General features: G+C 44.9%; 1 protein-coding gene across 1 annotated transcript; it reads right to left on the bottom strand.

Moving 5' to 3' along the window:
• Positions 1-43,612: 43,612 nt before the first annotated feature.
• On the bottom strand, positions 43,613-47,203 carry LOC138965017 (uncharacterized). The gene is made up of 2 exons (XM_070337142.1): positions 45,923-47,203; positions 43,613-45,596 (listed from the first exon to the last, which is right to left on the bottom strand). Exons 1-2 carry the CDS (start codon positions 46,100-46,102, stop codon positions 45,135-45,137), a joined length of 642 nt encoding a protein of 213 aa, XP_070193243.1. The 5' UTR covers positions 46,103-47,203; the 3' UTR covers positions 43,613-45,134.
• Positions 47,204-72,089: the final 24,886 nt, after the last annotated feature.

The raw sequence follows: 72,089 nt of genomic DNA, 5'->3' as shown, positions 1-72,089 counted from the left end.
ATTACGGTGACTATTGGTAGACCAAACACGGGCTGCTTGTCTCGCTTCGAATGGCATCCAGTCCTCGTCCGGCCGCGGAGAACGCGACAAACAGAGATGTAGAAGGGGGAGAAAGCTAGAGAGAAACTGGACCAACAAAAGATGTGTGTGTCTGTGTGTTTTCGCGCTCTGTCTCTGCGTTCCTCCGACCTTCCGTTGGATCTGATCGTCGTAAAATGAGTGAAAGAGAGAGAGATAGAGAGAGAGAGAGAGAGAGAGAGAGAGAGAGAGAGAGAGAGAGAGAGAGAGAGAGAGAGAGAGAGAGAGAAATAGAGAGAGACAAAGAGAGAGAGATAAAGAGAGAGAGATAAAGAGAGAGAGATAAAAAGAGAGAGAGAGAGAGAGAGAAGGGGAGAGAGAACTAAGAGGAAGGAAGGTAAAATAATAAAGAGAGAGAGAGAGAGAGAGAGAGAGAGAGAGAGAGAGAGAGGGGGGAGAGAGAGACGGTGGGTGGGTGGGGGGGGGACTGGACCAAAAAGACGTGTGTGTCTGTGCCTTGTGTCTGTGCTCTCTCTCTCTCTCTCTCTCTCTCTCTCTCTCTCTCTCTCTCTCTCTCTCTCTCTCCCTCTATCTCTCGCTCTCTCTCTGTGTCTCGCTCTCCCTCATTCTCTCTCTCTGCGTTCCTCTATTCCCCTCGGATCTGTTGGCCGCGCCTGGACCTCCTGCTGAAGGTGTGTTTGGACATTGCTCCTGCATCGACTGCCCTGTTGACCGCGTGCACACCTCCACAAGGATGGGTTTTAAATCGTCCTGTTGCATTGTGATGTCCGCTTTGTGTGATTGTTTGTGCGTTAATTTTTAGCGTGAGTCACATACTTCATCTCGATGTATGTTGATGTTTTTTTGAGCGCGATTTTGGCGTTGAGGTTAGATTCTAGGCCATCCACATGTTGAAAACGTACACATTCCAAAACGTATCATTACCAACACTCTAACCGTTCGCAGCGGGCGCAGTGGCCTGGCGGATAAGACACGGGCCTCACAAGCGGAAGTTCGTGGGTTCGAATCCCGGCTGCGCCAGGTGGATTAAGGGTGGAGGGTATCTTACAACGCATGAGGAGATGTCAATTTTGTTGACGTTTCTATGCCTTCTCACTCACTTTCTTTTAAACACTGCAGTTACCACTGCCATTCCTTAAGAGTTCGTTTCATACGCTTTTTTTTTCTCCATACGAAGTATTGTACAGGTAGTAAAAAATCAATCTTGAAATGTCCACACAAAAAAACAAAGAGGCTAAGAAGTACGTCAATCTTCATACACTTTCATCTAACCATTGAGGAGAACTTCAAGGGTTCCACGAGGCCATTGCACGATTTGGCAGCCATCGTACGTACGTGCCCTATTTTATGAGCACCAATCAGCTTGCCGCATTGAAAGTGACAGGCCCGCATTTCTCTACACGACAGGGTGAAAAGAACAGGACGTAGATTTGTCATTCTGCATCCCGTCCTTCAGCGTACGCTTGAGCACTCTCTTCTGTCACCTTCACCTAAAAGACCTTCTGGCTTTTAGCCCTTTCATCCTCGCAGGCCATACTGTTTTTGTCCATCCCCTCATATTTTCTAAGGCAAGGGGCTTTTCATATTTGGAGTCGTAAGCCGATTACGGAAAGAACATTAGCTTTATGAAGCATTGTTTCTGCTCTGAGCGGTCATGGTTTTCATGCTAATGAAGCTTTGTTCGTTCGTAACCTCTCTCTCTCTGTCTCTATCTCTGTCTCTCTGTCTCTGTCTCTCTCTCTCTCTCTCTCTCTCTCTCTGTCTCTGTCTCTCTCCGCCTATCTCCCTCTCTCTCTCTCCGCCTATCTCCCTCTCTCTCTCTCTCTCGAGTCTCCCTCTCGCTCTCTCTCTCTCTCTCTCTCTCTGTCTCTGTCTCTGTCTCTGTCTCTCCCTCTCTCTCTCCCTCCGCCTATCTCCCTCTCTCTCTCTCTCCCTCTCTCTCTCTCTTTCACTGATTATTGCCCAGCATCCTCGAGCTCCCCTCCTTTCCTTGCGTGTCACCAGGCATTATGCTTTGGTCCTGGGGTGAAATCCCATAATAGAGACAAGGACATATTGAGTGAGAGGCTTACAGTCATAAAAGCAGCCCACTTTCCAAACAGGAAAACAAAAATGCAACAGATTTCCGCTTCAATGATGCTAAGAGTCCGTTTTTTGCCCGTGTTGGAACGAATAGGTCTTGGACGTTGATGTCATTAGCAGTGAAGCTGAAAAGCATTACCTGTCAAAAAAGTTTTGTCAGAAATTCAACGCAGAGGAAAACTCTTAGTTCAGTGAAAAACATCCGATCGGTTTTAGCTTTTTGTTTAGGACTTCTGAGCTGTGACGTGTGATGCAAATTGCGTGACGGGAGTTCATGCGTGATTGGCATGCTCGGGCCAAATAACTGTGCATGCCCGGCATGGGAAAATATACAGCCATCACTGTTGCACTAAAAAATATGTTTCTGTCAAAAACGTCTGGAAATAAGGCGATCCTGTTGCTGTTGCAGGCATAGTTACTGACGTCAACCTGGTGACATTTCTGCACAGAGTCAGCAAACCTGTGGAATAAGTTCGTGCTATCAGCTGGCGGCTCCGTGGTGGCATGGACAACTCTTCCAGTAGAGAAAATAAAAGTTATGCAAAATAATTTAGTATTTTAGAAAGACAGAAGCTCGGGTACTTAACATTCTTGTACCCAAATGCATCGTCTTGCCTTGCCTGTTATCACTTTTTTTAGAAGTTTGTGTAGCCTATATTTCAATCATAATAACAACATAGCATTCCAGAATGTCAAAGCACTGTATGAGTGCCCAGTTATATTAGTATGCGATTGTTTTTGCTTTTCTGTTTTTGTTGGTTTTGGACATTATTCCAGCAATGACTGCACAGGAGATGAGGCACGCAAAAGAGACAATTGGAAGCTGGTTTCTACCCGTGTATCAGATCCAGCTTTTAGCTTTTGAAACCTTTCTAATGACAGATCGCTCAGTTGCAAATGAGGAACAAACACAAATGTCTACGTGAAAATAAACTGGACTAGTTAGGGGCGCAGAAGCACTATACCTCTTCGAAGGAAATGTAATCCCAAACACAAACTCTATCCAAAATACAAATCGAGCGCTTTTATTTCCATACAAACAATGCATTGAATTGCAGCAACCGAGTGTATCAGTCATATCAACGCCCGTTTTCAAGCCACACCAAAATCAAACAGCACCGCCTTTCTGCCTGGTGGACACAGGTCCTAACCATGGTCAGGAAGAGTAAAGGACTCTCCAGTGCACTTACAACTTGCATGGAGTGACCATGATTAGGCGGGGGGAGGGGAGGGGATAATTGACCACTGGTGTTCTGAGTGACCACTCTACGTGTTTCATTGTTGGACCAACTGACCCTGAGATTCACAAGTCTGACAGCCACGAACCGAAATCTGTCGACGGGCGGCTTTGCTTTTATTTTTACCTTTGCCATCCGAACGTCATCAACGATGGTAACTATGGCAAAAACATGAACACAATCAGAATCTGGTAGTTGTAGATAAAAACAATTAAAAAAATTAAAAGTACGAAAGCAATTACAACAGTCCTCTAAACATACTGAGTTGTTCGAAAACCTTCTTTGGGTAAACTTGTTCTTTGTTGTACAACTTGGACTAAAGTCTAAGACTTAAGTGAAACGAGTAACAGACTTTACTGCGAGATAGAATGGAAAAAAAAAGCTTAGAAGTAAAGAAGAAGAAATAAAAGAAACAGAGAAAGAAAATAAACAGTAAATGCCACGGATACAGCTGCTTCCACTGAAACACGACACAAAACAATACAATGCAGAACGCATTCCACAAGGTCAAGGGAAATGGTATCGACAAACCGTCGAAAACAAATAATGCAAGCAAGATATAACTTAGTATAGTGCGGAAAGTTTTCATCTTGAAGAAACGCAAATGATCGATTCGCTTGCACAAAAACGTTCCTAAACTATTATTCCAAGAGAAAAATGTACCACCGCCAGTAAGTGACCGTTCCCTATCAAGAGTACAACACACAGCCATTCCTGCAGACTCTTCATCGAACCGGTTCCGGAAATCTATAAACAGGAATCGCTGTCTATTTACAGCAATTCTCTCCAAAACCACTTTTACCGATTGCCTGGGCGGCGGACAGGGGTCGGGACAATGAGTGCATGGATTTGTGTTAGGGACAGAGACTGAGTGACCAGCAGCTGACCAGACGGACTTGAAAGGTCCGGTAGAGGACTGTCCAGCCAGCCGTCCGCCATCGACTGGACTGACCAGATTGAGTTGAAAAGGCCGCGAAGGCTGATCGACCTATCATCATTGATCAGCGAGGAGACAGGGGGAGGGGAGAGAGTGAGAGAGAGAGAGAAAGAGAGGAGGAAGGAGGGAGGGAGGGCAAAAAGAGATAGAGAGAAAGGGAGAGAGACAGCGAGAGAGAGAGAGAGAGGAGTCTGTGTGTGTGTGTGTGTGTGTGTGTGTGTGTGTGTGTGTGTGTGTGTGTGTGTGTGTGTGTGTGTGTGTGTGTGTGTGTGTGTGTCTGTGTATGTGAGTGTGTGTGTGTGTGTGTGTTTGTGTGTGGGTATGTGTTTGTGTGTGTGTGTGTGTGTGAGAGAGAGAGAGAGAGAGAGAGAGAGAGAGAGCGAGAGCGGACACGCAAACAGTGTACACAGTATTTAGGTAGACTACACATAAAGCAAACCAAAACAACACACACACACACACACACACACACACACACACACACACACACATAATCTGAACACAACCAAACAATGTAAAAACTAAGAGATGAAGTGAAGAAAATGTCATCAACGATTGAGTCAACGGAAGACAGAAGGTCAGAAAAACGCCGCCGAGTTAAAGGCGATAGCAGAAAAAGCGAACAATCATTGAACAGACAAATGAACAGCGGACACCGGTCACTGTTTAACGGTGACCAGGACAGGCGGGGTGAAAATGGGGCCAGGCGGCGAAGGGCCGATGTCTGATTTGTGTGTCGCTGTTGACCGAGAAAACAGTAATATCTCCGCACAGGCTGCAAGACTCTGTTGACTCGGATACCAGCTTTTTAGAGGACGGTGTTTGATGTGATGAGAGCACTGCCTTGGACCGCGGGTCTTCGTGTGTATGGGAAGAAGAATCGAAATATTGCTGAGAGTGATCGAGAAGATGCAGGACAGCCAAGGGTGTTGATGTGAAGCGGGCGGCCTTAGACCTGGGCTGGAGTCTACACGGGTATAAAAAGAGTGCTCCACATTTTGATCCAGCTGGATCTCAATACTAACTCCATGACTCTCCTTGAAACCACCTCCGGCTCGGGTGCCTTGTTGACCGGGAGCTAGAGCGCGACAACCATCCCTCCCTTGCGGTGGCTCCTTTTTTTTCTTTTTCTTTTTTTCCCCCCGTCAAAAGTCGGGGTCCAACCCGGGAACATGCTCCTTCTGGTTTTACCGTGAGGGCGTTAAACATTACTTATCATCATGGGACACAAGTGTAAACATATGCCTGGGAAACTTGAGTATGGGGAATACTGATTTTTGATCTTTTGATCTTGCTTAGAGTTAACAGGCAAAAAAGATCTCCTAAGTGGATGGTTAAAAAGAGGTTTGAGATTTGGATCATGCTTGGCGAATATGAAGCAGCAAGAAGGGCGCTCTTTACACGAAGACAGGGACCTGCTATTTCATTATAGCTACGGTATGATCGCACAACTTGAACTCGACAGTGCCTTGGAGGTTAGGATACGAGAAGCGCCTTAGAAAACCAAAACAAACTGCGAGTGTGATCTTTTTAATGGAGAGGCAGACACAAGCAAATAGACACGTCCGTTCAGCATCAGAATCAAAGACATGACGATTCGATCCTGTTTAGCTTATGGAGCAAAACACAAAAATCAAAACTCAGCGTTCGTGGTAACACAACACAAAAACAAATACAGTGTCCCCAATAAAAAAAAAACACAAACAAACACAAGTTCTCATATTGTCCAGTACAGAAAAGAAGCAAAAACCATGCAGGAGAGCCCTCAGTTCGATCTGTGATGCCGTTGAGACTTAATCGGCTTTCTCTGTGATCGATGAGGGGGTTGGGAGATGTGAAGGAGGGCATTGGGAGATCGATGGGGAACGGTTCTCTCCCCCTGATCGCTGGCGACTGCAGGCAATTGTCCACATCACGAGTCAAACGGAGTGGACTCAACTGAGAGACCGAGAAGAATGGGAAGACAGATTTTTGGCAAGAGACTCGACGACGGTTGTAAAGTGGACGGATGTGTCGACTTTCGAGAGAAAACTAAAGATGATAAAAGAGAACAAGAAGAAAAAGAACACACACACAAAAATGCAGATGACACACACACACACACACACCACACACACACACACACACACACGCCCCCCCCCCCCCTCACACACACACATACACAAACATTCACACATACGCTCGCACCATTCAAAATAAATCGTTCACATTCCGAAAGTCAACGAAGTGCCTTTGTGCTTGTGTCTGAGAATATCAGACGAACAAAGATATTCATACACTGAGATCCTGCATTATTAAACCCACGGACCCCATACTGTTGACACAATATGCAGTAGCTTCGTGGTTGACGATCATCTCAAAGCGGCATGTGATGTCCAAATCTAATTACACACTATATCGGCTGTTTCTTTGACTTACAAGAACTAGAACTCACCCTGAATGTTGGTTTAGGGTAACATGACCAAACAAAATAGGGTCGGTAGGTCGGCCTTTTTTTCTTTTTCTTTTTTTAAAGTTTTAGTCTCGGTATGGTTTGCAAAATATGCCAAAGGTGGGTTTTTTTCGTTTTTTTCTTTGAGAAATGAAAAAAACCGTTTTAGGGTCGGCGGGAAAAACTAGGGTCGGTCGGGTTACCCTACACCTACATATATTTTAGTTTGGCGTACCAATCGATTAACCGGCACGGTTGGCCTAGTGGTAAGGCGTCCGCCCCGTGATCGGGAGGTCGTGGGTTCGAACCCCGGCCGGGTCATACCTAAGACTTTAAAATTGGCAATCTAGTGGCTGCTCCGCCTGGCGTCTGGCATTATGGGGTTAGTGCTAGGACTGGTTGGTCCGGTGTCAGAATAATGTGACTGGGTGAGACATGAAGCCTGTGCTGCGACTTCTGTCTTGTGTGTGGCGCACGTTATATAATTATGTCAAAGCAGCGCCGCCCTGATATAGCCCTTCGTGGTCGGCTGGGCGTTAAGCAAACAAACAAACAAACAAAGCAATCGATTCACAAAGTTCTCTTCATTATCATTCCTCTATCAGCAGTGTTTTACAAGCTGGGCTATCACTACTGTGGACAACTACTTATATACTAAAACGCTAGGAATAGTTTTGCTTTTGTACACATGCAGATAGATATTTGCACATATTTTCGTGCATTGAAAGATCAAATTTAAGTGTGCTTTAAACTGATAGCTTTGATGTACAAATTAAGGCATCAGATGAGTGATATCTATCTCACTCACTGCACATATTCTTTTAGCTTCAACCATATCTTTTTGTCCTCTGAAGAATGTTGGTCCCTCCTGTCTGAACCTGATTTTGATCGCATCAAATGTGTGCATAGCGATTGCCCCCGCTTTTGCAACGAGAGCAAGATCTCTAATTCCACAAAGGCCTCTGGATCAAAACTAGGGAAGCACATGCACACAACATAACCGAAAAGGCGAGAGTCCCCTTTTCAACAAATATGAAGGATCAACATTATGGGCATAACAGAGAAAGTGCGATTCCCCGTTTTAACAAATGCCTCGGAATCAAAACTAGGGAAGCATACACAACATTACAGAAGGGGTGAGAGTCAACTTTTCCACAAATATGAAGGATCAAATTTATGGACATAACAGAGAAGGTGATATTCTGCTTTTGGTCAAATATGAATGATCAAAACTATGGACATAACACGTATGAAGGATCAAAACTATAAACATAACAAGCACGAAGGATAAAAACTATGGACATATCAATTATATGAAGGTTAAAAACAATAAACATAACAAATATGAAGGATCAAAATGATGGGCATTACAGACAAAAGGTGAGACTCCTCTTTTTGTTAAATATGAATGATCAAAACTATGGACATAACAAATATGAATGATCAAAACTATGGACATAACAAATATGAAGGATCAAAACTATGGACATAACAAATATGAATGATCAAAACTATGGACATAACAAATATGAAGGATCAAAACTATGGACATAACAAATATGAATGATCAAAACTATGGACATAACAAATATGAAGGATCAAAACTATGGACATAACAAATATGAAGGATCAAAACTATGGACATAACAAATATGAAGGATCAAAACTATGGACATAACAAATATGAAGGATCAAAACTATGGACATAACAAATATGAAGGATCAAAACTATGGACATAACAAATATGAAGGATCAAAACTATGGACATAACAAATATGAAGGATCAAAACTATGGACATAACAAATATGAATGATCAAACTATGGACATAACAAATATGAAGGATCAAAACTATGGACATAACAAATATGAATGATCAAAACTATGGACATAACAAATATGAAGGATCAAAACTATGGACATAACAAATATGAAGGATCAAAACTATGGACATAACAAATATGAAGGATCAAAACTATGGACATAACAAATATGAAGGATCAAAACTATGGACATAACAAATATGAAGGATCAAAACTATGGACATAACAAATATGAAGGATCAAAACTATGGACATAACAAATATGAAGGATCAAAACTGAAGGACATTACAGACAAAAGGTGAGACTCCTCTTTTTGTCAAATATGAAGGATCAAAACTATGGACATAACAAACACCAAGGCGGAGAACGTGTCTTTGCCAGCAGGCGACAGAGGGTCAACGGTGTTCATATTGCGGCGGTGTATGAATGTGTTTGCTTGGTCAACACTCTCGCCTGCCTCGTTGCCGTGCGCCGAGACTCTCGCCTTATTATGTGGACACGAGACCAGCATCTCGTGATGTCTCCAATACACGAGACCGAGATCTTGTGTGGTGTCTCACACACTGGAGGTCATAATCGTGTGGTATCTGTGGTAATGGAGAATATGATCTTTATTGTGTTGTCAGCTTGCGTGATTATTGTGAAACTCTCTCTCTCTCTCTCTCTCTCTCTCTCTCTCTCTCTCTCTCTCTCTCTCTCTCTCTCTCTCTCTCTCTTTCTCTCTCTCTCTCTCTCTCTCTCTCAGACGGTCAAGTCCACTTTGTTCACATGTTAACTATTTCTCCCCCTTGTACATACACATTGTGTTTGATGCAATACAAATTCGCCGTCGCCTTCGCCTACTCTCTCTCTCTCTCTCTCTCTCTCTCTCTCTCTCTCTCTCTCTCTCTTTCTCTCTCTCTCTCTCTCTCTCTCTCTCTCTCTCTCTCCAGGTTATGTACTACCGCCAATTAAGAAGAGGGAATGCTGTGTCTGCACTTAAATAAACTTTCTTGCGTTTCTGTTGTATAATGACACTCATTCAGCCAGTAAATGCGTCATGGCAATTATTTGAGAATGACATAGCAGCAGACAAATGCAATGAATCACTAACCACAGCTGGGGGAAAGCGTGAAACAGACATTTCTTCTTCTTCTTCTTCTTCTTCTGCGTTCATGGGCTGAAACTCCCACGTACACTCGTGTTTTTAGCACGAGTGGAATTTTACGTGTATGACCGTTTTCTACCCCGCCATTTAGGCAGCCATACGCCGTTTTCGGAGGAAGCATGCTGGGTATTTTCGTGTTTCTATAACCCACCGAACTCTGACATGGATTACAGGATCTTTTTCGTGCGCACTTGGTCTTGTGCTTGCGTGTACACACGGGGGTGTTCGCGGACACCGAGGAGAGTCTGCACACAAAGTTGACTCTGAGAAATAAATCTCTCGCCGAACGTGGGGACGAACTCACGCTGACAGCGGCCAACTGGATACAAATCCAGCGCGCTACCGACTGAGCTACATCCCCGCCCGTGACATTTCTTCAGACTGTTTAATATTTTCAACACATTCCACACATGCACCTTCAAACAAAACCAGATTAGAATCGGCTAGCACAAGAAACAAAGCCAATCAGTCTATGGCTTACTGCATGAATTATTGTTGAATGACCAAAACCTCACTTACACAACAGCAAACTGATGTAATAAACTTCAGAAAGGATCAGAATTAACATTTCTAATTGCTTCTCCTTTACATTGTTTTGAGTACTGTGAATAATAATGTTGCCACTTCAAAATGCTGTCCATGGGACCACATGATTGTATATGTATACAATTATAACTGGCTGTTTTCTTCTAAACGTTTTCATGGCGATGGAAATACTGAACGGTGGCATGTTAAACCAGTGTTTTAAACCAGCAGACACACACAAGGAAACAAAGCCGCAGACGATGCATGGCAGACACAGTATCCACAGCCAAACAGACCAGGGCAGGTCAGACCCAACATGTTGAACATCGCAGGGGTCTGTCCACCCCACCCGCCTTGACAGGCATGAGACCAAGGGTAGGGCGGATGGTGGCGAATGGTGAAGGGACGGGGAATGTTTACAGTGCTGTGTGCCGGGTTGTGAGCAGTGCCCGCCAATGTTTAGCTCGGGCACCGTCGCGGCAGACGCGAATTAATTCTATGCAGGAAAATGCAGCGCGCTATTCTGGCCATCTGGCCAACTGTCGTCCTCATCTCTAAGGCAGACTGATACCAAGAGGTGTAAGTTACACGCGCCTTCAGGCTCAGGCATTTTAAAACGCTCGACTCAAGACTATTGACGAAGACGTGAGAACCAACAGGGGTGACTGGCTGAATGGAATCCACACATCCCTCGCCCCTCCTCTCTGTTCTGCGACGGAGGTGACTGTTGGTCTAGAATGGAATCCGCAAACATTGCATTGTCCTTCTTCAACAGTCTTAACAACATCCCCCCCCCCTCCTCCTCCTTCTCGAACTTCTCTTCGTTTGTCGAGTAAACCCCATTTCTCTCTCCCCCCACCCCCTCCCCCTTCTCTGTCTGTCTCTCTGTCTCTGTATGTGTCTGTCTGTCTCTGTCTGTCAGTCTCTACCTCTGTCTGTCTGTCTGTCGATCTGTCTGTCTGTCTGTATCTCTATCTCTTTCTTTCTCTCTGTCTCTCTCTCTGTCTCTCTCTTTCTCTCTCTCTCGCTCTGTCTCTCTCTCTCTCTCTCTCTCTCTCTCTCTCTCTCTCTCTCTCTCTCTCTCTCTTCCATCCTTGATCAGCGAGGAGACAGGAGGACGGGCGGGGAGACGGGGTGAGGGGGGTATACTCACTGATTCATTTTCTCTCATAACTGAAAAACAGAGCTCAGTGTTTTTTCATTGTTTTAACGTGTGTATATATAGTTATCAATCTGCCCCCTGCCTCATTACGCATGTTTTTACACCCCCGGTATAGGGGTGTGTATAGGATTCGGTCGATGTGTTTGTTTGTTTGTGTGTTTGTGTTCGCATATAGATCTCAAGAATGAACGGACCGATCGTCACCAAACTTGGTGAACAGGTTCTATACATTCCTGAGACGGTCCTTACAAAAATTGGGACCAGTCAAACACACGGTTAGGGAGTTATTGGTGGATTAAGATTCTACAAGGACTGATAGAGGGACATATTGATGGTCAAAGGGAAATAACCTTCTCAGTTGGTGGCAGTGAGAATGGTAAGGACGGGGGTGTTTTTCCTACCTCGGAGGAATTTCTTGTTCTTTTTGTTTTGCAGAAACGTTATTGAAAAGACGCACAGTTCATTCTCTCTCGCTCTCCCTCCCCCCCCCCCCTCTGTCTCTCTCTTTCTCTCTCTTTATCTTTCTCTGTCTCTCTCTCTCTCTCTCTGTCTCTCTCTTCTCTCTGTCTGTCTCTCTTCTCTCTGTCTGTCTCTCTCTCTCTGTCTGTCTGTCTGTCTCTCTCTCTCTCTCTCTCTCTCTCTCTCTCTCTCTCTCTCTCTCTCTCTCTCTCTCTCTCTCGAGCATGATGTTGAGAAAGTGCAAGATGCACTATACCACCTAATTCACATCAATTAACTCGCAATTTACCTCAATGCAATGCATTTTGTGTACATATGTATAATGTGTTTTCACTTTAGTTTTCTGTTAAAATGTAGAATTTTAGTTTTTCTATTGTCTATTTTTTATCTTGTATTTTTATTTCATTTTTGTAGTTAGTCCCTCTTTAGGGCGAGGGCTGGATGTAAAAAAGCAGACCACTGCTTAATCTACTACCCTCGTTAAATAAAGAATTGTCATTGTCATTGTCATTGTCTCTCTCTCCCTCCCCCAATCTCCTCCCCGTACTCTCAGAAACCACCCTCCCTCCCCTTGTACCTAAAGCCTCTAAAGGGTCGACAGTGAACAAACAATGTGCAGGTCTTCAGTTTGCACCGTGTCCACAGCGGACCAAAGTGCGTCTCTTTTTGTCAGACCTGCGACCCAGAGAGCAGAACTGCAAGTGTCTTTGTGTCATGGGGCTTGCATTGCTGCTGAGCAAGCTAACTGCGTGAGTTCCTGACGGTCGTTGTGAGGTTTGTGGACTCGCGTTTCCTGTGACTAATCTACACCACAAACAACACAACACTGCTAGGTAAACTGGAGACGAACACTGCAGTGTTTGCCAGTGCGTCAAATCTCCCCCCCCCTCTCCACTCACTCCGGCATAATATTGACGCATCGTTTAGTTGTCCAAACTCTCCCAGGCTTTGGTCGCCTGTAAAACATACAGGTGGACTCTTTTCATGACCTGTACATTGATTTACCTGCGATATCTGATGGATAGAAAGTCGATTTTTAACTGAAGTTGGCTGAAGATTTGTTCTTACTTATACGGTGCCGAATTCGTTAAACACCTTGGAAATATAACTTTGCTGTTTCGTTATCATTTCCATTATTTCAAACTATAACACACACACAAACACACACACACACACACAACGTGTCGATAATACAGCAGTGGGTACCGCCAAACTTCTTCATACCACACAGGCTACGCCCTGAGTCTGCCCCTCCTCCCCCACTCACCTCCCACCCCCACCCAACACCACTCCCTTTTAATCTCATCCCACATCGTGAATCCTATCATACAAATATAAACAAATTGTTAGCACATATTTTAGTGTACAGTAATAATGATTATTATGCGTGAAATCCATAGACTTATACGCTGAAAATGTTTAATCTGAACTTGCATACAGTGTTCATTGCACTGCGGGGGTTCTCGACATCCTCTGCGGTACCCCTGAGCGTGCGGGGATCCCTAAGGTGCGAACAGTGAAGGACTGGGCTGGTAGCGAGACAGTTGGTCATGTTGACTGTGTGACTGTCGTTCCTGCGAAGTCAATCACTTGTCCTGGTGAAATGTATGTGTTGGACTCACACACACACACACACACACACACACACACTCTCTCTCTCTCTCACTCTCTCTTTCTCCTCCTCTCTCTCTCTCTCTCTCTCTCTCTCTCTCTCTCTCTCTCTCTCTCTCTCTCTCTCTCTCTCTCTCTCTCTCTCACACACACACTCACACACAATTACACACAGCACTCACGCGTACACTAACGATATTCCATTACACTCAGACAAACACCCAAATTGAAATTCAAATAATGGTATAATCAATATATCCACAATTATACGTATATATGAACGTCGAATCGTCAACGAGTTTAACAGCTGCACACCAATTTAATCACATATACATTTCACAGAATAATTATTTTGCCACAAAAAGAAAGTTTGACTCCCTAGTCACTAGACATGAAGAATTTTCTTGTCCATACAATATAAACAGTGCTAACAAAAATCTTACTGACTACACCAATTACAAAGTATGGGAGTTTGAATTCGGCATAGTCCGCGGACAGTATTCCTCTGAAGTTGATAGCAAAAATACCTAAACAAATCTACCGATAATTGTACTAAAGATATATAGTCTACGCATGTGTAGCACTACAATATCTGTGTCGCTTTCAACACACAACAGACCGGGCGTTGTCACTTTAAGCCAATTATAATGTACACAGAACAGACACGGGCGTTGTCACTTTAAGCCAATTATAATGTACACAGAACAGACCGGGCGTTGTCACTTTAAGCCAATTATAATGTACACAGAACAGACCGGGCGTTGTCACTTTAAGCCAATTATAATGTACACACAACAGACCGGGCGTTGTCACTTTAAGCCAATTATAATGTACACAGAACAGACACGGGCAGGTATAAGTCGCACGCAACAGATGTGATGCGGAAATTCCAAAATCTATCTGGATGACCCGGTGAACAAGCCAGCACACATCGTGTACACACGCCTCGACCATGGGCCTATCGAATTCCCAGTTATGAATCAACAAGAGAAACCTACTCCCTTATTTTTGCATCCCTTAAACCAAAGGGTGCGTGCAGAGTAGGCGATAAAAATTGAAATCTGATCCATGATTTCACACAATATATGTTTGCTTTTTAAAGAAAGAGAGAGAGAGAGAAAAAAAGTGTAAATCTTGTTGAGAGATTGCTATGTCGGCGAAAACTAATTTCGAGATGTAACATTATGATGACTGACTGCCAGCAGCTGTCCATTTTTCTGTTTCATTTTTATCAAGTCAAAATATCCGTTTACGTTGATAAAATGTCATCATGCTCTTACTTTCCCCATGAGAAATATGTTTGTTATGAAAATGATTCATGCAAAATATTTGCAAGGATGGAGGGATGAAAGCACAGCTGCTGGCGATATAAAACGACATATTTTCATTTCATATTAATTTTAGACATTTTGTGAAACACAAATTTGAAATCAATATTATTCAATGTGAAGCAAGCGACGCTGCAGATGTAATCTTCACGTCACGTTTTAGGATCGGACTTGTTGCAAGAAAGAGAGAATGCTTACTGTCCCACAGGCTAAATATTTCGCCTCCTATAAGGACTCGATATGGGAACGTCCCACTAGTCCGAGGGTTCACTAGTCCGAGAGTTCACTACTCCGAGGGTTCACTATAGACGCTTGATTTTCCAGGTTTCACTGTGATCCTCTCCATAATTCAGGTCGGTGGGATAATTAAACTAATTGACCCTCACGGGCAAAAGGAAACCCGAGGTGCTATATAATATGACTAAAAACTGCAGGGAGTTCGATCACGTAATTGTCCAGTCGGGGCGGTATCCTGATAAATTTAATATCCTTTCTTCAGTCAAAATATAAATAACTAAGTTTCTTGGGGGAAATAGTCTGAGATTTCTTCAGTCAAAATATAAAACACCACATTATCTTTTTGAATGAAAACAACTCAGTGTTTTTATGAGAATATTCTTCGATTTGGTTCCCACAGCAGTGAAAAACACACGCACGCACACGCACATCCACGCACACATACACACACAAAATAAAAACAAATCAAATTGAATATCCTTTGTTCAAGCGTCTATAGTGAACCCTCGGACTAGTGAACCCTCGGACTAGTGAACCCTCGGACTAGTGGACCCTCGGACTAGTGAACCCTCGGACTAGTGAACCCTTGGACTAGTGAACCCCTCAAGATATGGGTTATATGATGGAGTTTTACGCCCTCGCGGTTTTTGCTGAAATTAATACACAAGTGTATGCGTGTTTACGGTGGTATCAGCCATCAGCCATCAGCCATCTGCACCTATGGCAGAATGACCGAGGTCTTTTACGTGCCATTGTGGTGATACGGGGGTGGGACATGGCTTCCGTCTCTGGGTCTGCACATAAAGTTGACCCGTGTCCGTCCCCGCCCGAATTCGAACCTCCGACCTTTCCAGTGCCCTACCAACTGGGCTACCGGGCCCCCATGTTGCTTGTTACTTTTTGCTTTATGCTTGACAATTGAAGTTAAGGAGGCGGAGGGCATGGGGTGGGGATAGGGAGGGGGGTGGGGGAGAGATGGGTGGAGGGCACATAGACATAGACTATGGTTCTATATCTCTGTGGTGGAGGCGGGAGGGGTTGTAGGTATGTGTCTGCAATCGCGGCTGGATTTTATATTCAACTATTGTTTGTCAAAATGCCTAATTATCAATAAGAAAGAACATTCAGAAGTGAAAATCAGGCACTAAAAACAAAAGGCTTTCCAATTTATGCTTTCTCATTATCGCAACTATCGGCAAAAACGTTCTTTTCCCGACTCTCTCGATCTCGACCTTTTTTTTAAAGACAAAAATACTCAGCACCCGAGGAGTATCAGATAGGAGAAACCAAAACAGCCATTAGGAGTAATAATTCCTTTTTAGAGCCTTGGCCATACCTATACCACCCACAGACCCACGATAACCTTTTGAAAGGGTCTCACATAGGGAACGCCTTCCTGCCATTTATCTACAACGATACGCATCTTCCCAGTTCAGAGACATCCTGCTTGCTGCCGCGCGAGCAGAGACATTTTTTTCCCTCTAAGTTATCTTCACTGCGCTGGCTGCAAACTCCCTCACGCGGAGGTGTTTTCAGACAGGCCCGAAACAGGTTGTCCCGGAGAAAAGCACCCAGCATGCAGGTACCCAAAACGATGAGTGGATTCTGTTAGCCAAACAAACCGACTGTCACGATCGGGTGACAGAGACCAGGAAAGCGTCACTCAGTGGAGTGCCTGTTCTTGGTCGGTTATGATAGAAAGCGCCTGTGCGTGATATTGGACACAGCAGAGTTTGCTGACAGCGCTTAATGAACACGGATGTTTTGAAACGCACGAGTTTTACAGTGGAGGTTTCTGCTGTCATAGAGCTGACGGTTTTTCGCTGACAGCGCGCACGGGATTTTCAGGGATTGAGTTTCTCGTGTCTTTTTTCTGCTTGGGGAGGCAGAATTGTGTATAGCTGGACTGGTTTTGTGACAAGGTCAGTCACGTGTATTTGGCTAGGTTGTCTGTCTGAGACACATATACGGGACACTTGACACCCAGCGGCAGAAGGGGAAGGAGCTAACACACAGTTTCTAGAGTATGATGGTTTTTCACCGAATATTGTATTCGGCACTCTAGGGGAACTTCCACTGCCACGTATTTTGCTGAGGACAAGTCGTCAACTTTCCTTCGTCGGCGATGGCTTTCGCATAAGGATTCGACAAGGGGTTCTGGACGTTTTTGGTCACTGTTGACGAACAGAGACTGTTCCAGGGAGGAAGCGGACTTTGCTTCCATTGAGAGTTACAATCATAGGCTTTTGAGGTAATAAATCATTATTTAACGCTGTTGATGAGTCTGTGTTGTGGAATGAAATACTCTCTGTTGTTCTTTCCAGGTTAGCGCATAATTAACTCTCTGTGACGCTAAAATACTAATCTGTATATGGTTTTTGCAGATAGGGAGAGAAGGACGGAAAATGGCTGTTTTGTTGTTGTAAAAAGTCAGTTTTGTGCAGGCCCACGTGCTCGATGAGATATTTAAAGATGACATGTTTTAAGGTGGTGGGTGAGGGGTAGCTGACATGTTTAGTGCACCGATGCTTTCTGTTTGCAGCCTTCGTTTCGTGTTCCTGTAACATCTGCACGGCTGACTCTGGCGGGAACTGTTGAGGCTACGCTAACCAGGAGACCGGCTAACCAGCGGACCGGCTAACCAGCGAACCGGCTAACCAGCGGACCGGCTAACCAGCGAACCGACTAACCAGCATACCGGCTAAGCAGCAGCAGCAGAGATAAAGCTAAGTGCACCATGTCGTACGCACCCCGTTGACCACCGTTGTCTTTCGTATCTATGATTTCATTGGAGTAGTGACAACGTGGGGTGTGGACACCTGCACGAACTAGAGCTTTTCGAACAGAACATTCTCATTTAACTATATCTACACGGGTTCAGCGTGTTCCTATAATTTTCTACATACTACTGGCATTTTGTCAGTGAACACTGGTTTTTACGTGTTGAGAACGTAAAAGGAACATATTTTGAGTGAAGGCTCGAGGGAGGTGGAGAGTTTATACATAAACAGGCGTCTGAAACTTATACTTTTGTTGACTCTATTTAATTGTATGACTGCGAGAGTGGATCGTGGTGTGGTTAGTTAATTAGTAGTAATTAACCGGTTCATAATCACCTTAAGTGATATATTGAAACGTGACACATGGGGGCCAAGCCGGGATTTACTCAGTTAATTTCCAACTGATAAAGACCCACCAATTAAGGATAACTAAGAGCAGATAATCTCGTCAGTGCTCGACTTATTTTCTGCTTGGTGCTACCCTTTTTTGTATAGTTTTGATCATATACCACACCTTAAGCGATTCACATCTTGCAGGAAATGTAAATTGTAATTTGTGAGTTATTGTATGCGCTAACTGTGATTACCTCCCTTTCCTTTGTTTGTGAATCTTTGTTGTACGTTCAGAGTTTACCGTTGCAGAGAGCTGAGCGGGGTTAGCGGATTTGTTATTCGTTTTACTCAGTTTTCTCTACATTGTTGTTTCGCATTCTGTAACAGGTTACATTTCTACCGTCTTGTTTTACTTGGATTTTTCTCCATATTTTGACTTTGTTGGAATTTTGGGGGGGAAGGGTCCGAGGACTTCTGTCCTAACCAAGGCTGTGGGAGACACTCTGTTTCACCGCAAAAAGCAGCCGATAAAGTAGGCCACGGCTGTGGGAAACACTTTGTTTCACCGCAAAAAGCAGCCATAAAGTAGGCTACGCGTTTTGTTCTACACCGTTTGGATTTTTCTTCTGCATTTTCCGGTTGCTGGATTTTTGTATCCACCGCTTTCATCACCGCGTGTTCTAGCTATAGCTGCGTTAGACTTACTTTGGTAATAAAGCTTTGCTAAAACTAACCATGGCTACAGGGGGATCTCCTACGAAGAGATTAACTTTTGAGACTCCTGGTAGCGAGGAACAGACAGAGCGAGACGCACGCGTTAGAGCGCGTAGTTTGCTTAAGCGCAAGGAGTTAGAACGTAAGGAAGACATAGAGCGACAGACGAGAAAAGAAGAGCTTGACAGACAAGAACGACAGGCCGAACGTGACAGACAGGACAAGAAGGACGAACGTGACAGACAAGACAAGAAAGACGAGCTTGACAGACAAGAACGACAGGCCGAACGGGACAGACAAGAAAAGAAAGAGAAAGACGAGCTTGACAGACAAGAAAGAGAACGACAGGCCGAACGACAGGCCGAACGTGACAGACAGGATAAGAAAGACGAGCTTGAGAGACAAGAACGACAGGCCGAACGTGACAGGCAGGACAAACAGGCGGATCGCGAACACCAGCTAGAACTAGCTAGGCTACAGGCAGAGAAGGGTACGCTTACTCAGGCTAGCGCGCCGACGTTTGTCGCCGACCGTACGAGACTGCCGACGTTCGACGATGACAAGGACGAGCTCGACGACTTTTTACGCCGGTTTGAGCGCATTGCATCTGACCAGAAGTGGGAAGAGGCCACGTGGGCTAGCCGCCTTAGCACCTGCTTGAAAGGACGCGCATTGCAGCTCTACAACGCTTTGGATGACGACGAGGCGAGAGACTATCAGGCACTAAAGAAGGCGTTACTCCAGCGCTTCAACCTGACTGCGGAAGCCTACAGACGACGTCTGCGTAACAGCAAGAGACTGAGCGGCGAGCTGAGCCATCAGTTTGTGGCACGCCTTAATCTCTACTTGCGGCGCTGGGTGGAGATGGCCGAAAAGGACTGGACCGTCAACGACCTTGCCGACCTCATTGTCATGGAGCAACTGATGTCCAGCCTGCGACCTGAGGTGGTGACCTTCGTGCAGGAGCACCAGCCAAAGACTACTCAGGAGGCAGCCGACTGGATCAGAGTACACGAGGACGCCCAGGCGATCTCCGGCAAATCTTCAGGCTCACGGCCGGGAAAATCGGGAAATCCAGGTTCTTCAGGACCCAAGGACGGGAAGGACGATCAGGGACACAAAGGATCAAGTTCCAGAACTGACATCCAGTGTTACTACTGCAACAAGCGGGGCCACGTGAAGAAGGACTGCCACAAGAGACAGGCTGACCAGAAGGGCGTTCACTTCGTTGGCAGTGAGGAGTTCAGGGACGTCACGAGCTCATGCACCATTCCACAACTCTGCGTTCCGTGCTCCAGGAAACATTTCCAGCCCCACTGTAACGTCTACGTTAACGGAGTGAAGGGCGAAGGTCTGCGGGACACAGGAGCAGACATGATAGTGGTTCGGGCGAGTCTAGTTCCAGCTATGGCCTACACAGGAGACAGCATCAGGGTGAGAATGGCCGAGGCATCTCACGCTTACGATTTGAACACGGCAGTGATCAAGGTCGTAACCCCGTTGTTCACGGGGACCATTGTGGCCGTCGTCATGGACGATCCTCCATGCGACCTGCTCATTGGAAACCGGGTTCAGTTTGTGGACGGCGTCACCAGGGAGGTTCCCGTTTATCGGTCTCCCGACGTCATTTCAGTGCTCACGCGGGCACAGGCGGAGCGAGAGGACAAACCTCTCAAACCCCTACCTGCTGCACGAGCTGCCCTGGGGAACGTGACCCCCGCGCTTCTCGCGAAGGCTCAGGATTCTGACCCGACCTTAGCTACTCCTCGGGAGCACGCGAAGTCGGGGAAGGTGAAGCTGAGCGGGAAGCATGGGAGGTCAAGGTTCCTCAGGGACAAGAAGTTGCTCTACCGTGAGTTCAGCAACAAGGAAGGTGCATTCAAACAGGTTGTCGTGCCTCGCGAGTTTCGCGAGGGTGTCATGGCAACGGCACATGACTCGATTCTGGGAGGTCATCTTGGCACCAAGAAGACCACGGATCGTGTCTGGCGCCACTTTTACTGGCCAGGCATCTGCACGGATGTCCGACGTTTCTGTGCGTCCTGCGATAAGTGCCAGAAGGTGGTTGCCAAAGGAAGGGTGAGGAAGGTCCCCTTAGAGAAGATGCCGCTCATCGACGAACCCTTTCGTCGGGTGGCAGTGGACATCATCGGGCCCATCTTGCCTGCGTCTGAGGACGGAAACAGATACATTTTGACCATGGTGGACTACGCTACTCGATACCCAGAGGCGATCCCTCTGAAATCGATTGAAGCCACGCGAGTAGCTGAGGCTCTGGTTACCATGTGGTCCCGGCTGGGAATTCCATCAGAGGTACTCACCGACAGAGGCACGCAGTTCACGGGAGGAGTGATGGCGGAGGCAGCACGACTGCTATCACTGGAGCAGCACTTCACCACTCCTTACCATGCTCAGTGCAACGGACTGGTGGAAAGGTTCAATGGCACCTTGAAGACCATGCTGAGGAAACTAGCTCAGGAGAAACCACGCACGTGGGACAGGTACATCCCAGCATTGCTTTTTGCATACCGCGAGGTTCCTCAGGAGAGCTTGGGCTTTTCCCCATTTGAGTTGTTGTACGGCAGACAGGTACGCGGTCCCATGGCTATCCTGCGTCAGGCTTGGACAGATGAAGAAGCTGACGAGGAGGTGCAGACGACAGCGACCTACATCGTAGAACTCAGGAACAGGATTGAAGAGACCTGCAAACTGGCTCAAGAGAACCTGGGGAGAGCAGCACAGCGTTATGCGCGAGGATTCGACCGCAAGGCACGGCCGCGCAGCTTCAAGATTGGAGAACGGGTGTTGCTACTTCTACCTGTCAAACACAACAAGCTACAACTGCAGTGGCAAGGACCTTTTGAGGTGACAGCGAAAGTGGGCCAGAACGACTACAGGATCGTCATGAACGGGAAAGCACGCCTGTACCACGCCAACCTGCTGCGCGCCTACATAGAGAGGACTGCCTACGGGGAAAAGGACAAAGTGACAGAAGCAGTTGCTGTCGTGATGGACGAGACAACGGAAGAACAGGGAGGAGGACGTGTACCAGTTTGTCCGCTGGAGGCTAGTGAGGATCACACGGACGTGCACATCTCACCTGATCTTGGGGACGACCAGCAGGCGGACCTGCAAGAGATCCTGAAGGATGCAGCACGGGTCCTTACAGACATACCACTTCAGACGCATCTAGAGGAGTTTACCTTCGACTTGCTGGAAAAACAGCCAGTGAGGACGAAGCAGTATCCCATGCCTCATGCCCAGAAGGAGGTGGTCAGGAAAGAAATCGCCGACATGACGAAGTTGGGCGTCATCGAGCCAGCGAACTCTCCCTACAGTTCACCAATTGTGCTTGTGAAGAAGAAGGATGGACGCGTCAGGTTCTGTGTCGACTACCGGAAGCTGAACAAGATTACGGCGTTTGACGCGGAACCCATGCCTGATGTGGACTACCTCTTCAGTCACTTGGCCAAGGCCAAGTACTTTTCCAAACTGGACCTCACCAAGGGGTACTGGCAAATCCCAGTTGCCGAGGAAGATCGCCCAAAGACTGCATTTACCACTCCATTCGGCCAGTTCCAGTGGACAGTCATGCCTTTTGGTCTACAGAATGCAGGTGCCGTCTTCACTCGCATGATGAGGAAACTTTTGGAACCTTTGAAGCGCGAGGACATCAGCAGTTTCATCGACGATGTGCTGATCGCGACAGAGACATGGACTGAACATCTCGACGCCCTGCGCGACGTGTTCGGAAGGTTGAAGGACGGAAATCTGGGAGCTAAACCGTCCAAGTGCTACTTGGGATTTCGGGAATTGTCTTTCCTGGGTCATGTTGTCGGCGAGGGATTGCTTGTTCCAGAGGACGACAAGATCCAGAAGATTCGGGAGGCGGAGCCACCGCGCACGAAGAAAGAAGTCAGGTCTTTCCTGGGCCTAGCCAGCTTCTACAGACGCTTCATCCCGCACTTTGCCGAAATCGCACTACCACTGACCAACCTTACCAAGAAACTACAACCGACCGTTGTAGTGTGGACTGAGGAATGCAGCTCCGCATTCAACACCCTGAAGAGGCGACTCACCAGTCAGCCTATCCTCCGACTACCAGACCTGAACAAGGACTTCGTGCTGAGGACAGACGCTTCAGGGAAGGGACTTGGGGCAGTGTTGCTTCAGGAGACAGAGGGGTTTTTGCACCCTGTTTGCTTCGCCAGCCGTAAGCTGACCTCGGCCGAGGCAGCGTATGCAACGGTTGAACGCGAGTGTCTCGCCATTGTCTGGGGCATCCAGAAGTTCGAAGCGTACCTGTACTATGGACTGGGTGGCCGAGTGGTAACGCACTTGCGCTCGGAAGCGAGAGGTTGCGTGTTCAGGCCTGGGTCAGGCCGCAATTTTCTCCCCCCTTTCCTAACCTAGGTGGTGGGTTCAAGTGCTAGTCTTTCGGATGAGACGAAAAACCGAGGTCCCTTCGTGTACACTACATTGGGGTGTGCACGTTAAAGATCCCACGATTGACAAAAGGGTCTTTCCTGGCAAAATTGTACAGGCATAGATAAAAATGTCCACCAAATACCCGTGTGACTTGGAATAAAGTGTAAAAAAATTCCATCTCACACGGCATTAAGTCTCAGGGCTTGGAAACATGAATACACGCATGCAGGAAAAAAAATGGGTAGCGCCGTATACTGTATGGCAGCTCGCTTTCCCCAGGGAGAAAGCAGCCCGAATTTCTGTGAGGTTACCCTCATGGACTATATAAAATCTTTACGGACGACCTTTCTGTCTGGAGACGGACCATCAACCTCTGCAATATCTTCAGGTTGCAAGGTTGGCAAACGCCAGACTTATGCGCTGGGCGTTGATTCTCCAACCGTACCAATTCACGGTACGCGTCATTCCGGGCGCCAACAATGTTGGAGCTGACTTTCTCTCTCGGGCAGTAGAGGAGAACATGACTGTGAGCGAAACCGAGGTTTCGTCTTGAAGAGGGGAGGGGTGTCACGATCGGGTGACAGAGACCAGGAAAGCGTCACTCAGTGGAGTGCCTGTTCTTGGTCGGTTATGATAGAAAGCGCCTGTGCGTGATATTGGACACAGCAGAGTTTGCTGACAGCGCTTAATGAACACGGATGTTTTGAAACGCACGAGTTTTACAGTGGAGGTTTCTGCTGTCATAGAGCTGACGGTTTTTCGCTGACAGCGCGCACGGGATTTTCAGGGATTGAGTTTCTCGTGTCTTTTTTCTGCTTGGGGAGGCAGAATTGTGTATAGCTGGACTGGTTTTGTGACAAGGTCAGTCACGTGTATTTGGCTAGGTTGTCTGTCTGAGACACATATACGGGACACTTGACACCCAGCGGCAGAAGGGGAAGGAGCTAACACACAGTTTCTAGAGTATGATGGTTTTTCACCGAATATTGTATTCGGCACTCTAGGGGAACTTCCACTGCCACGTATTTTGCTGAGGACAAGTCGTCAACTTTCCTTCGTCGGCGATGGCTTTCGCATAAGGATTCGACAAGGGGTTCTGGACGTTTTTGGTCACTGTTGACGAACAGAGACTGTTCCAGGGAGGAAGCGGACTTTGCTTCCATTGAGAGTTACAATCATAGGCTTTTGAGGTAATAAATCATTATTTAACGCTGTTGATGAGTCTGTGTTGTGGAATGAAATACTCTCTGTTGTTCTTTCCAGGTTAGCGCATAATTAACTCTCTGTGACGCTAAAATACTAATCTGTATATGGTTTTTGCAGATAGGGAGAGAAGGACGGAAAATGGCTGTTTTGTTGTTGTAAAAAGTCAGTTTTGTGCAGGCCCACGTGCTCGATGAGATATTTAAAGATGACATGTTTTAAGGTGGTGGGTGAGGGGTAGCTGACATGTTTAGTGCACCGATGCTTTCTGTTTGCAGCCTTCGTTTCGTGTTCCTGTAACATCTGCACGGCTGACTCTGGCGGGAACTGTTGAGGCTACGCTAACCAGGAGACCGGCTAACCAGCGGACCGGCTAACCAGCGAACCGGCTAACCAGCGGACCGGCTAACCAGCGAACCGACTAACCAGCATACCGGCTAAGCAGCAGCAGCAGAGATAAAGCTAAGTGCACCATGTCGTACGCACCCCGTTGACCACCGTTGTCTTTCGTATCTATGATTTCATTGGAGTAGTGACAACGTGGGGTGTGGACACCTGCACGAACTAGAGCTTTTCGAACAGAACATTCTCATTTAACTATATCTACACGGGTTCAGCGTGTTCCTATAATTTTCTACATACTACTGGCATTTTGTCAGTGAACACTGGTTTTTACGTGTTGAGAACGTAAAAGGAACATATTTTGAGTGAAGGCTCGAGGGAGGTGGAGAGTTTATACATAAACAGGCGTCTGAAACTTATACTTTTGTTGACTCTATTTAATTGTATGACTGCGAGAGTGGATCGTGGTGTGGTTAGTTAATTAGTAGTAATTAACCGGTTCATAATCACCTTAAGTGATATATTGAAACGTGACACCGACAGAAACGCGATACTGAGGCGAAACGAATAAGATGTAACAAGCCTACCTTCCATTTCTGACTTCAAGCAAAGATAATGTTTCGCCACTGCTATCTTCGCTTCAAGTCCGAGTTATTGTTAACTTTGCCTTGGGTGATATTGATGACTATCATGCATGTTGGTGTTTGTACAGACGCCGGGATGATGATCTTGACGATGTCTTTGATGGGGGATGTGTGGGTAAAGGTAAACCGGGAGCCTTGATGCATGGTCATTTTCCTTTTGGACCCGGGTCTACCTACGTACGTCCAACTGTGGCAGATGGTATAGAGCATCTCTCAAATGACAGCAACGTGTCACGGATCGAATCCTCATGTCAGCGCGCGCGTACACACACACACACATACACACACACACACACACACACACACACACACACACACACACACACACACACACACGTTAACTAACTAACTCACTAACTCACTACCTAACTAACTCTCTCTCTCGCGCACACACACACACACACACACACACACACACACACACACACACACACACACACACACACGTTAACTAACTAACTCACTACCTAACTAACTCTCTCTCTCCCGCGCGCACACACACACACACACACACACACACACTCTCTCTCTCTCTCTCTCTCTCTCTCTCTCTCTCTCTCTCTCTCGCCTACTCTCCCCAACCCCAACAACCCATCTTTGGGTAAAGTACCTTGCACAGGTGCATAAACAGCAATCGAAACAACTCATCAAAACCAAACGAACCTTGCACCCAAAACAACACACACCACACACACTCAAGCTCTTCTCAAAACGACCCTCTGGGCTGGTGCTCCGAGTTCCAACTTCAAAGGGAAGTGAAAACCCAAGATAGATGGAACCATCAGTCAGAAATCATCAGTTATCGAGGGGCAGCTGGCCGAAGTATCCGCTGGCCAGCTGGTCAGTGTTTGGGAATGCCCGGCTTGTTTAGGGACTGACCGCACCTAGCAGGCACGTGCGGTACTACTGACAGCGGATGAAAGAAGTGGAACACAGAACGTGCAGAACTGTATCACATCGTTGACGTTTCAACCTAGGAAGAAAGCTGAATGTTGAAAACTGAAGGGAACTCTGTCCGTGGTTGTCTCCTTTTTCTGCTTCTACTACTTCGTTTTCTTCTTCTTCTCCTTTTTTTTTTTTTTGGGGGGGGGGGGTATTTCTATTTCTTTTTATTTTCCTAAGGACTTCAGGCAATGTCCATCAACACATTTGCTAGAGAAAACGTCAGTATCTGTGCAAAAAGTAGACAACATCCAACAGTGCTCCATCAGTGCAACCATTAGAGTTGTCCTTACATTATTGCATCAAGTGACGACACTACAAAGTTGTGTGATTACCGCTGCGCTTTTTTTCTGCTTTTTTTCTCTCTTTTTTTTTTTTTTTTTTTTTTTTTTTGGGGGGGGGGCTAATGCACCTGAATGGTACAAGTATGCCTGTGCAAATTAAGGCTTCACCGTCATAATCAACCGCACTTGATAATTGCAAACTGGAACACCTGGTCTTCTCGACTACAGGCGGTTTTAGACAAGTCGCCGATTCATCTGACAAATTCTGCACTAATCGAGGCTTTTCTTATCTCTGATTACAGATGACCGTGCCCGAGTTAGTTCCGCAACCCACAGACCATAACAAGATTTGAAATCTTTGCCTGGTCAGTGACGAACATCTGAGGCCCAAGAAGAAAGCACGAGCAACACGGAGCAATTTGTAGGCCCCGGTGTTGTGAGGTGTTTATCAAACCGCCCTGGTGTAATCTCCGGCCTCAGACAGCGGTGTATACTCTGCAGTCCTTCCGCGTAGACTGTGAAACATCCAAAGTTTGGGTCTCTTTCGTCAGCTCGAGGTGTCGGCTGGCGAGATAAAGGCAATTTCTCATAACGGAAGACTGGCGTTGTTGTGAAGGGCGTACAGGGATGTGGGTGGGAGCGAATAGTGTTATTGGTTCATACTCGTCGAGGAGACGGACTGATAGATCGAGGAATGATGATGGTGGTGAGTTGGGCGAGCTGGTTTATCTCATAATTATCTGTCCTCCAGATCTCATGGTCGTTTGTCCGTTGTTGTTGGCTGAAACTACATAATTATGCTGTACTGACAACACACACGGAGTAGGGGAGACCGGGGCTAGTCCGCCTACTTTTATGCTTTTGGTAGCATAACTGGCGAGTTTGATGAACTAGAAGACTGATTTTTTATTTTACATCAAGACAAATGTGTAGCTGATATCAATGTGCAGACAGTTTTTATGTGCGCATGAACATTTGTTGTACATACTGCTTTAAGTAGACCTACCCTAACGTAGGCGAACTTGCCCCAAGTCGGGGTAAGTCCGCCTACAGGGTGGGGCAAGTCCGCCGCTCTCATCCCATAGTAGGTACAAGACTAGTAGTGGGCAAGCTTTATACACACACGCACGCACGCACACACAGTCAGTCAAACAAGCACCCGATCAGTGGGAAAGCTTTTTTAATTCCCTTCAATATTTAGGTTCAAAAATGCCAATGACAAAATACAAAAGAATGTCGAAAGAATGTAACACAAATCGGCGTCAGTCTTTTTTAGACATGAATCTGCAATCTTTACCATCGAGAATAGATGGAGTCACCATCAGAGTCACAGTTATGGCAGATGTAAACTGGACTGTTTCCCACACCTGCACATTCTTCATGGCGGACTTGCCCCATGACAAATAGGCGGACTTGCCCCCGCACGGACAGGCAACTCTAGTGCCAGATAGCGAGCACAACATGGGAAGGAAGAAGCAAAACTTTCGTCAGAACTCGACCTTAATTAACGCACTTTCACTCGACACCAAGACTAAGTATTTGTTCTCAGAGGTAATGCATCAAAACCTAAGTCAAATCCTATGCATTCATGTTACAAAAATGAAGAAAAACACTTTTTGTGACCTGTACTCACGATATATGGGCGCGCAACCTCTGAACTTCTGCAGGATATGGCGGGAAGAAGGGACACCACTCTCACATGGTGTGAATGACTAAAAGGTGGCAAACGTAAGAATAAACAGACAAAGACGGATGTGCCCCGGGGGCGGACTAGCCCCGGTCTCCCCTACACAGTATAACTATTTCGTCGTGAACAATTATCATGTTCCAATGATTCTCAAAATGATCATGTAAATTACATTCCTGTTCTGTCCCGAGAGCGTCAGTGAAGCATCGAACTAGAAGAAGGAGAAGAATCCCACGTTCTCGTTTCCTGAGACGCAGGCTACGAAAATCATAATGATTACAAAACGGAGAAAGACCGATTGCCAACATTCAAAATTAGTTAGGAATCAAGAACAGGCAAGGCACGGTGAATTTATGGAACATTTAGTAAACACACATATACACACACACCACACACACACACACACACACACACACACACACACACACACTGTGACAGACACACACACACACACAAACACACACTATGACACACACACACACACACACACACACACACACACACATACACACACACACACACACACACACATACACACACACACACTAGTGACACACACAACATTCCTAAAAGAAAAAGTGCACTAAATTAACATTGCATCTTTTCGAGTCATTATTATTTTCAGGTTTTCATGCAAAGCGCACTCTATCTGGTTTCACCCAAGCTGCAGCTGTATGCTCGCAGCTGGAAGCACTGACGTCACCAGTTTTTGCCTGGCAGGGAACTCAACTCAGCTTGAAACTGATTGGGTGCTGAGATGATCTCCCTTCCCTGCAATTTCCTGTTTAAAACGTCATAATGATATATCATGACTCAGTTTTGGTTCGTCGTCTGTCGACTCGTGTTTCATTCCCTCTTCTGTACTCAAAACAATAGCGTACTGTTTTGAAAAAGGGTGTTTTCTGTTTGGGATTTATTGACAATAAGCATTTTGTAGGAATTTGTCGAGAGATATTTGACAGAACCGGGGCGTTCTGCTATATATATAATATATAATTTGGCGTTACGTTTTCATTCACCGTCCGGCAGCTTCTTCTTCTTCTGCGTTCGATGTTGATGGCCGTGCTAAATCCTCAGACCAGTGGCTGCCAGGAAGTCCGCAGTGCCGTCCGGCAGCAAAACGTCGTTAGTCTCTAGATAAAACAAAGCGTACATGGAAATGATGTTAACGTACAAAATATAAATAAATTAAGGTACAGAGCGGTCCTTATCCAGGGGCGGACGAGGGGGGGGCACAGGGGGCACGTGCCCCCCCCCCTCCCTCCAGCAAAAAAAAAAAAAATTTGGAAAGCTGATTCTATGACCATTTCTAAGTTCAAATGGCACCAGATGGCACCATTTTGCTTCTTTGGGCAAAAAAATTGTCCGGGGGGGCATGTCCCCGGACCCCCCTAGCAAATTCGGGCGCTTCGCGCCCATCACATTCACTTTCGATTCAAAGTGCACCCCCCCTTACAAAGCAACTGATCCGCCCCTGTTATCGTTTGTTTGTTTGCCTTTGTCAGTTTTCTTGCGTGCTTGTTCGAATCTAGAAGCTTACACGTCTGATTTAGTGAAGACGTTTTAGTTTCTGCAGACAGAGACTGACTTTTTCAGTGAAAAGTAAGTCAGTCAGTCACTCATCCAGTTAGTCAGTCAGTCTTTCTTCTTTATCCTACTAGGCCAAACAAAAATATATGTTGGTTTAGGGTGACATGACCACAAAAAAATAGGGTGTGTAGGTCGGCTTTTTTAATTTTATTTTTTAATGTTTATTTTTTATATTTAGTCGATTTTAAAGGAGGTTACTTCCCTTAGTCTCGGAATGGTTCGCAAAATGTGCCAACAGTTTTTGGGTTTTTTAGAAATGAAAAAAAAGTGTTAGGGTCAGCGGGAAAAAAATAGGCCTTACAAACATCAGTGTACCGAATGCATTCCGACTAGTGACCCACACACATCAGGGCAAATAGGTCCAAACCATAACAGGAAATCAGAAAGGCTAAGTGACCAGATTATCACGACGACAAAGGGCACGAACTGACGAGACGCGTGCCAAAATTCAATTACAAACACAGCTAATCCCATTGTTAATTTTATCTGTGCCAGGGTAGGGTTACAAACAAAATGAAGTAATGCGGCTGACGTATAATAACAACGTTAGTCATCGCAATTCCGTGTGCCATCTGTGTGGACGTTTTGCAGATAAGTCAGGGCAGTCACCTGTTCTGTTTCAAAGGGCCACACAATCACGTGGGTACAGACCTACGTATGTCCAGGATAATGTCAGTACTTATTAGCATGGAAATATCTTTCCTTCGGGCATTGTTATCGAACAATGAGGTTATTGATTTAACGGGAGAAAACGGTTGGGAAATTCTACAAGTTGTACGTACAAATTGACGATTTTGTCACAAGTCTCAACAGGATATAATGCATCTTACTTGCTATTTCGTGTATAACTGGAGCTTCAAAATGACTTGTAGGAAATGTATTTGTTTCTCGTGTTTGCATGGACGTGTCAGAGGGAACTTAGTTGATGTGTGCTGGTTGCTGCCTGTCAATTCGTTGGTCCGTGTTCAAATTCTGTTCCCCTTTTGGTTCAAAACTATTTGTTCAAATAGTTTGTAAAGAACAATGTCGAATACTTATACTAATCATAGTTAATGGCTCACAACACGCTATATGCCTATTAACGTGTTTTAAACATTAAAATAACATTTGTGAACTGCACCTACATTGACGATGTTTAATTGTTATCTAAGTTGTGTTTGTTTTTCTTCTGGGTTATGTGGCGTCTCTGTTTAAATCTTCTTCATGCTGATGGTGCAACTGGTGTCGCGAAATTATTCGCCGGTGTCACGATTTCATCTTTCGCGCGGCCTGTGTAGGCCTACATATTTCCCCCTCGACATATACTCAAGACTGAAATGTTGTTTCCTGGTAAAATTAAGAAGTGAAATTATTTAAGGACGAAAAGCATGTCAGTTTCTTGCATGTGAAGAAAATTGGTGGTAAAATGTAATAGATTTCACCCAAAAAATCGAATTCTTCGAAAACGTGTACTGAGTGGTTACGTCCCTTGAGTAAGAAAGAAGGAACACATTTTAGGATGAATCAAATTTCTAAGTTAAATAAAACAAATTGGTTGGACAAATTTGGCCCCATGAATGTAAGGTACACAAGGTCGCTCATCAGTACTATCGAAGGGTGTTTTTTTGTTCAGTGTAGAGTTTATACTGGATCAACGAGGCCGAGAAGCGAAATATCAACACCACGGCGAAAGATGAAAACGTCACACCGGAACTGAACCGAATAACCCGAACCGTTTCCGGATTGATCATTTCAAGGAGTTTGAAGAGTCAGAGTGGACACTTGACAATCTGTCAAACTTCGTGTTTATCAACATCCCGGACAGAACTTAATCGCGATCATCACAGCGTGTCGCCGTTAAGTTTATCAAAGAGCGATTCTGTTGTTTCCGCGCAAACATACCTGTGCGTGTGCGTGTGCTGGTGTTTGTATCGCGCCGTACCGCTCTTTGCGCATACTTTCGTTTCTGTTCACACAGGGTTGGAGAAATTAACCGGCTGATACGGGTGGTGAGATACATGGGTGGTCGGAGATAACCTGATCAAAGGAAGCGTTATCAGTTTGTTGAGTTTGTAATAGTAATGCAACGTAAGCTATGGGGTTGTTGGGATTCCCTGGAACGAGAGAAACGATATTTTGTTCACGGTTATTCAATAAGTTCAGTCACGACTAATATAAACTTCGATATGGCAAAGGTATAAGTTGGTATAAACGCTTTCTACAGGCAGAGCGGCAACACGAATGACAAAGTTTGTCCGGGTAGACTGAACGAGATTGAAGGGTGAATGGAATGACAACAGAGGACGACAGTGATAGTCACTGACTGCAACATATGGATGACTTGTAGTATAAACTTAATGCAAGCCAGACAAGAGCTATAATTATAGGAAGACAGAAAAGAGCGAAGGATTGATACAGGAGGAAAAGAAAGGACGTGCGAAGAGAAGGGGTAAAGGGTGCAGGGTGGCGGGATGGACAAGGGAAAGCCCACAAATGATAGACAACCGTGTAAATACTATGCTGACGGAAGATCACGCGTAATCCTGTTCGCCGCTTGACCCTTTTAACCCTGACCAGCACAGCGACACACTTTTAACGGTATTTAGAACACGCGGACAAACAGCTTGGGAAAATCCCAAAATGACATTTTTATCTCGTATCTTCGCCTCGCTATCTCTCCCGCCACCGGCCCAGGTAAGCCTGCCAAACCGACTCACACACAGACACAATTAACCTATACCTGTTGGCAAATTATCTCATCAGTTGTACTTAGGTAAGAGCTTACCTGGCTGGCTGGATAAAACTGTAATCTGTCAGGGGAGAGAGCGAGATTAGACAATGCTTAGAGTCACGTTTTCGAAGACAGCATTCCAGTGTCATCCTGTTCTGTCCCAGATGAGTCAATCGAAAATCTATTGGACTGAGAGTTATACTGTGAAAGTGTAATGTTTTGGTAAGACCGGAGATTGGTTGTTTGTTGTTGGTGGTGGGGGTGATGTTGCGGTTGTTCATAATGATTTGTATTCCTTGCTCTAATACGTAAATAGAAGAGCAAACAGCACACACGCACAAACACAGTCACACACAGACGCAGACACAAGCACACACAGACAGACTCTCTCTCTTTCTCTCTCTCTCTCTCTCTCTCTCTCTCTCTCTCTCTCTCTGTCTCTCTCTCTCTCTCTCTCTCTCTCTCTCTCTCTCTCTCTCTCTCTCTCTCTCTCTCTCTCTCTCTCTCTCTCTCTCTCTCTCTCTCTCTCTCTCTCTCTCTCTCTCTTTCAAGACATGATACGAGAACAGGGAAGGGCTTGAAAAGTGAGTGCCGATAGGAATGTGGCAATCTGGAGGCCAAACAAACAATGTATGCTTGCATTGTTTACGAAAAGACATCACAGTAAAGTCGACAAATCCCGATGCACTCCAATCTTTTTCACAAACACTCCGTTCTTCCTGCCGATCATTCTCTGTCCTCTACCCTTTCCTGTACACACCTATCTCCCTTCAGCCCCCACTGTGACTGTCTATACACCCAAACCCCTGAGTTGAAACAATTCAAGTGATGTGCATACATATATTAACCAACAACTTAAAAGTTCAGTCCCAGCTTTCTGTTCCCACCTGCATCCACCTGCCATACTCTTAAACCCGTTGCTACGCAACCTCGTAATGCCAGCTCCACAAAACAGCGAACAGCCATGGCAAGGCGACCCCGCTAAATGCTGGAAGAGCGCTCTTTGATCATTTCGACAAACACAGCAGAAATTGTCTTTAAACATCCATGTCGAATGGCGCGGCTATTTTTGAAGGTTTTCGGCAAATAGCGGCAGAAATTGGCAATCAACAAAAGCCGGTGATGACTCTCAAAGAGTGCGCGCCTGGTGTTCGATGGTGATGATGCAAGAAACGGGGACAAAACAAACCGTGAGACTGTAGGCATCAGCGCAATGTTTGTGACACACGCCCGTACATGCAGCGGACCTCCATGTTCCAGCTAGAGGGGCGTTGGTCAAACAAGTGGCGACACTCGGTCAGAGAGAGCGAGGAAAACAACATGATGGAGTGTGAATGAACAGGTTTGGTTCTGAGTTAGATTTTGGGGGTTGTTTTCATCGAGGCAGCTGCTGTGACTGGGCCATGTGTGCATTAATGTTGTTGTTGTTGTTAAGTTACATGTTCTCAGTGTCACTCTTTGAATTGTGGCGGTGGTTGTGATGGAGGTGAAGATCTAGACCGACGTTGAAGTAAAATAACTGACTGCACGCGCTAACTCAGATCATTTATAAGTTATTGTTGTAAAAATGCTCAGGATGCGGTCATCTTAACAATCTTTCAAATGCCCCCCCTCCCCCACCCCAATTTTGTTTTTAAATATAAACAAATCGGCCAAAACCCTGGGGCACCCGATCCCCCCCCCCCTGCAGGCAACTTATCCCGAACCCTTTCCCATGAAACGTTCTTGCAGTTTGATACACATTCGACAACATGCACGCGCCAAACGAGGCATTGCTCGTTTTCAGTATCACTGATCCGCAAACATCCACTGAGGATTAAAGCTGGTGCAAACCCGGATCAGTTCACGTTTACAAGCGGATATTCTTGGATGTTTCAGGTGAGGTGAGTTAGTGTATAACCTGGTGTCAGCAACACTGATGATGATTTCCGTATAGTACGCACTCATACCTCACCTGCTTTTCCGATGCCCCCTTCCCTCCATTTTTCAGCCCCCGCCCCCCCCCCCCCCCCCCACCCACCCACGGAACCCCCTTCCTCCCACACACACGCATGCTGCCAGATGTTCCACTCCTGACCCAGACTTTGACCTACCTTCAGCAGAACGATGCCGTAGATAAGGCATTGTGTCTTTGATGCACACGGCCATTTTCCCCCCAACTGCACAACTTTTCAATTCACGACAGCAGATAACAACGCATATCTAAAAGGAAATGAGCGTTAAATGATTCTCCTAAGTTTGAGAGAAAGAGCGAAGTCGTGGTTAGAGAGCCCGAAATCGCGTACCGTGAACTGTGCTGCAGACAACCGTAAAATGGCGTTCTCTATCCCTCCCTTTTCTGTCAGTCTGTTTGTCCGTCTGTCTGTCCCCTCTCTCTCTCTCTCTCTCTCTCTCTCTCTCTCTCTCTCTCTCTCTCTCTCTCTCTCTCTCTCTCCCCCTAACCCTTCTCTCTCTCTATCTCTCTCTTTCTATCTCTCTCTCCTTCACTCTCTCTCTCTAAACCCCTTCTCCCTCTTCCTCTCTCTCTCTCAGTCTCTCTCTCTCTCCCCCCTCTCTCTCTCTCTCTCTCTCTCTTTCTCTCCTAAATCCCTCTCTCTCTCTCTCTCAAACCCCTTCTCTCTCTCTCCCTCCTCTAGTTCTCTCTCCCTCCCCTCCCTGTCTCTTTCTCTCGTTCGCTCTCCCTTCTCCCTGCCTCTCCCACCCCTTACCGAAACGTTCTGCTGCACCCAGTAGAGATGTGTAGGTTCAAAGCCGCAGGATCAAAAAGCCAGGGCAGGTAGAAAAAACAGCTGGGGTAATATCAGAACAGCATGGCACTAGTCTGCTACCCTGCAGGAACAATAGACAAGGTTGCCCCGTTTAGATCCGAGAATACTGTCATGATCGTGTGATGGTAATTATTCAGGTTTGCCTGCCACAAGGCTGTGTCTGAAATCTGTTTCACGAAAGGTGTGTCGGTCTTCTGGGACTGAAGACTTTTGGGGGCCAAATTCAAGAAGACTATACAATGTGGTTCTACTTAAAAGACAGCCCGTGGTTGGTTCTTTCGATAAGGGCATTTTTATCAAAAGCATACTTTCTGGCGACACCTATATTTCTATTCATCTTTTTGAATGCTTTGGAAACTTTGTATAGTCCACGGTTAATTGTTGAAAAATTGCATGTTTGAAATGTTAATTCTTTATATCGACAACAGCTTCCATCGTTTTCTTTATTCGGTCTCTGGATAATAATTATCAGAAGAAGTAATCATACAGACAAATAATATAGTTCCAATAAACCCACTCTTTGCGCCATCAACATCCACTGTTTTCATCATCATCATCATCATCATCATCATCATCATCATCATCATCATCATCATCATTATCATCAGCAGCAGCAGCATTATCATCATCATCATCATCATCATGTTCATCATCATCATCATCATCGTCGTCGTCACCGTCGTCGTCATCGTCGTCGTCACCGCCACCACCTTCTCTACCTCTCATACCAGAAACTTTGACGTATAGTGAGTGTAAGTCAAGTCTCGTCGGCAGTGAAGCAGTCTCATCCGGGTCACTCAGTCTCAGACCATCATGGCGTCGTTTAACAGTCAGTCAGCAAAATAATGTGTGTACCGTGCACAGCGCCAGTTGATAAAGAAACACTTGACAGTAATTATGGACCGACGCCTCAGTGCCTCTCTGCACAGTCGCGGACACAAGTACCATTCCTGGCATGCAATGTCCTTCGCACACGCAAGCACTAGGTCCGTCTCAGTCCCCCGTGAAATAGTCGGCTCTTTAGGTACGCGATTATAGCCTGGGCCTCCGCTGCATACATCAACCAGATTACCGTAATAACGCTGCAACAAAAAACCGCTGAACACCGTTTTTGTGTTGCTTAAACTGCTGCTAAAGTGTAGCGAACTCATAAACATTAAAACGTAATTTCACGTTTGGGATGTTTGTTGCAAACTGGGACTGCCACATTGGGAACGCGAATTTCACATCAAATTGTTCTCTTTATTTCGGCATTCAGAACTTCAGACGCGTTTTTTTGTTGTTGTTGATATTACTTGATCTACAAAGGCGTGTCAAGTTGAAAATAAGTCAGGACTGAATAAAGAGAGAGAGACAGACACACACAAAAAGAGAGACAGACTGAGACAGACAGACAGAGAACGAGTTATACAGAGAGAGAGAGAGAGAGAGAGAGAGAGAGAGAGAGAGGTGGGGGGGAGGCGCAAGTCGGTTGGGGGAAGAGGCACAGACCTGTGAGTCTCTGAGTGCATCATCATCATCATCATCATCATCATGCATCATCATCGTCCCAGTCACTGAAGTACGGCGTCTGCGTCGAGATTAAGTCATGCAAAAGGCACACTTTATAACAAGATACTATCATTTTAAAGACCGCGCTCGACGCCGTCATTAGGGCGATGTTGCGGCCCGCAGTGAACCGCGCTAAGCATGAAATCGGGTGGACAAGGCAGTTATCCACCCGTAGCAGAGCGCTCAGCCACCCGGAAACCTCGCCAGGTGCAAGAGGTCCTAGGTCAGGTAAAGGCTATGTCCAAACGATCTAAGGGGGGGTATCAGGTCTTTCCGGTTTGTTTAGCTTCCTGAAGGGAGGCAACTGACCTGAAAGGGGAGATAACTTGATCATGTTGTCAAGTACACGCTCGAGTTACTTCCCCCGCAGTAGGTTTTTGCACGGCTGATGTTAAGGGGGTTATTATCGATGCTGCTAACCTAACGATGATGGACCTTGCTTTATAGTTTGGGTGAAGCTAGAGAGAGTGTGGTGTTGCGTTAACGATTCTCACGTCCTTCGTGTGACCGATTCAGACACAAGATAAGCATGGTCTGTTGGGTAATGAAGACCAGCGGTTTATGCAACTCCTGGCTCAAAACTGGGCTAAGCCTGGAAGCAGTAGTGCCCCTGAACCCTGTAAACAAACGCCAGGATTAGATCACTACCCCAACAGACACAATTACGTAAAGAGTTTTTTGTGGAAGAAAATTAATACGTGAAGCATAAAGACGGAACTTTTCAGCTGCAAAAAAATGCATGACAGCCTGGTTCATATTGTGTTTGCTTTCTAGCTCGCTTCCTCAATGATCGATTGCCTGAATGATTCTTAATTCATTCCTAACAGCCTCGGCAGATCATCGCACATTTATTTTATTTCGCTTTCATAAAATGACCCACTTTGAAACAAACACCCAAACCTTCGAAAATCGGGGCAGTAACAATTCCATTCAAGCAACGCTTATTCCACCAAGTTTATCACGTTACAGAATGGCTGGAATACCCAAACATGTTGTAGCTATATGAGGTCCGGAGGTTTAAATCATCAACAAGCGCACATTATATTAACCAGAATACATGTGTTTAACACGTTTTTGATGTTTTTGTCGTGAATAAAATTGTGTAGACTACAAAAGGTGTTCTATGGCGTTAGAACAACGCCGAAGATACGTATTCATTATACCAAAACTAATTTAATTGATTCTAGGCTAGCTTCAAATTAATGTGATTAATTGCTTGAGAAGATGTTCCAGTTGGAAGCACGCGTTCCAGCTGAGATTCAAGAACCCTTGAACATGTGCTTCCCTGGACCGCGTGCTTCCAACTGGAACATCGTCTCAAGCAATTAGTCAAATCAGTAGCTAGCCCAGACCCAGTGCATTACTTCTGGCGTAATCAAAAGAAAGATGTTTGACTTTGCTCTAACGCCCAGCACCACTTTATGTGGTCTACACAATTTAATTCACGGTGAAAAAACACACCATGCACTCGGGTCATATAATGCGTGCCTGTTAATAATCTACAACACCAGACTTCATATATAAAACATGTTTGAGTAGTCTAGTAATCGTATGACGTGATGCGCAAAGTACCAGGGGTGGATCCAGGGGGGGGGGGGGGGGGGGGGGTTCCGGGTTTTCCGGACACCCCCCCCCCCCCCCAGCCTAAAAAATAAAAAGAGGGAAAAAAGAAAAAAAAATTGAAAGAAAAACGGATGGCTCAGATTACACCAGATTGCTCCATTGTCCTTAATTTTTATCACAATTTTCTCGGGGGGGGGGGGGGGGGGGGTAGGGGGAACCCCCCTAGGAGCAGACCTTTGTCTTCTAAGTGAATTTTTTGGAAAGTAGTTGGGTAATTTGTTGGCTCAGGTTGCACTAGATCGATGAATTGTCCTTGTTATGATCCAAATTTGTCTTATTAAATTTACTTTTTGGAAGAGAAGTTTCTTGTATCAGATTGCAGATTGCTGCATTTTCCTTGTTGTTTATCAACATTATCGGGGGGGGGGGCATGCCCCCCCCCCCCCCCCCCCCCCCCCCCCCCCCCCCCCCCCCCCCCCCCCCCCCCCCCCCCCTGAGAGGTTCGAACGCTTCGCGTCGTCGAATTGTCCCTGAAAGAAATTTGGAGAAAAAAAAATTAAAAATGATGTGATCCGCCCCTGAGAACGGACAGACAGGTTTCGCTGATCACCCTGCCTTCACGCGCGATCCAGCACAACCGAGACCGGCACGGTTGGCCTAGTGGTAAGGCGTCCGCCCCGTGATCGGGAGGTCGTGGGTTCGAACCCCGGCCGGGTCATACCTAAGACTTTAAAATTGGCAATCTAGTGGCTGCTCCGCCTGGCGTCTGGCATTATGGGGTGAGTGCTAGGACTGGTTGGTCCGGTGTCAAAATAGTGTGACTGGGTGAGACATGAAGCCTGTGCTGCGACTTCTGTCTTGTGTGTGGCGCACGTTATATATGTCAAAGCAGCACCGCCCTGATATGGCCCTTCGTGGTCGGCTGGGCGTTAAGCAAACAAACAAACAAACAAACATCACAACCGACAAACATCGACTCATCCCAGCTGAAGGGACATGTAAAAAACAACCGTCCAGCTGAAACAAAAGTCGATCCCATCCTCAACTCTATGAAACAGCTCCCCCACCCATGATACCGCACATTCTCAACATACATGTTTCTGTGTCAAACCACTCCGACACATAAAAGCGACTGTAATGGACGAACTTCCTCGCGAAAAACACCACTCAGCAGTTTCCTGCATAGAAGCGGACACAGTTACTATACTTTTTTTCCTTCCCAGACCTATTTCGTTACGTGTCAAGAGAATAAGCACTAGGCTCTTGAGTGCGTCCGGAAATTAAAAAAATGTCGTTTGGCGTCTCTGGCACGATTTGACTGGTAGATAAAGCCAAGTTAGACAAGAAAAATGTTCATTCAAAATGAACAGGCGTCCATGTTATTTTGACAAAATGAATATATTTTTGTTAAAGAAGCTGGCAAGCACACCCTTTCGAATATAGCGGAAGTAGTTTCGACCCTAAATGCTTAAGTACTTAGGCCTTAAACTTAAGTATGGGTTGATAGAATATTTTAATATAAGTGCAGTTTATTTTCAAAGTTTGGAGTCGTAGATCATTCTTTTCGGATGCAATGTGACTAGCATGTAACAGTGAAATTTGTTGTTTAATTCTGCAAGCAAATGTGTGTGCTGTTATTGCATTATTTACAAAAAACGCACAGAAAAAAACACTATTTTTGACGACTCACTGCGGAGCAGAGCGTGCAATATACGCTCTGCTGCAGAGTTATCCCACGTGCGGTTAGATAGACACTCATACATGTAAGTACAGTTTATTTTCTAGGTTTGGTATCGTAGATAATTTTTTTCGAATGCAATGTGAAAAAGTTTGTTGTATAATTTTGCAAGTGAATATTTGTTTATTGGCTGCATGTTTGACAAAAACGTTGTAAAATAAACACTTTTTCGTTGCTTTTATTGTTTGCTTTGAAAGTTTGATTGCAGCCAAACGACTTGCTCTACGGGGCTGAAAAAGTGGAAGACACTTTGAGATATAAGGAATTGGATAGGCCATCATACAAGAAGGTGTAGAAATCTGCTTGCTGGCAGCTTTAAGTGTTACAGCGACATCAGAAAGCTCTAAAAGCTTTGGTTTTTTTTAAATGCATGATTTTCATAGTTTGTCACTTTAGACTATTTTTGTAATAATTAATTTGATCGGAAAAAAATAGTGTAATATACAAATAAGAAAATTTTTGAATCACATTTTTGCTATCCTTGATGAGAAGCGAGTTGAAATGTGCCTAAATAAAGTCACACCTTAACATTTTTTAGTTTTTGCCCACTAAGGCATTTGCAACATGAAATTTCAGTATTTTTTAAGTTTTTACCCCCCCCCCCCCCCCCCCCCCCAAAATGACATGTTTTAACAATTTGAAGTTTTTGTCTAAACATGAAGTGACATTCTAAGATTTGAAAGCTTTTTTTTTTTTTTAATGCAACGTCATGAATAATATTTTCAATTTTTTGCATTAAAGAAGCTGGCAAGCACACCCTTTCGAATATAGCGGAAGTAGATTCGACCCTAAATGCTTAAGTACTTAGGCCTTAAACTGAAGTACGTGTTGACAGAATATTTTAATATAAGTGCAGTTTATATTTCAAAGTTTGGAGTCGTAGATCATTCTTTTTGGATGCAAAATGACTAACATGTATCACTATCACTTATCAGTGAAATTTGTTGTTTAATTCTGCAAGCAAATGTGTGTGCTGTTATTGCATTATTTGCAAAAAACGCACAGAAAAAACACTATTTTTGACGACTCACTGCAGTTATCCCAGGTGCGGTTAGATAGACGCGCATACATGTAAGTACAGTTTATTTTCTAGGTTTGGTATCGTAGATAATTTTTTTGGAATGCAATGTGACAAACATGTATTGATACAGTTTGTTGTATAATTTTGCAAGTGAATATGTGTTTATTGGCTGCATGTTTCACTAAAACGCAGTAAAATAAAAACTTTTTCGTTGCTTTTGTTGTTTCCTTTGATTGCAGCCAAATGACTTGCTCTAGGGGGCTGAAAATTAAGTGGAAGACACTTTGAGATATAAGGAATCGGATAGGCCATGACACGAGAAGGTGTAGAAATCTGCTTGCAGACAGCTTTAACATGACATCACATATTGATATATTTTTTAAGTTTTTGCATATTTATATTACCCCATTTTTGAGGTCACGTTTTAACTTTGGCTAAGTGTTTGCCCACAACTGACATTAGATTATATTTAAACATTTTACATTATTTTTCTAGCACATGTTCATGTTAGTCTGCGCCATCCATTTCTGTGAAAAATACCAGTGTTCAACATTGATGAAATCATGGACATGCGAGTTGGCACTGTCAAGAGAAACATTTGTAGTTTTAGTTTTGGAAACACGGCGTCGCTTTCGTCTGTCTTTCTGTGAAAAAGAGTGTTCAACATTGATGAAATCATGGACAGGCAGTCTTGATGAAACATTTACAGTTGCTTCAATAGCACAGGGATGTTGCTACAAATTCATACCTATAGGACAAATGTCCTGAGTTCTTCAGCATCAATAGGACATTTGACCGCTTTCAGAAAGTTTCATAGGACATTATGAATTTGCGCCAAACACATAGGTGTCAACCTATCATTGGTGTTGCCCTTATATGAGGCCTTCCAAAACCTTATTAGACAGCTCAAGACCTTATAAAATTGTATTGTGCCCACAAGTTGAAAAATGGCTCTTCAGGTCGTAAAATCCAGAGGCACGCACTTTCACATGTTTCCTGCATGGGACACAAAACGAGTAGTCTGGGCCTTCTGATGAAGATTTAATCCATCCAGCGTATGCACCGTTGTTAAAAATTGGGCTCTCCCACTCTTTAAGATGTCGTCCGGATCCACTTTGCGATGTAGTTTTCAGCTTTTTAGCTGGAGGATAACTTTGCGATGCCATGCTTGTTGATCGACGCTTGATAGTGGCTCCGCTTGATTGGGATTCAAAGCGGGCGACCAGGCGATCGCCCGCCACGTGACGCGGGCGATTTGATCTAAAGTACCAATCAAGCGCAATCGGGCCATAAACATGGCTGCCAATTTGTTGCTGTTGGACGAGTTGTTCTTTAGTGATGATAGTGATGCGGAGTACGCCTACAATATGGAGTGTGAATGCTTGGAAGTCACACATATATATTGGAAGTCACACATAATTATGTTTGATCTCCGGTTGAAATGGTTTGCAAGATATTGACCAATTGAAGGGACTGGCTGACTGGTCAAAAGCTTCGAATCTTGTGATCTTGTCATTTGACAAGTCATCTGCATGGAATCGTCATCGATTCACATTCAACTTCACTTGAAATTACTTCAATGAATCCTATCTAAGCCCCAAAACACACTTTAAACAATCACGAGTACTTAGATTCAACCCAATAATTAAGCACAGAAGCGTGAACACGGCCTGAAGGTACAACTTTCTCTTCAGAAGTAAAAGATTCACTTACTTTCCACCCGTGGCGGCCATTTTGATCTCGCATCAGCCGATGTGTTTTGGTCGGGCGAGGCGGGCTAGCCCGGGCTAGCCCGCCGGCTTAAGCCGGTTGATGACCCGATTGTACTTGATTGAAAATACTTCACCCGGGCGCACCCGGGCGATCGCCCGGATTCCAATCAAGCGGAGCCAGAATGTACCGGAAACCGGAAGTGATTTATAGGAAGTCAAGTGGAAAAAGAGTCTGAGTATGCGCAATGACAACGTTTGAGAGTCGTCTGCATGAAAGCGTCGATCGTTGTCTCTCAATCTCCATTGTTATCATTCATTTTAACTTTGCTGTAATTTTTTCTTTTCGCCGTATATTCTTCTTTTGCCCGTATAGATTTTCCTATACACCGTATTGGGTAAAAAATGCATTTTTCCCGTACAGCAATACGGCCAAACCGTATAGGTTGACACCTATGCAAACAGCTTATAACATTCCATGGAATTGTTCCAAAGTCATGCGCCCACACACACACGCACACACACACACCCATGCGCGCGCGCTGTAGAACACACACATAATATAGTAAATACATCAACACAGTGTGCGTATAATGTTGTATTTGTTTTGTTTCAAAAAAACCACAAAAAAGAAACCAACATGAACAACTTCAGAGCCGCTGGAGTTGTCTCCCGTACTCCTGTAGCATGCACTGATCTATTCTAAAAATAATCCACTATTTTTAGATCAGTGCGCTGCACCGAGACGGTTATAAATACCCAAACGGCGCATACCGCAAACGGTTCGGGAATTCCCGACAAAAGAAAAGATCCGCACGCGGCACTGGCAACTTCAGTGTCAGCAGAACACGAGAGCGTTCGGTCTTTTAGAAGATTTGTATCTTGAAATGAAAATTAACGAATATCGCGCTGTCCGAAGGAATGGAGTACATATCGGACAATGACCACGCTCAGGCTAAAACGATAGGACATCTGACCGACATGCGGCAATGTGAATCGGACATTTGGGGATTTTCATCAATAAATGTCCGATGTCCGACACCTAACGACATCCCTGATAGCATGTGCTCTTTGCGAAAAACAAAAATTGTGTTCAGGTTCAAGTCCAAGGTTGATGTCAACATCAGCACGAGCATGACAGTTGTCATCAGCATCAATTTCATTTTCAGCTGTTGCTGTGTGTATCATAGAAACATTTCCACATGAATGACTGGTGCGTGACTCAGGGAAATAAGCGTGTTCAAGTGAGATCTTGTTCCGAAATGTCCTCCATACTCAAGCCAGGAAAATAACTTTGTTCAAGTTCACAAACATCCTGTATGTTCAATTCAGTGTAAGTACTATTTGCATGTAGAAAAGCTTCTTCCATGTTCCGCCCATTGTTAAACACAGACATACTTTCCTGTTCAACAAAAATGTCTGACAAAGAATTAGGCTGTTGTGGGTTCAATTCAATCCCAACATTGTCACTGTCAGTGGCACATTTCCCTTTCATGTTCAAAGGAGTCTTAGATGAAGTGGTACATTTGCGCTGATTTGTTTTTTCTTTTTGATCTCTGTCAGTGTCACTAATACTAATAGTACTAGCAGTACTGACTGGATTTGAAGTACAAAAATCTGTTGGCATACTGGAATGACCTGGTTTGAATGAACCAAGCTTGTTCTGTCCACATTGACTAGCAGAAGTTTGGATAGAACTTGAAGAAAAATGAACAGGTGTTAATTGGTTAAGCATTGATAATGTGTTTCTAGAAAAACAGTCAAATCTGCAAAAGAATCAAATGACATCAAAACAGCAGCACCACCTGAAGAATGATCGCCATTTCTGTTTCTTTCATGGGAATCAAACAAATAAAAACACTGACTATCCAGGTTACCGTGAATGGCAATGGTCGATTCCTGAAATGTTGCAAGGATGTAGTTTGACACAGCAAAAGCCTGATGCAATCCCTCTTCTAGATTAGTCAAATGAAAGCCTTGGTCACTGACAACATTAGCAGGCAAGTAAGCGGGGTTAGTGTGTCCATTAATCATGTCGAAAAAATATTCTATTTCAACAGCATGTCCAACAACAGTTGTTGGCAAATGTTCGTGACCGATGTAACCATCAATGCCGACCCTCACCTTCATCATCACTGTCTCTTCTTGCTGTGCTAGCAGTAGAGCCACTATGACTACTGTCGTCGTCACTGTCAACATTTGCAGAGTCGCTGCTGTCACCATCATTAGCTGCACACTCTGCGTCACCATCTTCGTCACTGTTGTCACCGTTGTCAAAGTCCGGGTCGCCATGTGCATTGGCATCATGCACAGCTTGAACAGCTGCCTGCAAGACATTTGCAGTCACCTCTCTGTGTGCACCACCCACCTTCTTGGAGATACGCCGATAGGTGTTGTGCGACAATCCTGGAATCGACATGATGGCAGAGAACTTCCGAAGAGCTGCCTCGCCACATCCTAACTCGTTGAAGCACATGACAATGGAGTTGTTGACGTCAAACCCCATAGTAATGTTGTTGCTCCCATCAAGTCGGCTACATGAATGCTGCTGCTTCGTGAAGGTGCAATCCTGGTAAATACAAAAACAACAAATTAGATTAGTAACAACAAAAAAGCTAGAGAGCAAGAGAGAGTTTGAGAGAGAGAGAAAGAGAGAGTGGGAGAGAAAAAGAGCACTGATAATAATCACTAATATATTTCCTTTGTAATACTATTATCATCAGGGCTTACAGCTTTCAGATTATGTAGTTTTTTTCCCCACACTGACAGTGACAACTGAAACTCAATCAGAAAAATTCCAAGAGAGAGAGACTCAGTTTGGGAGAGCTGGTAATAACTAACAAGGCAAAATAATACAATACAAAAAAATAGTAATTATAAAATGAGTTTACATACCTCACAAGCCAGTCTTATTTCTCTTGAATATCCCATCTTGTCACCAAAGCACACCGACAGGGTCCCACCACACTCGCCACAAGCGACCGCCGAAAACAGAGACTTCAAATTTTTCAACTCAATGAAGCACCGCTCTTTGTCACTGTCCGTTTCGTCAGCTGCAGCAACGTAGTCTTTCATAACATCCAGTTTTCGTCTGGCAGTACACGGTTGTTCAGCTGGTAAAGGTTGTCATCAGCAAGCGATCGTCATCGTGTTCTCGTCAGCATTTTTCGCTTGCCAGCGAGCCTTGGCTGCTTCTTTGCACTGCTGCTTGCGTGAACGTTTTCCCCGATTAAGCGGAGTCCTGTCTGGCACTAAATCTTGCAAATCTTGAGCGTTTGTATCCATGTTTTCCGATATTTTCGATGAACTTCGGACAGCAATGACCAATTTCCAAAATGCCGGAAGTTGGCGTAGCGAAGTGAAAGTTGGTCACGTGACCGATCTAGGCCAATCACAAGCTCTCGTGTGACGCGTTCCTCTTTATATGGAAGTTAGCGTGCTGGCCAGTTCATTCACAGAGAGAATGACAGCGGGAAAGGGGAGAGAATGCTGAATCCCACGGTATGTGTCACGTCATGTCGGAACGGGGTTGGGAGAATTTGGCGTAACTAACAGTCAAACAAATGCATTTTTGGCATTTCAACACACAATGAAAATAAATTCTTGACACAGTTGGTTTTGAAACACCTTTATTTTGCATAATATAAGTGTTTTATGTGAAAAACATCGGTTGAACCTGAATTAGAAAGGATTATTTGGTATACATATGTCAAAATCTCAAAACTGACCACTTGAACACACAACACGATTTTTGACTTCAGACGTGTGTAGCCCCTGGCCTTAAAAGAATCCTTTGCATGGCCTCGGCGTATGGGCAGTAGCTCTAAACGTAAACTATGGCAACAACAACAATTCGGGGACGCCTAGAATCACACAATAATGTATCTGGAGTTTTTGCAGGCGATGTCTCAACAACAAAAAAAGTAGAGGCTCCAAGACGGCTCCGTGTCCGACGCGGGTACTATGCACGCACAACAGCCCGAAACTCCGTCGATAGAGATTTATCACCCCTGGCCCAGGTGATGTCTCTATCGACGAAGTTTCGGTTTGATAGTAGTAAGGGCAGTAACTCAAGACGTAAATGTGGCAGTGTCCCATAGGCAATCGCAGAGTTATCCTGTACATAGGCAACACTTACTTGATCCCAATTACTAGGCGTCCTCGGGGACGCCTAGAATAACTCTTAGTAACTTTTAAGCAACTCGTAGGTGGCACTGCGTGACCTTTTTTCCCGCACGCATCTGGAATTAGTTTGTTTCACAATGGTGGAGTAAAATGATTTCTTCGGCCAAGACTCAAAATGGCTGATGTTTGATGCGTTCATCAAAAGAAGTAAGAGTGTGTCGGAGTGCGGAATTAGCGCCTGAAATATGTCAAAAGTCAACATCAAAAAGTCTTCTTTGGTATTTAGCATCGTGAGTACAGCATTGTGGCAGAACTCACGATTAGTTAAGTGGACTGTTGCATTGTTAACGAACGCATGTGTGCTCCTTTGACATAGCTCTTAATAGTTATATAGGTTTTTCTTTCTACTTCTTACTCCACACACACACACACACACGCACGCACGCACGCACGCACGCACGCACGCACGCACGTACGCACGTACACACACACACCCACGCACACACACACACACACACACAAACACGCACGCACACGCACACACACGCACACACACACACACACACACACACACACACACACACACGCACATATACATACACAAACAAACATTAGTTGTGATCAATATTGCCTTTGAAATGTAGTTTTGAATTCATTACAAATCAATTACCTATAAATCTACACCAATATGGCATTTCACAGTGTCCATTACGAATGGGGAAAAAAACGTTTAGAAAGGTTATCGTGCGTAGTTTCAACCCCAGGCAGATAATAACCGATTCTGCGTCGATTGCATGAGTCAGCCTACACTTCGCTACTTTAAAACTAAAAGTGCAGAGAAAATTCTTTTTATGCCATTTTCAATCAGACACGGGGGCACGGCATCTATAAAAAAAATTTAAAAAAAACTGGGCCTCGGCGCTGAATCTTTCTCTCTTTCTTTTCGCGCCAATTAGAACAATCTTCAACCCATTTCGCGAAATTTGATCACCTTCATCCCCCCCCCCCCCCCCCAACCCCCCCCCCCTCCCCCCTCCCACCCCCCACCCCCCCATCTCTTTCCCTCTTTCCCTCCATCGTGCAAGACTATCTGAAAGACAATTTCTGCTGCATACGCATGGCTGCACACACGGGAGACCTTGCCTTATTGTACAGACCCGAGTCTTAATGCTGCAATCTTCCCAATATAATATGGACCCGCGCTCAGGGGAGAGAAGCGGCGGCAAATCTAATCACCAGAAACTACCCCAAAACCCTGCCGTTAGCTGGAGGGCGGGCAGTTTTCTGGTCCTGTCAGGCCTTCTGTCGTGACTGGAGGCCGCAAATTACCGCAACTATGGGCAGCAAGAGGGGACAATTACACAAATTAATTGACAGGAATGCAGCGACGCCTAGTGACCAGGGCTGACCGAGGCTGCCCAAGACTGAACCGTCTTCCGGTTGAGCAGTCTCGGTCATCCCTGGCAGCAGCCTGCAGTCTCCTCGTGGTATCAGTGTGTCTGTGTCATTTGCGTTGGTCATTTTATGTGCTTCCTTGGGCTGTAGAGACAGAACTGACGCACACACCTGAGGCTGATATTGTGCTTAGTCACGTTACAGAAGTTCCAAGTTACAGTCATTACTAAAGCATTTGAGTCAGTGTCATGTGCGATATGTACCTGAATCATCCGTTGGCGACACTGCAGAACATATAATACTATTGCTCATTGGCATCACTGATTCTGTGCTGCAGCGCGCACTGTCTGGTCTTTGTCAGCTAATGACCACTCTGATAGGTTCCAGTCAGTTCTGCATTTAATAAACACCATGCAGAGTGGAAAAGGACACACGAACCCGGGCTCGCTCCTCTACGAGTTGGGACAAAATGTACAGAGTCCAAATATTAACTCAAGAGGCAAGAGAAGAACCAACAGTCCCAAAATAACTAAAATACAGATATCCTATACGTCTTTTTTTTTCTACAACTCAAACCTTGAGCCCTCCCCCTCCTCCCTCTCCCATATAAACAGGCTCACCCCTCCCCTCCCCCTCACCCCTCTCTCCAGATTTCCAACAGTCTTATCCCCACCCCACCCCACCCCCCCCCCCCCCTCTCACCAGATTTCCAACAGACTGAGTCTTATCCCCCCCCCCCCCTCACCCCCGTGTCCTCGCATGTTGTCAGCCTCCTAATCCCAGATCGTCTCACTGTAATGGTGGCAACATTTCGTGATGAAACTGCCATCTTGTTAGGTTTGCCCTATCCCCCATAGCCCCCCCCCCCCCCCCCCCTCTTTCCACTTCTCACAGCTTACTTTGCCGTTCTGTTTCTGTTCCTCTGAACTCTGCAGATCAGTCAGTGTTCTGTGTACCCTCTCCGGATACGATAGAATCGTCGTTCAAACGCACGCGTTCCTGCGTCAAAAGCAAACACCTTTTCTTGTCTCATCTTTTCATCACTCTCAGTGTACGCTAAATTGTCATCCTTCGTCACCGAGAAAGGACTGGAGACTTTATCAAATCACACCCACCGACTCCAACCCTATTCCAACCTGTCTATACTTCTCGATTCACTATCATCATTACTGGAAAAAAGGACTAGAAGCAGGCATTGTCCACTTAACTCCAGTCCGATTCTGTATGGGTCCCAAACTCCATCCCACCATCGCTTTCAAAGGAGGACTGGAACTAGGCGTTGTCAGCTCGACCCTCCATGCCACCTGGGATACCCAGCACATCATTCTCTCTACCTCTCGTCGCTCGACATTCGTCACCAAAACAATGACTGCACACAAGGTTTGTCACCCCCCACCACCATCTACTGCCGTTTGGGTAGCGAAAAGCCGCCTTCCCGCCCCTCCACCCCTTTTAACTTCATAACATTCATTACGAGAACCTGACTTTGTCCTTTGGGGTCCCCCAACCCTCCGTCCTTTCTACCTCCCATCCCTCAACATTCGTCACCGAAAAATGACTGGAAGCAGACTTTGTGAACCTCACTCCCCCTCCCTAATCACACACCCTCATTTATCCCCTTTTATACCCTTTGGGGCCCACAATGCACCTCCCATCTCTCCAACATTTGTCACCAAAAAATGAGTGGGACCAGATTTTGCAAACCTCACTCCTGCCAAATCACATCCCCTCTCCTCTTCCGCCCCCCCCCCCCCCACCCCCATACACTGACCCACCCACCCCCTTCCCCCCAGCCTTTTCTCCGTATCCCCAGTATGCACGTCACGGCTTACTGATGGTCTGGCATTGACCTTAAACAAGTCCGGGCAGCCAAGCGCACCCTGTCTTCACCCTAAATAACCCGCCTCCTAATGACGGGACAATGCTTCTTCCAAACTGCTTTCGGCAGTTTCCATCCTCGAATGGGGGTTGGTTGGGTGCGGGGGGAGGGGGGGTGGTACCTCCCACTTTGTTTCCCGTGTCGTTTCTTTATTTATTTTCTTCCATTAATTTCAGAGGAGGGGGGGAGAGAGAGAGTTTGGTGAAAGGAATGCCCCTCCAACACGCGATAGTGTGCGCCTGCTTATTACTATTATTTTGTGCCATAGCTGTGTGGTTAGTGTCCAATACTGATGATTTGGAAAAGAAATATTTTTTAAACATCTAACGCGCGCAAAACTTCATATAACAGTTCGATGGATTTAACACAGCTGTCGGTTAATAAGTGTTCGTCTCAATCTGACAGAGTTGCCAAAAGACCAGTGCCGCAAAGAAAGCAGAGAAGTCAGTGTTACACGTTGTATATAATTTATACAAGGGTTTGTTGGATCGTCTCTTACTTAACAACAGTGGAAAAGGCTACAAGATGGTAGGTACTTCTAGTGGTAATTATAGAAACTGGCAGATGGACTGAATCGGAACGTATTCCTCCACAACAGGCTCCTATAATCAAGATTTTAGTAACCGCATGTGGTTTTATGCTTTCCATTTCTCTCTCTCTCTCTCTCTCTCTCTCTCTCTCTCTCTCTCTCTCTCTCTCTCTCTCTCTCTCTCTCTCTCTCTCTCTCTCTCTCTCTCTCTCTCTCTTTTTTTCTCTCTATTGCATAGTATTCTGACTCTAATTGACTTGCAAATTTTTGCTTTGCACCTTGTCATGAACATTTATAAACTACAATGTTTCATATGTTTAATTGTGTAAGTATGTAGTAGTAGTTATTATAGTAGATTTAGTCCCTCTTTAGGGCGAGGGCCAGATGCAAAAAAGTATACCAATGCTTATTCTGTTACCCTCGTAAAATAAAGAATTGTCATTGTCTCTCTCTCTCTCTCTCTCTCTCTCTCTCTCTCTCTCTCATCACCCCTCTCTCTCCTCTTTCTTGCCTGTGTATGTATGTCTGTCTGTCTGTCTGTCTGTCTGTCTGTCTCTCTGTCTCTCTTTCTCTCTTTTTCTCTCTCTCTCTCTCTCTCTCTCTCTCTCTCTCTCTCTCCAACCCTCTGTCTCTCTTTGTTCAACGAGAAAAAGAAACAAAGACTATTCACACCACACACAACACTCCAGAGGCCATAACAGTCACAATGCAATAGTCTCAGTCTCAAAACCGCCCTCTCTCTCCAACCGAGTGACAAATCGTTAAACGAACAATAAATTTAACCAGCAGCGATTAATCCTGGCTCCCAAATAAATCACACACAAAAAGGACTAACACCACCAATGATTAGTTCCGGCGATCAAATAACCGGCACACTCAAAAACTAACCGAAAGACGATCCGCTCCTCTAATCCTGCAGTCATTACTGACGAAGTACCACTGAATGTCGTAGGACGGGGGTGGTGTGTACGAACAAATGCCCAAGAGGGTGGCAACCAAGCGCTGGGTGGGATTGGTTAAAACTAGGATTTGTGAGAGATTTTAATCATTGAATCAAACTCCGTACTCAGGTCCTACCCAGTTGGGCATTCTTTCATTTACATTACCTCGGGAGACAAAAAATACCTTAGGGGACTCATCCTTCACGTACAAGACAAAAAGTCATGATTTTGACGTGTATTTCCGGACGTGGGGAAACGAGATGAAAAGATCTACGGTACTGATGATACCGAATATTCCTCGCCACTTACGATATTACATGCATCTGCTGTTTTGAGGTCGAGATTGCGCAGATCATTCCTTGCCGTTTGCAAAAAGTGTGCATGCTGTGCTGACCTATTGGGGATGTTTCTGCATGGAGGTCATTTTTAGATGCCATGCTTGAGTGTACCTGGGAAAAGTGATCAGGATTGTTGGGTTGTGTGTGTTTAATCGCGTTCGTAAATTAACTGTTCTAAAGGCCAGCCGGTCCAGCCGTTATAATTTGGATCTCTCTCTCTCTCTCTCTCTCTCTCTCTCTCTCTCTCTCTCTCTCTCTCTCTCTCTGCCGTCTCTCTCTCTCTCTCTCTCTCTCTCTCTCTCTCTCTCTCTCTCTCTCTGCCTCTCTCGCTCAACCTCTCTCTCTCTCTCTCTCTCTCTCTCTCTCTCTCTCTCTCTCTCCGAGTCTCTCTTTCTCCGAGTCTCTCTCTCACACACACACACATACACACACACACACACACACACACACACACACACACACACACACATTTTTTTTTAAACCTCAGTTGCATGCAGGTTTGCTACTACAATTATTTTTTTGCCTTATTAGTTTTGTTGTTGTTGTTTTTTTTGGTTTTTTTGTGTGTGGCTTGGAGCAAACTTTCTTCATAGGTCTTTTCTTTTCTCTGTCAAATGTGTACATTTTTAAATCAATAAACCTTATCAGTAAACTAATATGTTTAAATAAATAAATACATAAAAGTAATCATAACATAAATTTATTCCTAATGTTCAGCTCAGTTTCCAATAATACACACACACACATACACACACACACACACACGCGCGCGCGCGCGCAAACACATATAGACACACGCACACACGCACGCACGCGCGCACACATACACACTGCCATACACACGTACTGTTCAATCAAGCTAGCCATTGATCATTTAGTCCGCATGCAAGTAAAACGAATTCGCCTTTTAGTCACTACGGATCTCAACTTTGCATGTTAAAACAGCCCCCCCAAAAAGAAGAAGAAACAAGTCGCGTAAGGCGAAATTACTACATTTAGTCAAGCTGTCGAACTCACAAACTATGAAACTGAACGCACTGTATTTTTTCACCAAGACAGTACAGCTTCGTCAATCCCCTCGTGAAGGAAATCGCTCACCTTCCACGTGCAAAACGTAGCGATATTGACACGCCAGATTAGCGCGGTAGCGTATTGTGCTAAGCAGGAAAGCGCGCTTTTCTGTATTCTTGTTAACTTTCTGAGCTTGTTTTGAATACAACCTATCATATCTATATGTTTTTGGAATCAGGAAATGATAAAGAATAAGATGAAATCATTTTTGGATCGATTTCTTCAATTTTAATCGTAAGACTAATTATTAATCTATTTTCGTTATTGTGATCACATTTTAAGAGTAAACATGACATATGTCTTATATGTTTAGATTCAGAATGTGATGAAGAATACGATGCAATCAATTTTAAATCTGTTTGCGAAAAATCGATTTTAATGACAACTTTAATGAGCAAACTCATTAATTAATGTTTAAGCCTCCGAGCTGAAATGCAATACCAAAGTCCGGGCTTCGTCGAAGATTACTTGACCAAAATGTCAACCAATTTGGTTGAAAATGAGAGCGTGACAATGCCGCCTCAACTTTCACGAAAAGCCGGATATGACGTCATCAAAGACATTTATCCAAAAAATGAAAAATGGAGGTACCATACTCAGGATCTCTCATGTCAAGTTTCATGAAGATCGGTCCAGTAGTTTTCTCCGAATCGCTCTACACACACACACAGACACACACACATACACCACGACCCTCGTCTCGATTCCCCCCTCCACGTTAAAACATTTAGTCAAAACTTGACTAAAATTTAATGTAAAAAAAAAAGGAAGGCTCCCCTGCAGATTACACGAGAAAAGTCGTGAAGAAAGAGCAACAAAATCTGTCGATGATGGATCGTCACGAGAACGGTATCGCACGTTCGCGTGCTCACCGAGACCAAAACGTGACATTACGTGACTATGCCTTCCGTTGCGTAGCATGATGCAGAGGTGAGCGAGGCTCTCTTCCCTTCTCGAGGGGCGGTGGGGGTGGGTGCTCGCAAGAGAAAGAGCATCATCATTGTTGCGGCTTCCTAACGTTAACGTCTTCTTGTGTATCCATCACCATCCGTTACAGAAGCTGGGAAATTAACACTTCGCCCCCCAATGGCGTTTCGTCATCATTAAAACAGTGTGAGGAATTAGCCAGCAACACGGAATATGGGGGCTAACTCTTCCTTTTTATCAGAGTTTTCTCTTCTTCTTTTGTTCCAAATGGGGTGTGAACTGTTTTGTAATGGAACGCAGGAGGCCTTCGTATCCAATCTCACCACACCCATTGTTTCTTTTTACATTTAGTCAAGTTATGTGTGTGTGTGTGTGTGTGTGTGTGTGTGTGTGTGTGTGTGTGTGTGTGTGTGTCGAAGGCCGGACTTCGGTATTGCATTTCAGCGACTTTGCTCATTAAAAATCTGAAAATTGTAATAACTTTCTTTTTATATAAAACGATCCAAATTTACGTTCATCTTATTCTACATCATTCCCTGATTCCACAAACATATAAATATGTTATATTTGGATTAAAAACAAGCTCTGAAAATTAAAAATATAAAAATTATGATCAAAATTAAATTTCCGAAATCGATTTAAAAACAATCTCATCTTATTCCTTGTCGGTTCCTGATTCCAAAAACATATAGATATGATATGTTTGGATTAAAAACACGCTCAGAAAGTTAAAACGAAGAGAGGTACAGAAAAGCGTGCTATGCAGCACAGCGAAACCACTACCGCGCTGAACAGGCTCGTCAGTTTCACTCCGTTATGCACAAGCGGCGGACTAACGATGCTACGAGTATACGGTCATTGTGAAAAAATACAGTGCGTTCAGTTTCATTCTGTGAGTTCCACAGCTTGACTAAATGTAGTAATTTCGCCTTACGCGACTTGTTGTTTTGTTCCTGTTACCTTAAAAGGTGAGTGGCGAGGGCAGAAGCCAGGTTGACTCGAACAAATCATCTACGAACTCTTTGCACAATTTGTCTTTTTCTATGTTTTCTTTGTTTGTTTTGTTGTGTGTTTTTTTGGGGGGTAGCGGTTGGAGGAAGAGCGCTTGGCAGGATTAAGATGATGGTGGTGGTGTCTCCCTTCATGCAACAACAACACTGAACCACACAAAACGTTACGCGTATAAGCTGTTTGACTGTGAAGGAAGCGGTGGTAATATGGGTGGGTAGGGTAGAAACAAGGAATTGCGGAATATTCTGCAAAAAAAGTGTTAGCCGTCGTAGAATTTCCAAAGTGCTAGACAATAAAACATATCCAAAGTCCGTGACGAAGTTAACTAGCAATTACCACAGATGCCACAAGCATAATTAAGGCTACTAGCTCTTATCTCAGACGAGCGTAAGGAGGGGGTGGACAAATATAACTCGGGACAGAAGCTCAATTTGCGGACCCCCCTCCCCCTACGGCCCAACAAAATTAATCCAAACAGCCTGAACCCATCCCCCGAAACGCAAGGCAACAGGTCCCAAAATAAGTCCAACAGTACAGCTAAGGACACGCTACTTCTTTATCATTGGTCTAATTAGACCATAACCTTCAGACGCTAACAAGCCGAAACCTCACGAATCCCTCGTCCCGACATCACCACCGACAACCACAAGAACAGCTTTCTGCCTGGAGGTCCGGCATTGCCTGAGCACTTGCAGGCGTTGTTATGGTAAAAACGCTGCCCATAATTGTCAGATTTTTTAGCCCAATTACCAGGCGGCGCCCAGGGGAGAGGCCGGTGTGCGGGGCTGTGTGAAGACCTCATCTTCAGCACGTCCCACACGTTCCGTCGCCCTGCCCCTGTCCCAGCCACACTCTGTCACACTGCAAACGAGGTGGTTGCGTTGCGTGAGGCAGAGGAACACTGTCTTTCTTTTTGAATTGTTCCCTGCTCCCCTTCGCTACCCCTAGGACTACTGCACCGGGGTACCTAATTTACTCACACTCAATGACACCACTGTCACCTAGAGGGCTGACTTCAAATTTCGATTAGATGCGCCAGTGTCACCCCTGTTATTCCTCTTCCTGTGAGAGCCAAAAGAACTTTTTTCAATGTAAAACGTTTCTTTTCCACCTCCCAGACAAGCGCGCTGAGGCACCTAATCTACTGCCTACAAAGACAATGGTATATGGAGGGTTAATATGAATACTAGTCCAAGTCTGTGCGTTGCATCAAAATGAGTCCAAGTCTGTGCGTTGCACGAAAGGGTTATCTTCCAGGTCTTCCTCTCCCTTGTACCTTGCTGGTCGCGCCACGGCGTGTTGAGTCACCTAATTGATGCAATTTGGGGCACTGCCGTGTGAGCGCCTCTTGCACTAACTGGGCACGGTCACCTCTACACAGGGCAATTAGTGAAGACAGTCCCGCCCGAGATGCATTCTCCATTGCCCCGATGGAAGAAGAACACGGGTATGCGGAGGAGTTGCCTGGAATCACTGTCACGGAAATAGTTGGGTTTTTTCTCCACTTGTTTGGTGCCAGAGAAAAAGACGAACCGACACCTTTCTCAATAGAGAAAAAGGGAACTTGACAGTCCTGTGGCGCAGGAGAAGGTTTCTCTAATACATCCTAACATGTTTCACGAAGAAAATGTGAAATGTCCCAAAGGCAAACATGAAGTCATGGAGACCTCCTGAACGGACAAAGCGTTTCGAACACCCAACATCATGGAAAATACCCTAAAACGTCAAAGAAGAAATACCCCTATAGTTTGTCTCCAAACGTACGTTTTTTACGTCAGAAATCTGAATTTTTAAATCGGAAGCTAACCCTTGTATGTTTTTAAGTCTGGCTACCTTCATAAAGTTCTCAGAGGTGAGCATACTTCGATCGGAACATCAACAGAGTTTCCGTCTTTCTCAAAGATACTAGCTACGTCAAAACCGTACCTTTGACTATGCCATAACAAAAGTAGGGTCTTCAATTGGTGTTACGGAATTTCGTCTTTATAAATATACAATCATTCTTCTTCTTCTTCTTCTTGGCGTTCGCAGAGGTTACACAATCAGTCCAGCACTGGTGATAAATGTTGTCGTTTTCTCCAACTCCTGTCGACTGCCGTATAGTTTGGTCTGCAAGGGAGTTGGTGACGGCCACACTTCTTTTCGTTCCTCATCTAGTAAGGGACATCGCTGTAAGATGTGTGATACAATCATTAACCTCACTGAATTTGTGGACACACAGACACACACACACACACACACACACACACACACACACACACTCCACTTATACTAACAGATTAGCGCTAAAGAAGCAAGAGAGAGAGAGAGAGAGAGAGAGAGAGAGAGAGAGAGAGAGAGAGAGAGAGAGAGAGAGAGAGAGAGAGAGAGAGAGAGAGATTGGGAAGACAATGACAGCAGCTGGTTCTGACAGTTCAAGGCTCTTGTGTACAAGGTCAGAACTTTTGACTGGTTTCGATCACTGCTTCCCTGGACTGTTTGTGCTGAGCTGACTGGGAAAGTAGAAACAATTTATTTTTTTAATAATAAAGCGTTGTTTGTGGAGATAAGGCTTGTGTATCTCTAGGTTAAAGACAGCAGAGGTCGGCCAAAAACTAATAGAAACCCCCAACCCCTTCCAGCAAAAGAAAATCATATTTGACCTTGATCTAAATACAATATCGTCCATATGTACCCACACACACTGACATGCACACCATAACAATATGTCGTCGGAGATGAACTGAATCATCGGGTACAAAACCTACATTTCTGTGACAGTAGAACCTAATTCGTAATTTCACATTTCACCTTGAACTTCACCAGACAACATCAGCACTAACTTCAAGAAAGAAGGAAAGAATAAAACAGAAAATGACTCCGCCAATACAATGAGTCTGGTCATATCTTTATCGTCATGCAGCTGCATCGGCCCGACGACGCGAGACAATGTAATTGATGCTGAGCGGAGCAATTGGAAATGACAAATCGCGTTAAATCAAAGACAGGGGCGAGATGAGGCCATCTTATCTATGCTCGCTCCAGCGGGTCGAGAAGCATATCGCACACAAGAACGACTCGGGCTGAAAAGCCGGCACCGGTGCTCAAAATGGAGACACGAGGAGCAGACGACAATTTAAACAGTCTGGAGTCGAGTCGAAATGGCAAGAGGACACGGGGAGGTAATGGAAGAGGACGGTATGCTAATGACCCTAATGAAGTTTGGGGAAGTGGTTGAAAGCTGAAGTGCTTCTCCCTTGCACAATTTCAGGAAGCTGAGGGGCGCACGGTTCAATTCTCGGCAGACGAATTGCGACGGTGGTGAATTGTCTGCCCCTTGTACCCCCGGTGCTCCCCCTTCTTTTATGGAGCAATGTTGCACGCGTCGCTGCTTCCGACTCTTTGTCCGCTGGTCATTCACACAATCAAGCAATTAATTATGCTGAGCAGCTTGTCCCTTATGCTAATTGCTGACTGGATTCCCTTGTCCAGAGCTGAAACGTAGCACTGATAAATTTCCCCCACATTCGTCTTTCCTGGACATTTTTACTATTGTTTATGGTAACTAACTATCCGACAGAAAAGACTTTAATGCTGAGAGTACCAGACGAACAAAATACAACACATGGTGGTTAACCTAATATAGTACATGCTTTGCATAGAAACTTCATTAAATATCCAAAACACACTGTGAGGGCGAGTCTGTCCAACGATCAAAAGCACCATGATTTAGAAAGAAGGCAATGGTACTATGCTACCAAGAGCGTAAATATATTTTCGACAAAGAAGACAAACACTTGTTTAACTTCTATTTGAAAATTACATTAGCTCAACACAGATAAACAAGCAAATATGCCAGTGTTTTCTACTGTTTTCGAACTAAAAGCCTGCACACAAAACATCTCTGCGTTTCCTAACAAGCAAAACTTGAGCCCGGGAAAGCGTGGCCTCACTTTCTCCTTCTCTCTCCATCGCGCCGAAGCTTGCACACGCCGCTTCGAAAATTCGCTGGACAAGCATAACAATAATCCGTCCCAATATTTGAATTTCCAAAGCAAATGTGTGGCATGTGGTGAGACATGTGGCTTCCTTCGCCGTGTCAGACCTGTATTTGAGCTAGCTCAAGCTTGTTGGCGCACGAGCCATGTTGCTTTGCTTAGCATCAGGCTTGTTGGGAGTTGTCATGCTTCTGTCAATGCGGCGCTTCTGTCCAAAGTGAGATGATCAGTTTGTAACTCAAACACTACGGGGCCCATATTGGGCCTAGCGACTTGCAGCGGCATCATCGCTTTTTGAGAGCAAATTTGAGGGCTATCCTTGGGATCTTTGCCATACAGGATAGACGGGAGCTGTGGGGGGGGGGGGGAGAAAGGGGGGGGGGAAGCGGGGGGGGGGGGGATTTTGTGGCCGCCCTATCTTGTCAGCTGGCCCTTTCGGTTTGTCCGGTCAAATGTCGCGTACCTTAGAAGACGACTCTGCATATTGCGGTTTTGGATGTTTGATTTGAGATCAATGAGCCTCAATTGATGTTAGAAAATTAATGTATGTTTGTGTCCAGTCTGATTCAGGCAGGTATGCGGGCCTTTCGTGAACATCAAAACCTGTGAGCATGAGTGCAACTCGGGTTTTCTGAGGACAAGATAACGGTTAGAAAAGAACATTTCGGAGTGGTGCATAAAGGATCTTTCAGCCAGAGAATGTAACAGAAAGAGAGAGGGGAGGGGCATAGACAGATCTGTCGTCGGGGGGCAATTGTCCAGGGGGCAATTGTCCGGGGGGCAATTAGCCTGCAACCACAGGCAGGTAGGCAAGTAAACAGGCTGGCATGCAGGCAGGCACCACTGACAGCCAGACAGAGTGTGAGCAAAATAATCTAGTACCGAAAAAAGTAAGTGCAAACAAGTATCGCAACGATTCTGAACGGTACCCCTTCACACGGGAAATCTTGTCCACGATATTTTCAGAGCGGCACACAAAACAAAAGACAACTATAACAGGAGCACGGGTGGCAACTGAACGAGCTAGAATGAGGACCAGCAAATTATCAATTGCCCGTGGCAACCAGACATCCTGACAGACAGGCGGCAGAGAGACAACGACACAAGAGATCCCGACCAAAGCCTCGCCCAAGCTTCCCTCAAATCCCTAGCCGGAGACCCTGGGGTTCGGGACAGATTTCCCTGTCACCTCGGGATTGTCACCAGCCAGTTTCAAATGGTGTTGCACACACGCGACGAGACATCGACACGCGCGCGTGCGTTGCTCAGCGTATCTTCGGATTTGTCTTTCTCTCTCTTCCTCCCTCCCTACCTCTGTCTGAGAATCATAATGTTTTATGTTTATTTGTGTAGATGTCTTTTGTTTATTTGTTTGGTTGCTAGTTTGTTGTTTTGTTTGGGGTTTTTTGCTTGTTTATTTGTTTGTTTGTTTGTTTGATGTTTGAGTCTTGTTTGATTTGTTTGTTTGTTGTTGTTTTGTTTTGTAATTTCAACTTTTATAAAACGTGTTATCATTAGATTAGTCCCTCCCATGGGCGAAGGCTGGATGTAAAAAGCACCTGTTTGCTTACACCATTACCCTCGTTAATAAAGAATCTGTCTTGTCTTGTCTTGTCTTGTCTTGTCTGTCTGTCACCTCCGCCCCACACCCAACCCTGCAGAGAGACATTTTCTTTCAATCTGTTTGGCCACAGAAAATAGCATATATAGGACGACACAAAATAAATGTGCTCCGTTGAAGTTATGTGAATGTGATCATTTGAAACAGGCTACTGGGCAATGGCGGGTCTTTTTCGTGTGTGTCAAGTTGGTCAGGCTAACACTTCTGCCAACTGTGACAACTAGCTTTTTAAAGCTGATTTTCCATGTTTTGTTTTTGGTGTTTTGGGTAGAAATGTGTTTTTGTCCATGGCTTGAGTTTGTAATCAAATGTCTGCCAATCTATTTCAATGTCTACGAATGTCTGAATTTTAATGTAAACGGTACACGCACACATTGCATTACGAGTTGAGGTTTGATATGATATAAGTAGGTGCGCAAAACTCGAGAGTTTCGCAGCATGGAACACTATTACATCTAAGCATTTAAACAAATATATAAAATAGCGAAGACAGCAACATCAAAGAAAAGAAATAACTATACACATACATTAATCGACAGTACTATTTTGAACATCCCTCCCCCCCCCCACACTCACACACCTCGATCAATCCTCTCCCAAACACACACACACACACACACACACAGTCACACACTCTCACACACACACACACACACACACACACACATACACACACACACGCACACACATACTCTCACTCACACACAAACAAACATGCACACACACACACACACACACACGCACACACACACAGCACGCACGCACTCTCTCTCTCTCTCTCTCACACACACACACACACACACACACACACACACATACGCAGGCGCGCACACCAGTATCCAAACCGCCTATTTTCGAAGACAAATCTGAATACGCCATCTAAAAAGTTAGGAAAAGTTAAGTTTTCTTACTTCAAACAACTCTCCGCCGGAAAGAGGATTAAAGACCGTCGTTGCATGTTTAAGCGTGGTTGCATGTCAGCCTTGAAACTGATTGCAAAGTTGAGACCTAAATGACTTCTTTAATTCTATTTGCAGCTTAAATTTGCGCAGTAAAAGTTCGGATACGCAATGGAGCCTTTGCCGCACGCAATGTCTAAGTGGTGAAAAGCGAGAACGTGGAAGAAACAGGCAAGAAAAAAAATACCATGCAGTTTTCCGCGGACTAAGAGGGGGGGTGGGGGGGTGGGGGGGTGTGTTTTATTTAAGGGGTGGGTGGGGATGGGAGTGGACTATACGTGTGTGTGCGTACGTGTGTACACTTATTCGTCCGTGAGTCTGTTCATCCGGATGCTTGTTCGTTTGTCTTCCTGTTTGTCTATAAGTATGTCTGTGGCTGTATGTGTGCTAACCTGTGTGTTTGTCTATAAGTCTGTCTGTGGCTGTATGTGTGCTAACCTGTGTGTTTGTCTATAAGTCTGTCTGTGGCTGTATGTGTGCTAACCTGTGTGTTTGTCTATAAGTCTGTCTGTGGCTGTATGTGTGCTAACCTGTGTGTTTGTCTATAAGTCTGTCTGTGGCTGTATGTGTGCTAACCTGTGTGTGTGTCTATAAGTCTGTCTGTGGCTGTATGTGTGCTTACCTGTGTGTTTGTCTATAAGTCTGTCTGTGGCTGTATGTGTGCTAACATGTGTGTTTGTCTATAAGTCTGTCTGTGGCTGTATGTGTGCTAACCTGTGTGTTTGTCTATAAGTCTGTCTGTGGCTGTATGTGTGCTAACCTGTGTGTTTGTCTATAAGTCTGTCTGTGGCTGTATGTGTGCTAACCTGTGTGTGTCTATAAGTCTGTCTGTGGCTGTATGTGTGCTAACCTGTGTGTTTGTCTATAAGTCTGTCTGTGGCTGTATGTGTGCTAACCTGTGTGTTTGTCTATAAGTCTGTCTGTGGCTGTATGTGTGCTAACCTGTGTGTTTGTCTATAAGTCTGTCTGTGGCTGTATGTGTGCTAACCTGTGTGTTTGTCTAGAAGTCTGTCTGTGGCTGTATGTGTGCTAACCTGTGTGTTTGTCTATAAGTCTGTCTGTGGCTGTATGTGTGCTAACCTGTGTGTTTGTCTATAAGTCTGTCTGTGGCTGTATGTGTGCTAACCTGTGTGTGTGTCTATAAGTCTGTCTGTGGCTGTATGTGTGCTAACCTGTGTGTTTGTCTATAAGTCTGTCTGTGGCTGTATGTGTGCTAACCTGTGTGTGTGTCTATAAGTCTGTCTGTGGCTGTATGTGTGCTAACCTGTGTGTTTGTCTATAAGTCTGTCTGTGGCCGTATGTGTGCTAACCTGTGTGTGTGTCTATAAGTCTGTCTGTGGCTGTATGTGTGCTAACCTGTGTGTTTGTCTATAAGTCTGTCTGTGGCTGTATGTGTGCTAACCTGTGTGTGTGTCTATAAGTCTGTCTGTGGCTGCATGTGTGCTAACCTGTGTGTTTGTCTATAAGTCTGTCTGTGGCTGTATGTGTGCTAACCTGTGTGTTTGTCTATAAGTCTGTCTGTGGCTGTATGTGTGCTAACCTGTGTGTTTGTCTATAAGTCTGTCTGTGGCTGTATGTGTGCTGACCTGTGTGTTTGTCTATAAGTCTGTCTGTGGCTGTATGTGTGCTAACCTGTGTGTTTGTCTATAAGTCTGTCTGTGGCTGTATGTGTGCTAACCTGTGTGTTTGTCTATAAGTCTGTCTGTGGCTGTATGTGTGCTAACCTATGTGTTTGTCTATAAGTCTGTCTGTGGCTGTATGTGTGCTAACCTGTGTGTTTGTCTATAAGTCTGTCTGTGGCTGTATGTGTGCTAACCTGTGTGTTTGTCTATAAGTATGTCTGTGGCTGTATGTGTGCTAACCTGTGTGTTTGTCTATAAGTCTGTCTGTGGTTGTATGTGTGCTAACCTGTGTGTTTGTCTGTAAGTCTGTCTGTGGCTGTATGTGTGCTAACCTGTGTGTTTGTCTATAAGTCTGTCTGTGGTTGTATGTGTGCTAACCTGTGTGTTTGTCTATAAGTCTGTCTGTGGCTGTATGTGTGCTAACCTGTGTGTTTGTCTATAAGTCTGTCTGTGGCTGTATGTGTGCTAACCTGTGTGTTTGTCTATAAGTCTGTCTGTGGCTGTATGTGTGCTAACCTGTGTGTTTGTCTATAAGTCTGTCTGTGGCTGTATGTGTGCTAACCTGTGTGTTTGTCTATAAGTCTGTCTGTGGCTGTATGTGTGCTAACCTGTGTGTTTGCATACATGCGGTGCGAGTGTGTTGTGAATCCGTGTCTCTGCAAGTTACATGTATTAACGTTTCCTATTATAACTCTTTCAGTGCGAGAATTGGATGCAGCAGCGTTCGCTTTGAACTCATTTCCCCGTTTCATTCCACAGAATTTACGACAGATTCCTCCGGCTAAGCATCAATATTACACCTCGATTAAAAAACGTAACACCTCAAAGCAGTTTTGGGCTGACGTAAAAAATATTTTAAAAAATCGATCCAACAGTTCACACCGTCCCTTAATTCTCAAAGCAATTTACATATTCATGGAATAAGACATCGCCACACACAAAAAAGCAATCACTCAAACACACTTTCCTCGAATTGAAAAAGGGATAAGCAAAAACAAAAAATGAAAACGAACATTTTGAAAGCAGCATTAAGGGGGTTAGGTAGGACAACGGGGAAAAAATCGCGACTGGACAAAAATCAAGCTGTTTCGAGGTTATTACTGTTTAATTTTGTTTTTTCTATAAATAAACGTTTCGATTAGATTCATTTGCGTAAATTATTCTTCATGAAAGAGAATCAGTTTAAAATGTTGAATAATTCATGTATTTCTATCAAAATGTACCCATTTAGATTTTTTATATTGTATAAAAATAAGTGTAATAAAAATACCAAAAAATACTGCCGTCACGTATTAACGAAGATGACGACACTACGTGTGATGAACCAGATAATGATACTACGGTTTCGACCCGTGGGTATTCATCCGGTAACGTATATCAATATATCAATATCAATATCAATATCAATATATGAAGCTTATATAGCGCGTATTCCGTGGGTACAGTTCTAAGCGCTTGTCGAAGAGTTGTCAACACAGGACTAACAAAGAAACTAACATCTACAGACGGACACGAACCCTATCACACACTAGCAAACCCTGATAAACATACAACAAACAACTGTTTAACAACAATGTACACATCAATAGCTAGGTCCAAACAAAATAATATTAAACACGAAGAAAACACCTCTCACAGAGCACAGCATAAGAATGTCTTTTGGGGCACAACACATCACGTCGAACATGAAAGTCGCAGCCAGCTACGGGAAGAACTGAGTCTTCAACCTACTCTTGAACGCGTCAAGAGAGGGGATCTGGCGAAGCTCAAGCGGCAGGGAGTTCCAGACGGAGGGGCCCGCGGAGGGAAATGCACGCTGACCAGCAGATGCGAGTTTCGAGCGAGGGATGTGAAGGCGGAGTGGGTCAGCAGCAGAACGAAGGGGACGGTCGGAAGGCTGGGTGTACAGGTCCAGGGAGGATTGAAGGTACTCGGGAGCAGAGTCGTTGAGACACTTGTAGACCAGAGTGGACAGTTTGTAGGAGATTCGGGTGTTGACAGGGAGCCAGTGCAAGGAGCGAAGTAGGGGGGTGATGTGGTCTCGCTTCGTCTTCCTCAACGTCAGCCTGGCAGCAGCGTTCTGGACTCGTTGTGGGCCATGAATGGATGAGGCGGGGAGGCCAGCCAGAAGGGAGTTGCAGTAGTCCAGACGACTGAAGATGAGGGAGACAACCAGCTTGACACAGGCGTCGTGGGTGAGGTAGCGACGGATGGAGGCGATGCGTCGTAGGTGGAAAAAGCAGGTCTTGATGATGAAGGAGATGTGTGTCTGCATGGAGAGAGTGGAGTCGAGAAAGACACCAAGGCTCTTGACAGCAGGGGAGATTGGAACAGTCGCGTCATCCAGCTGGAGGTCGGTCACAGTGAGGGAAGCAATCTTCTGTCGTGTTCCAACGAGAAGGGCCTCCGTCTTCTCACTGTTCAGCTTCAACTTGTTCTCAGTCATCCAGTTCTTGATGTCAGTGAAACAACTGGAGATGGATCCCAGGAGATGGTCAACGTCCTCCGGCTTGGCGCTGTTCTGGAGCTGCGTGTCTGCGTATATGAGGAAGCAAAATAGAACAAGTCGCGTATAGTAAAATTAAAACCTTTAGTCAATGTGTCGACTACTGAAAACTTTTTTTTCACCAAGAGAGTAGGTTCACCGACTCCCCGCGGCCGAGAAAGCGCTGACACATTGTATGTATAGGGTGTCTAAAAATAAAGTACCCAAAAAGACATTGAAACATCAGTACCGAGAAATGGAAAAACTAAGAGAAGGGACAATGAAATCCGAATGACAACACAGTGGTTCCAACAGGATGGAGCCCCACCACATTCTCAGAGAAATCCAGAACATCCCACAGGAAACATTCCCCAATGTAATGAACAATATGGCAATGAGGATGCAGTCTGTCATTGGAAAACGGGATGGCTACATTGATCACGTGGTGTGACGAAACAGACGATTTCAACTGAAAGCTGTGAACTGGGGACTTCTATGAACTGACTACAATATCCCGCAAAAATGATCTCAACAAAGTTACTGACTTGTCTGTAGTATTGAAAGAAAATCGGGGTGTTTTTATTTTAGACACCCTGTATATATATGTTTCTCGCTAAAATGGTATCCCTAAGTCCGGACTTAGTCAAGGATTGCTTTTAACCAAAATCTCAATCAATTTGATTAACAAAATTAGGGCGTGACGGTGCAGTCTCAACTTTGGTAAAAGTCCGGATATGACGACATTAAAGACATTTATCGTTAAAAAACACACATTTAAGCTGTCTCAGGGCATCATTTGCTGGAACTCTCATGTAAAGTAGTTTTCTTGGAATTGCTCTACACGAACACAAATACACACAGTCACACACACACACGCACACTGACATCCATACATACATACCCACAACCACTACCACCCTAGTCTCGAATCCCAGTCTATGTTATATAATACTTGTATGTATTGTATCGGTGAGGCCTGAATGGCCGGGTAAAAACGGTCAAACACGTAAAAATCCACTCGTGCTAAAAACATGGGTGAACGTGGGAGTCTAAGCCCATGAACGAAGAAGAAGAAAAAGAAGAAGTATCGGTGAGTACGGTATTCTTTGTTTTCAACTTTTATGAGCATTATTACCTACGTTACTAATGCATTTTTTAATAAAATAAAATGGTTGTGGGCAGTCTCCTTGTGTAAAAAGAAAATAACTTACCAACAGCAACTACATGCGTCTTTGCACACCGGGGGAAACTGCTACAAATTCAAACGTATTATAAACATCTACATAAACGTATTCACACGTATTTTCAGTCAGAATTTATTTGTTTGTTTGTTTGCTTAACGCCCAGCCGACCACGAAGGGCCATATCAGGACGGTGCTGCTTTGACATATAACGTGCGCCACACACAAGACAGAAGTTGCAGCACAGGCTTCATGTCTCACCCAGTCACATTATTCTGACACTGGACCAACCAGTCCTAGCACTAACCCCATAATGCCAGACGCCAGGCGGAGCAGCCACTAGATTGCCAATTTTAAAGTCTTAGGTATGACCCGGCCGGGGTTCGAACCCACGACCTCCCGATCACGGGGCGGACGCCTTACCACTAGGCCAACCGTGCCGGTCGAGAAATCCAATGCTCAATCGGAGTCGCGTGCAAAAACGCTTTTAAGAGTTTTCCGAGTTGATTCAACTAAAGACTGTTGATTTGGTCCAGAAGAAGACACTTTCATCATTAGTTTGAAACCATTAAAATGCGTGAAACTTTCTGCTAGTTCTCACAATCCGCAAAAAAACTAAGCAATTTGCAAGCCCAAATGACTCAAAATCCGCGACCGACAACTCTGTCAGCACAAGAAAGACGCCGCAGCGTTAGCCTTGCTGTGACGTCACTCGAGGAAGCCGATAAGGCCGCTGTGAAGTTTACAGTACAATGTAGACTACAGCTGGACATCTGTAATGCTGTACGCGTGATTGATTCTTGCACAAAGTAAAGTATTAGGATGGTAATATCTTCTCAAGACCCACGTTCACATTTTCTCTTCTTTGATCTGACCGACTGCAACCTTTACAAGTCATTTCTAAAGTGGTTCACATGCTGTTGCTACTCCTCCAGTCCACCCGGTTAAACCATAAAGTTGCTCAACCACAGACCCTCGTGTCCCTTGTCAGCAGACACTGTACACTTATGAAGAAGGTCCGCTTGAGGTGTCACACCAATTACCGTGTACGTGTGAGGTACTGAATTCAAGACAAAAGCCAACTCTGTCGGTGGGAAAATCTAGGAAAGAGATGATGATAATACATCTTCAGTTACTCACTCAAGTAGATAGACGAGATAAGATAAAGGGAAGAGAGACGGAGACAAAGATGAAACAGTGGATCTAGTGTGGAAAATGGGGGAGGGGGGTTCGGCCGCAAAAAATCAAAGATGAATTTGTCAAACTGTGTTTGTGATGGTTATCGTGTGTGTGCATGTGTGTGTGTGTGTGTGTGTGTGTGTGTGTGCGTGTGTGTGTGTGTGTGTGTGTGATAACACGTATGTGTGTGTGTTTGTGTGTATATGTGTGATAACATGTGTGTGTGTGTGTGTGTGTGTGTGTGTCTGTGTGTCTGTGTGTGTCTGTGTGTGTCTGTGTGTGAGTGTGTTTGTGTGTGTGTGTGTTTGTGTTCCTCGACGCGTGACAATATCTGCCAATAAGTTGAACAAAAACAGGGTTCAAGTGGAACAAAAGCAGGAGGGGGACAGAAGACATGTTATGAAGTCCGTTTTTTACTGCGAAACTGCCTGGGAGAAGTCACCCCATCCTAAGTTTCTCTTCACCTACCCGTGAAGTATGCTTGAGGGCTTGACTAGACAACCCGACAACACGGCATAAAGAGAGCACCGTTCAACCCGGCCGATTCCGCGGCTGACGTCACGCGTCCAAGGGAAGTAATTTTCGAGCGGGCTGCATTGACTCGGCCAAGAATGCAAACTTTCTTCGATTAAAGACATTGTAGCATGTCTAAAGTCTTCGGACTTGTGTTATCAAGCTGTCAAAATCACCAAGTAACTTTTAAGTATAGTTTCAGTTACATGATAACTCATTCTAAGGAACAGATTTTGAGAGCCACAACCCGACAGCTGCCCTCACAAATCAGGTCTTAAAAACGAGGTCGTCTTAAAATGGAGCTAACTTTACTTTGGTTATAAGCAGAAGATAGTAACATTCAAGGTTTAGAAGGGGAGAAGTATATATCAATTAAGGGTTCTAACAAAATAAAAAAAATTAATGATTAAATGGGGGTTGGGGGGGGAGGGTGGGGGCGTCCACTGTATAGTATTACTCATGGCCATGTTATGGTCACTGCTTCCAGAGATCGAGGGTTTCTTGATAAAATGCTCGAAAATTTACCGAACATGCTGCTGCTGCTGCTGATGCTGATGATGATGCAGATGATGATATTGGTATCATAACAGTAACAATAACGACGACGGCTGCTGCTACTGATTGTCATGATGAACACAATAAAGTTGAAGCAGAGGATGACATGACCTTCGAAAAGATGTGAGAGGGGAGAAAGGATACTGAATGGTGTAAAAGAGAAAAGAAGCCTTTTTTTATTTTTTATTTTTACCTGTATTACCTGGTCAAACACGAAGGGTCATTTCACAATTAGAACACAGAGGGGGGAGAAGAAACAGAAATTCAAATCAGCAATGGGCAAAGAAAACGGAGAAACCTACTCTGACGCAAATAATTATTAGGAAATGCAAAGTAACAGAAACAGACGGACGACGCAGAAGAATTCGAAAAAGAAAAGGACAGACAACAAAGGAGAAATTGAAAAAGACACCCCAAAAAAGACTGAGAACGAAGATAAACTTGAAGTGGTAAATTCTGCCCAATTGCCTCATGTTAGGACAAGGGACAGGACTCGAGGGAAGAGCTATGAGCCTGGAGACCCCGACGGAAGAGGAAAAATGCCCAGTAAATTCTTCTCCATTGCTCCTTGTTGTGGCACTAACAGGGACTCGAGGGTAAAGCTATGGGCTTCAGGACTCTCGGGCCAACTCGGTCGAGGCGATGCGGAGAAGGAGTTTGTGTTGGGATTGGGGTGGCTGGAGATGGAGGGAACAAGACAGAGAGACAAGACAGAGAGAAAGAGAAAGAGAGGGGTTTATTTTAAGGGAGGGAAGAGAGAGAGGGAGACAGATAGGGAAAGAAAGAGAGAGAGAGAGAGAGAGAGAGAGAGAGAGAGAGAGAGAGAGAGAGAGAGAGAGAGAGAGAGCCTGCATGAGTGAAAGCGCGCCCGCGTGTCCGTATGCGCGTGCGCGCGTGCGTCTGCGTTTGCGTGCGTACGTGGGTGCGTGCGTTCGCGCGTGTGTGCGTGTGAGTGTGTGTGTGTGTGTGTGTGTTGTGTGTGTGTTGGTATCATTCCCCATCCCCAACCCTGTTAGTTAAGCTTTGTCTCAACGACAGCAAAAAGAACTACAAACAATCAAAAACAAGTCAAAACGAAAAATTAAACTTACACTCTGTTAATATACGTCAGATATTTGAAAGTGCAGTCGTGTACAAAAAATAAGACCTGAAAGTGTATGAACTTCTAGAGAAAATAGACGGATTTAAAGGAAATATTTGGCATATTGTCCACAAATGGCAAAGCCTTCGAAAATACCTCTCTTTAAGGGAACGAAAGAAAAAAATAAAGGAAAAAAAGAAAAGACAATAACAGACACAAAGGAACCGACTGAAAAGGAATTTGCGACAAATGACGACAACAAAGAAACTAGAAAAAGTGTTTTCCATACCCTTGACCAATGAGATTAGACTGCTTTGCATGAAAACCAGACACTTACTGACTTTGCGTGGCAGTATCAAAGCGTACCGATTTAACCCAGACGTGTAACTAAATAAAAAGGCTGAGAACTACGCAACATGCAAAGGGGAACTTTTTGCTCACGAACAAAACGCAAATCGGACTGGAGGTTAAGGGATTCAATCAGATCGACGAAATCAAAGCAAGAGGCAGAAAAGCCAGGACTCCAGATAGACAAACAGATACAAGAACTAGAAGGAAGGGGAGAGAGAGGAAAAACTAGTGCACCCAGGAACACAGAAAAGGAAGTTGTTCCTGACTTGCTGCGATATACATAGAGCAAATGCCATGCAACTACCAAAAATAGAACAAAGAAGGAACAACGCAGCACTAACTGTTTGTAATGATTAATAAGTTGACACAGTTAATTGTTAAATATACTTTTCGTTGATTGCTGTGAACCAAATTTGTGAGGTGTTTTTTTTCTTTATAAATGTATGTGTCTATTTATTATTGTTGCTCTGCTTGTTCCTCAGTCCCTGAACCACCCCCTCCACCTCCTTTTCATCACTCCTCCCGTGCCCAAATTCCCATTGCATGCAGCGTATAGAAGGAGGGGGGGGGGGTGGAATTCACACAAATTCTCTCTAGACTAAGAAACGCATCAATATAAATCGTATGTTTACGCGCCCGCATCCGAACCCGGAGAAAACTCATCCCTCCCCGGAGCATATGCCGGTGTAACACGAGAAAAATACTCCCACGAGATTTTTACTCCGGAGTAAAAAGTTCGTACGAAAATGTTACTCCCTTTACGAAAAAAAGTACTCCCCATTACACGAGAAAATTACTCCCCACGACAGGTGAGTTACGAGTAAAATTTTCGTACAAAAATATTACTCCTCTGACGAATAAAAATCGAATAAATTACTTCACCCTAACACGAGTAATTTAACTTTCCGTGCCAGGTGTACGAAGTTTTTACTCCCTTGTCCCCTGTTAGTCTTGGTGGTGGAAGGGGTGGAGGGAGGGTAGCGCGACATTCGTTTGCGCGAGATCACATACTGGCATTATCCCTTCGCCCGCATCCCATTTTCGCGTACGAGATTTTTACTGGAAGTAAAAAAAATGGGGAGCAAAAATTTCGTGGAGGGAGTAATTTTTTCGTGCCTTGGGGAGTTCTTTTCTCGTACGAAAAATTTACTCGGAGTAAGAATTTCGTACAAAATTTTTACTCCGGAGTAAATTTTTCGTGGAGTAAAAATTTCGTGTTACACCGGGTCCCAAGTCTTGTGCGGAGAACTTGCAAGCAAGGCCCAAAAGCGTCCTTGAAGACATTCTGCCCGCACGTGATCAATGTGAAATTCATACCTCAA

Source organism: Littorina saxatilis, linkage group LG4, assembly GCF_037325665.1.
Source record: "Littorina saxatilis isolate snail1 linkage group LG4, US_GU_Lsax_2.0, whole genome shotgun sequence".
NCBI lineage: Eukaryota > Metazoa > Mollusca > Gastropoda > Littorinimorpha > Littorinidae > Littorina > Littorina saxatilis.
Note: the sequence above shows the minus strand (reverse complement) of the source record. Positions and strands in the feature narration are given on the sequence as shown.

Coding starts and splice junctions, on each gene's coding strand:
- LOC138965017 (XM_070337142.1), bottom strand. CDS start 46,102: ATGAAAGACTACGTTGCTGCAGCTGACGAAACGGACAGTGACAAAGAG. Junction 45,597..45,922: donor AAATAAGACTGGCTTGTGAG/GTATGTAAACTC, acceptor TGTATTTACCAG/GATTGCACCTTCACGAAGCA.